The 72,089-nt window shown below is 39.0% G+C and overlaps 1 protein-coding gene across 1 annotated transcript; it reads left to right on the top strand.

Moving 5' to 3' along the window:
- The first annotated feature begins 16,992 nt into the window (after positions 1-16,992).
- On the top strand, positions 16,993-44,742 carry lingo1b (leucine rich repeat and Ig domain containing 1b). The gene is made up of 2 exons (XM_004066851.5): positions 16,993-17,296; positions 41,381-44,742. The coding sequence occupies exons 1-2, from the start codon at positions 17,285-17,287 to the stop codon at positions 43,238-43,240; spliced, it is 1,872 nt and encodes a 623-aa protein (XP_004066899.1). The 5' UTR covers positions 16,993-17,284; the 3' UTR covers positions 43,241-44,742.
- The last annotated feature ends 27,347 nt before the right edge of the window (positions 44,743-72,089 follow it).

Here is a 72,089-nt window from a genome sequence, read left to right as displayed (position 1 = left end):
ACCCCTTGTAGTATCTTAGATGACCCCACCCTTACATTGACGTGTTCTCCCTGCCATAACAAAGGTGGATAAAGGTGGAAAGATTTCATGAAATCCATGGACACCAGTGAAGATCACAAATCATTGAAGAAAAAAGGTTCAGTGCACTGTTTAGTGGGTCTAGATGACCCAACTCCCAACGTTAAAGAGCCTAGGGTAGCACAAGGGTTACAGAAGTCTACCAGAACACGGGCTTTGTGCTCAGATGAAAACGAGCATCTTAAGACATAATAGTTGTTTTGTTAGTGGGACTACTTTACATGCTTCATGACAGCAGCAGAGACATGAAGGCCAATGTTTGTGAAAGAAAAGCTGGGGGAGTGACAAAGCAAAGATGGGACAAAGTAAGACCTGTTAAAACAAGGTGTTAGTAGTGGCTTTGTAAAGCTGCGATTTATAATTAGAAATAAGAAAATGGCTTAGATGTTTTAAAGAATCCAACATTTTTTATGATATATTATTTGATGAATTCTGGTAATGAGTTGTCAGAAAAAACAATTCAGATTACTTCTACTTTTTGCCATTTGTTTTCAATTATTTAATTTAGTATTTAGTTGTTGTTTTCTAAGCATTTTGTTCTTTTTACACCTTTAGAAAGTGTGATTATTTTTTCCAACCTCTTCCACAGTAACTAAACTTCTTTTAAAGATGGTGTCGTTTGCTGGAGAGCTAAATCACTTTGAATTCCATTTACAGCATTAGCCTTAATCCTTCTGAGAAAGCTTTCTGCATCATTTTGCAGTTTTCTTTGCGGGAATACTTATGTAATTCTGGAGGCGATTTAAGGTCAGTCAGTGATGTTGGAAGGAAAACATGTAACATAAATACCAATACCAAGAAGTAAATGACTCAAAACTAGTAATTTATTTCGCACACACAGTAAATACAAATACATTGATATCTAGAAAACAGTTGTGAAAACTGAAATAGGCAGATTTAACAAAATAGTTATTTAAAAAGGAAGTTTAAGAAAAAAAAGGAGCAATAAAAACAACTCAGCGTGGAAAATGATAGTAAATGATAAATGATACAGAAATAAAAAAAATAAACAAACATTAAAATTGATTTTCTTAGCCTAAAATGCCTGTTCCAGTTCAACCCAAAAAGTGTTCATTTGGGTTGTGTTCACAGTTATTCATCTTGCATATTTTAATTAGTAATTGCATATTGCTAATGCAAACTATTGATATAATATTGTTGGATGTCGTACACTGGTTAAAGCCTTAGTCACAACTGCCATTATGTGTGGACACAGGGTGTCTGCGGCTGAAAACTGGGCAAACCTGTGTGGGACATGCAGGAAAACGGAAAAAATCTTCACAGGCGGCAGGTCACAAATCCTTTGAACTGCACAAAGAGCCTGCTAGTGCTGTAAAGGTGAAGGGCAGGCTTCATAAGAAAGTCCTACCAGAGTTTTTATGTCACATTCAGACCCTGTGCTGGCCTGGGTCGATAAAGAGCCAGTACACTTCGTACAATACTGTCACCATCATCAGGAGTGCAAACAACTTACCTTATCCTTATAAATACTTCGAAATACACACACAACGATGGTACTTTCTATCTTTATGACGTCCTGTCGGTAGCTTAGCCTAACGAACATCATCTGAACTATAAATCTTTTGTCTAAGTGGCTTCCATTCATGTGGCTCCCACTTAAATGAGTGGGGAAATGTTTCAAAAAAGATGATTTTAAGTTCAGATGCCGTGACTTAATATAAATGGGAACTATCCTCAACACCTGCTGATGCAGGTCATCATTTATCAGGAACATTTGGGTCATATGAAAAAGTGAAGAAGTGACACCTCAAAGTGGGTTAAATTCCATTAAAAATATTTTACAGCCATCCTGGAGATCCTAACTGATGCTATAACTTTAGAACTAAGGCAATACCAAGGGTAGATCCTACTAGGATAATTCCAATAGAAATGATGTGTCATTTTCTACACATGTATTTACCTGAACGTTTATATTTATCAGCACACCTGTGGAGCAAAGTTCGATTTACAGCACTATGAGAGTACTTAGCAAAATGATGGCTGGATGCCAGGATGCTGAACAAAAATGACCTCCAGACCCTGTGGGGGGCTTAATTCCTCCAGTCCTCAAACATTTGCTCTGATTTTATTCTGAAAAGCTGATCTGCTGAGTAAAATGTGAACAAAAAGATAAAAAAGCTGGTTTTCCAGTGTAGCAAAGTTGTGTGTATTTATATAGCAGAATAGAAAACAAACCCCTTAAAAAGAAGCAATAATTATTAGAAAGCTCTGTCTGCTTTTGCTTTGCTTTGCTATGCATCCACAAATTTGCCCCATGTGTAGCAGTCTTTGTGTTGTGCCCCAGAACTGAGGAGACCAGCTGCTGCAGTTTTTGGATGAGTATTGTTGTTCCTCTCCAGAGTGATGAAGTATTCAGACTGTGATAGTCTGGGGTTTTCACTTCTGCAGCTCTTTTTTTTCTGTGACAGTATTAGTAACTTTTTTGTCAATGAAAGGCTTTGAAGTTTCTTGGACTGTAAAAAATCTCTTGTTATTTTCTATGTTGGAGAGAAATCAGATCAAATCAAATCAACACACTTAGGATGAATTCTCAGAAAAGGCACATAAATTCCTTTCATTTTCACTCAATTTCAAGTTTTTCAAAACAAAATATGAATTCGTATTTGATAACCTGACTCTCTTACGTCTGAGGGGAGCAGATTTTCTAGCCTATATACAATAATTTTATGATAAAGCTAAAATTGCTTGCTTTTTGTCTGGTGCATAAAAAATGTAAGCTGGGATTTTTGAGAGTATTTTTGTAATTCCCAAAACAAAAAAATTATGAAAAGTTTGCTTTTGAATGTGGCTTGTGTGCACATTTTCCAGTTAGTTTTATGCATATACATATGTATGTAAATCTTCTGATAAAGTACTTTTATATTTGAACATTTTGAATTGTTCTGTAGCTTTTGTTAACTTTATTCAATGGACTTTTAGGGCCACCAAAAGAAAAAAGTAAAATAACGAGTTTTAATGTCATTCATATACAAGAAAAGCTCATAAAAAGACACGTTTTTTGCGTAAATTTATGAGATTAAAGTCGAAGTGAGCTTACGGAGGAGCAAGTGAACGCCGCGCAGCAGATCGATTAACCTTTGTTTAAAAGGTGAGTTGAAGGTTTATTGATAACGTACAAAATGTTTGGAAGCTCATTTGTTTGATGTACGATTTATTCATGTTTTATTTGTTGATGGGTGGTTTGCTCTCTGCAGCCGTTAATGAAGCCATCGCTACACTAACAATAATTTGATTTTGAGTCACCAAAAAGTTCAGAATTTCTTTTGTCTTTAAAACCCATTTGGAATAAAAGCTTTACAAAATGCTCCACATCTTTGATCGTCAACCAACGCTCGGCCTCCCGGCCGTCCTCCGGACCTACTTCGCCGGACCGCTCGACCTCCCGGCCGTCCTCCGGACCTACTTCGCCGGACCGCTCGGCCTCCCGGCCGTCCTCCGGATTCTTCTCGGCCTTGCTGGCGTGCCGAGCCCGGCCTCCATGAACTTCATTGTCTGTCACTGTTAGTCTCACGGGCCCCCTCCTCCTTGGTGGCCGGTTGGAACCTCGGAGCGGTTTCTTGAGGGGGGGGTACTGTCATAGTTTGAGTTTGTTTTGTCTTGGTTTTTGCTTTAGTTCTTGTTCTGTCTTGTTTGGTTCTGTTTCCTGTTTTATTTTGAAAGGGTTCCTGTCTTGTCTTGTCTTCAGTTGTACTTCCTTGGTCCCCATCTGCCCTGATCGTGTTCACCTGTGTCTTGTCTGCCCTGTCTGTATATAAGTATTGTCTCTGCCTTCCTCTTGTGCTGGTCCATTAACGTCTTCATGCCTCGTCGTCCTGTCATGCCACGTTCCATGTTTCATGCCACGCCACAGTGAGTTTTGTTTTGTTTTGTGATCCTGCTCTGCAGCGCTTTTTGTTATTAAAACCCTCTAGCCTTGGAACTGTTTGCCTCCCGTCTCTGCATTTGGGTCCTACCGGCTCTCGAGCCCCCCTCCACATGACAGCCCTAAAACTCTGTCGTAGATTGACTAAAACACAAATGAATGTCAGAATAACTTTTTGCACCTAAGCAAAGGTCAATGTTTCTGTAGTGCATCATGGGGAGTCACATACAGGGAAAATAAAACACAAAGTAGAATTAACAAGATAATTAATTTTAATTTAGCATATGGCCCCCAGGCCATAGTTTGTCCACTCCTGCCCCTAGAGACTAGAATGTTTTTTTTAAAATAAGTATTCTTCATAACACTATTTTCCTCACCCCATTGGCAAATATTTTTGCTCATATTAAAGTGATTTCTTTAAATGTAAATAATTTTTGACTTATTTCTAGGGTGCCTATTTAGAATAGAGCAATTTTGTACGCTCATACTTGTTGCAAAGGCAATAAAGGCAATTCATCGAGGACACACTACGTATTAGTTGTATTGTTTGTTATTAAAAAAAACGTTGTTTTTTAAGATTACTGGATACAACTTGTTGATAAAGTGACTTTTGTATTGCCTGTTTTAATCAAAGATGAAAGATCTTATCAAATACATCTATTTATCAAACAGAGGTGTTGTTTAATGCTTAGCAATGCCATCATCTTGGGTTTCAGATTCAAATGTTTCAGATTGTTGTGATAAAGGAATAATCTGACAGACTTTTTCTCTTGGCGTCTTTGGACCTTTGGTTTAAGGTTTTACCGTTAATCTAGTGCATCTGGATGTCTTTCCTAACATAATCCAGGTCTAACATGATGCTGAGATCTGAGGGTTGGCAAAGAACCGGACCATCTGCTCATGGGCTCTTTGTTCTTAGGCTGTAAGACATTTTTAATCTGCCTGTGTCACATTATAGCAATGAGTTTATTTGGAATCACGGGAGACCGACCTTAATGATAATGATCACAACTTTTAACTGTAATCTGTCTATAACTTGTTAAAAATTATAGTTACTCACCAGATATGTTCATTTTGCCAATGATTCCAATGCCTTGCAATCCTTAGACTGTCATTTTCTGGCCCGTCTTTTCAGGATTTGCTACAAGATTCTGTTTTAGGTTGCTTTCCTTTTTCAGGTACTAAACACTGGCTTACGAACACTTCTTAACGGGTTGCAACAACAAAAGAAAAAACAGTTGCTTATATGAAAAAAATTTTTTATCAAGCGGTGGCCGGGCCGGGCTCAAGGTCTGGAATGAAAAGTATAAGGAACAAAAGCAGTCAGTAAAATGAAAAAAAACTTTCTAGACCACTTCTAATGTTAAAAGACCGAAAATCTGTCTTCTTCGGATTAATCTTAAGGAATGTTCTTAAATGTGGGATCAATTCAAGTTCTCTTATCATTATTATTCTGGTCTGCAGCAGTCCTGGACTACGTATCATACACCTGGTGACACAGGAACCAGCTACTAGATGGTTAGATGGTTTCGCCCCATACCCAGGTCTGACAACCGATTTGCACGTCAGGACCGCTGCGGGCCTCCAGCAGAGTTTCCTCTAGCTTCGCCCTGCCCAGCCATAGTTCACCATCTTTCAGGTCCTATGCCCAAATGAATTTTGGGTATAGTAAACAGCCCCCTTGAAAAAAATTTCTTCAAAAAAGAAAACTTTTGTTTAAGTGACCTCCACAAAATGTCATCCACACCATCAGGTTAAGTCTAAAACCACAACCAAAGTGTCATTGACCTTTGACCTTGGGAAGTGGCCACATTTAAAAATCACCTTTAGTATCCTCTACACATTTATAGTCCTCCAAAGGCATTTCAATCTATTACTTCCTAACTACTAGAGTATCTTTGGGAAGCTTCTTTGGAAAAAAGGTTAGAATTAGAAATTGTAGATCTTGAACAACTTTAGTGCGGCGAGCTCGCAAATATGGCATTTCCTGTGCTGTTTACACATTTTCTTTCAGCAGAATATTACAAAATAGTAATTCATGAATTGTTTGCTCAAGCTCAACAAAATGACATAACATACAATACGAACATATTGGGGATATGGGACGTGGTTAACCAAAAACCTCCGTCACCAAGAAAATCCAGGAATTTCCTTTAGTCGGCTTTTCTAAAAAGGACATTCACCTGTTTGTTCCTCCCAGGTGAGCACAACACAAAATGGTTGCTATGGTGATAAAACCAACAGAAAAGACAGAATTTAGAAAAAAAGTGCTTTTTGAGGAATATGTCATATTCAGCTCTGAGCTGGGGAGGACACGGCACAAGTAGCAGCCACTCAGCCAGTGAGAATGGGTCAAAGGGGAGTGGTGATGGCGAGTAGCCCATGTGAGCATGCTCACAGCTTTAACAATATTCTAAATATTGGTAATGATAATATATACTAGGATGCCTTTGACACAAAATATGTAGAATTGGTTTACTGACCATGCACTTTAACATCAGCAAGAATCTTTGGAAGCTCTTAAAGAAGAGAAGAAGTTCCTGGTCTTCTGTGCGTCTTTGTGTGGTTTGTTTTGGTTTTCAAATCCAGTCTCAGGAGATGCGGAAAACGTAGAGCTCGTCCAATTGTGGTGCTTAGCGACTGAGCTTTGGCAGGGTTTTACCAAAATTGCATTGTTTGTTCTTCCACATTTTGTTGTGACAACCTCCAGCGGGTTTTGTTTATGCACTCTTTTAAATTTCCCAGGCATAGATAATCATATTCTAATCCAGATTAAAGTTTTCTCTTTTCCTTTCTGCCAAAACAAAGGACAAAGACAAAGACAAAGACAAAAAGAAAGATCATGTTTTGTCCATTGTAGCAATATTGAGAATTTTAAGAAAACCCTATATTGTTTCTTTAAAAACAACATTTCTGCAATTTGGTTTAAGGTTATCTAAATTTAAAATCTGTTTCAGGCCTTTTCTTGAAATATAAACCTATATAGGATTGAGTGAACTTTACAAAAGATCTCAAAAATCCATGAGCCTGCCCAAATTGATGTCTCACTAAGAGCATAGAATGACACAACTGTGTGTACGCTGCTCCGTTTTATTTACTTTCCTCTCAAGATCATTGACTGTCATTAACTTTTATTTTTCATCCATGCAGCTTATTCCTACTTAGCTGCATTTACTACAGAATTGCAAGATTGGAAGCAGTTCAAGCTTTTGACTTTGGATTTTGGTGGTTCATGGTTTTTTCTTTTGATTGTAACCCTTGTGCTATCCTAGGCACTTTAACATTGGGAGTGGGGTCATCTAGACCCCACAAGACAGTGTGCTGAACCTTTTTTCTTCAATGATTTGTGATCTTCACAATGGATTACATGAAATCCTCTCCACCTTTATCCACCTTTGTCATGGTAGGGAGAACACATCAATGTAAGGATCGGGTCATCTGGACCCCATAGGATAGCACAAGCGTTTTTAAAGCCCAAAGAGGAGCACTCATCCTAACATGGCACCGTTTGCCAGTCACACCATGGCTGTTAGTTTGCACGCACCAAAAGATATACTAAACTATTTTAGAACCATTCTATTGTTTATTGCATTTAATCTCTTTTGTGGAGCTCTGGTCAGACTGTTTAGCTGTGCTTTTTTATGACTGAACACACAGATAAGAAAATATATTTATTATTCACCTGTAAAGGATAAAGTTGCTCAGTTTGGTCTAACACTTCAGGAGCTTTTAAAGTCCCCCTGTGATTATCTTTTGATCTATATTAAAAGCATTCCTCTTTTAATTTTGATTATGGCTTTTTCTGCCAAAATAAAAAAAACTTGTGTTATTTTCAAGGACATAATTTCTGCAGAGCGGCAGTAGTTTATTAGAAATTTACCTCTGAGTTGTGGACTGAACTGTGAATGCGGAGCCTTCCCCTACTTCCCATCATCCATCTGTTTATGTGCACTCCTGCTAGTTACAGCCCCTCACACCCCCAATATAACATTTCTGGTGCAACAAAATGGCAAGCACTCATGGAGCTATCAAGCCGTTCAGTTTTTATCCAAATGCCAAATCAGACGAGGAAAACAAAGACGTACATGGATCTAGTTGTCCACAAGTAGATGCATTGGAATGAGGAGTTTTTTCAACAGCATTTTTATCCTCTGCTCCTTTCTTATAACGATTTGTAAAAAGAAATACTCAGAAAATACAATTTTAAGATTAATTACCTAAATATATATCCTCCTGCATTGGAAAAACGCAATAAGAATATGCTAAAAACACCCAAAAACACAATTTTCATCAGAGTGGGTCTAAAGCAGTCTATTTGCCTTTATTTTTTGACATAAATATTTTTTTTTTCATACAGGCAATCATTATGACATTCACTTAGCACTCTTAGCATACCATAATAATAACTTTCACTGAAGCATGTAAACTGAGCAAAAACAGGTAGATGATCAAAGCAAGGGCACAGGAAGCAGTGCCCGACCGTCGGGCTATGAAGGTGGACATCCTTCATTCACGGCCAACGCTGTTCCGCTCTGCAGACGATGAATGCTCGCCGGCCGTCATTTCAGACACACGTGCTCTCTTTGTTCTCCATGCTGCTTCAATGCAGCAGAAAATAGGTGGTGGGGGGGCAGCATTCAGCAGATACATCACGCTCATGTAGCACAGACATCGGCGCTTCTTTGACATGCTCCCAGCACAGTCAGCAGTATGCCAGAGAAACTGGCCAGATTTGTGCTGTGCTGGAGTTTTTGTCTCTAGAAAGCACAGCATCCCCCCCAAATCAGAAAAAGAGAGAGAGAAGAAAAATCAGAAAATGTGCTTTTAATTTTCTACTGGATTAGGTAGAAGTTGTTGTTTTTTCTATAAAGTTTGATTGCTGGAAAAATAGGAACATGCAAAAGAAAAAGAAAAGAAATTGAAAATTCTTCTTTTACTTGGATATTTCAGCTTTTATTTTCATTTTTGGGAAATGCAGCTGCAGATAATTAGGCCTGTTCACAAAAAGCAGTCAGTGGGTTAAAAATACATTTTCAAATGAACAGGAATGAGTTACTGCTTATGTCCACATGATGGCGGTCTTTCATTAAACTTGAAAAAGGATCTTTTATGCAACATTCTGGCACCAAGCACTATTTGAAAAGGGTTTTCCTTGTTGTTGTGTGATTATCACAGTTTAAAACACATAAATAGTCAAAAATGCATTGGTTTGTAGATCTGTTTGTGTTGTTGTGGTCTCGTTTGGTCTGCTACTGATTGAAGAAACCATTAGAAGTCATCCCAAATGTTCACACTGATGACTTTCTGTCGTCTGATTTGACCAATTTGAAAATACAAGTATAATCTGTAGTTAGTTTAAACTCAATGGAAAAAACAAACGGTCAAAAACAAACAGCAACTTTCTTGAAACTGTGTTTGTCTCAGCAGGAAGGAGTAGATTTACCAAAAAGAAATAATTAGGAAAATTGCTTGCTGATGAAAATTCTCATCATTTTGATTTCAGAGTGTTTCAAACATGAGGAAAGGTATCATTTGGACTTCCAATCCTTTGTTTTTCTGCTTTCCGCTCAAAGTTAATGAATGAATGACTCATCATGTCGATCTGATTTGAAAGGCTGTTTGTGTCTCATTGTGTCTTTGTGAAGAGTTTTAGCCACAGCAGAGAGGAAAACATTTTACTCCCATCCTTCCAGACTGCTTATGGTGACACTCTTGTACATCCGTTTCCAGTGAATAAGTTGAAAAGAACTGAAAACAGAAGGCAAAAAGCTTGCCTCTTTACCTCATGCATCTGATTGCCAATCATCTGTCGTCATCTATCCTGCCGCATCGCCGCCTTTTTTCACGCAGTTCTACACACCATCTGTCAAAAACGGAGAAAAGGAGCGTCGTAACTATTGCAGTTTAACATTTGCATCCTGCAAATATTGACAAGGTCCTGTGAGGGATGTTCTGCTCAAATAATCCGTCACAGCAGATGAAATTGTGGCAGTGTTAAATTTAGATCATTTCATGAACACCGTTCTTTCCCCTCCTTTAGAGGTTCCTGTCTGCTGCTCAAGCTTCTAGCAAACGTTCAAACCACTTTTGATCCTCTATCTGGAAAAAAAACAACAACAACAACAAAAGTGCGTTGCTTTTCATGTGTGACTGTTGCAAAGTCTTAAACATTCATTTATTCATGAGCCTAACGTATTTTGCAAATTGCATCCTTTAAAAAGTTAGCCTAACTTAACTATTTAAACATATTTTTGATGACCATCGTTTCTACGCTATAAGCAGCACATTAAACCCTTCAATTAAAAAAAATAATCACCTTATGTATTGATTCATTCTGGTTGTGTTTGCTGATGTCGAAGTGATTCTGAGAGCTACACGGCGATCTGTCAAAATGTTTGGTTGGGTGTTTTTATGAATGCTCTAACGCAGAAAACATGTAGCTGTGCTTTTTTTTATGCTATCAAGGTTGGAAGCTAGCATAGTCACAGCAACCTTTCTTTTTGGAGATATCATTCTGTTTTTGTCACGTGTTGTAAACAAGGTTGGGAGTCATAGGTATTGTGAACACGCTTACGCAGCTAACATGTAGCGTGTTACAGACAAGCTCTAGCGTTACTGAACGCAGGTAATAAAGTCTGACTGACTGACCCACTATTTTCATCTCAATTGATGCGTCTTATATACGACATAAGTACAAACGTAGACCATTCATTGACGGTCCGTCTTATAATCTCGTGCGGAAAATAAGGTTCTATAAAAATAATTTTTCTTCCTCAGGTATGACTTTTTTTTTATGCTCTATAGATTAAATAAAGTAATTTTTTTTGGAAACATTTCTCAAAAAAGGTAAATTTGGACCATCTACAAAGACTATAAAGTGTAATTGAACGGAGAGCTCACTATTCCCCGTTACACTCAGCGAGCCTTTAACCCTTGTGCTATCCCACTTTAACATTGGGAGTTGGGTCATCTAGACCCACTAGACAGTGCTCTGAACCTCTTTTCTTAAATGATTTGTGATCTTCACTGGTGTCCATGGATTACATGAAATCTTTCCACCTTTATCCACCTGTGTCATGGTAGGGAGAACACGTCAAAGTAAGGGTGGGGTCATCTAAGATAGCACAAGGGTTACACTGTCTGGTCAGAAAATGCCTCATGGCAGCAGAGGCTGGAAAGCGCCAGCCCAGAATGCCGTCACCGCCTCTTATCAAACGACAAGTCAGCCGCTTTCCTCTGAGCTGGACAAATGTGCTCCTTAAAGATACAGCGCACCACTCATTTCTGTTATTCTTGTTCCAAGTTGCTTTTGACATTCGGACAGAAACAGGTACGCTCCAAAGAATTACCAGAGAAAAACGTCTGTAGCGCTAAAGACTAGGCGTTCTGAGGATTGGAGCATGTTTCTAACTTTGCTGCAAAGCTACAGACAAGCCTTTTCATTTCAAAGACATTTCTGCAATAACATCAAAGTTTTCACACCTATTCCAGATGTCCACATCTGTAGACTCGGAAAATCGTGACTTGACTTCATAGCAAAGAGCCCCCCCCCCAAAAAAGAAAAAGATTTAAAGAAACATACTGCCTCATCTTTTAGATGTTTTTGGACAAATCTCTCCAGGAAGCCTGGGAAGAGTAACTCTTTTATCGTAAATGTGGTTTATTGAAACCAGACATCTGCCCCGCCGAATCTGCTCTTCAAGTCTTAAGCTCTACACATCGGGCATCAGACACTGTATCAAAAACAAGCTAAACTTTCATTATTGAACACGCAAATATCCCAAAATGTTCACAATGGACAAGCAGGGGAGGGTTTCTTCTTTTTCTACTGTTTACTAGCGCAGGTCCACCTACAGTTGGAAAAGGTTTGGTGTGAAATTATTGATTATTTTCAAAGGGGTTGGCACTTTCACAAATCAAATTGAAAGGGACTCCTACCAAATCGGAGTCCTTGATTGGTCAAAACTATACTCTAAAAACACGAGTTATGAACATTAAAGCTGAAAAGGCACCTTTATGAGCGTTTACATAGACTTTTCATTGGAAGCGGTGGCTTGAGTTGCAGAAGGTAGTGTGAACAGAGCTTCAAATGAAAATGTTTTATCATTTATACATGTACAGTATTATTCAAAACATCTGAGACAGGATTTGTTCTTCGAATCTTTTCTTTCGCACTTTTCGAAACACCAAGAGGAAATGCTTTTGAGTAAGTTTCCTGTGGAGTCCAAAAAATAGGTCTATATAAAATGTTAGATATTTGGGTGGGTGTGCCCACTCTTTTTCCTGAATAAGAAAATGGTCAAAAAAAGCACTAATTACTATGCAAGCTGCCTTCATTAAAATACAAATTTAAAGAACCTGATATATGCGCAACATGATTTCTGTTTGCATGTAATATTGACTGCTGGAAAACTCTTACAACATCAAAGGCTTTTTTTTCTGAATCTGGAATGAAAGCAAGCCTGAGTTTGTCATCCTCAGCCTCCTCATCTCCACCAGCATAACCACAGAAACCCTGAAGACATCCACCAAAAAAATATCTGGCACGATCTCGTTCTCCTTTCAGTTGTATTTCTGTTTGTTGTTTTTCATTTCTTTTCGCAGTTTAAGTATAACCCTGCACATCCCAGATCTTTCATTACATGGAAACAGCTGTGGAGTTCAGCACCGGAGCAGCTGAAAAAAGAGAGCAGCCTTTTAAAAAAAATCCTGTCAGGCGATTGGGCCAAACTCCTGTTGAGGGCACGGAAACATCTTTGTAATCAGGAAAAACCTCCAGTGCTGTCCTCGGCTCCTCTTTCACAGAGGAAATAATCTTCAGGTCAAATATAACTGCAGCAATAGTAGTATCTGTGTTAAACTCCTCCAGAGCTGCCTCTGCCGGCTGTCATCACAGGATGATGAACGGCTTCCTCCACTGGATCTGGGAGTTGAATTTATATAGATGTTTAAGGTTATGTAACTTCCTCACATCCGACAGGTTTAGTCATGTGACTTCAAATATAATGTCAAATTTATAAGGTAAAAATGTAAGCTGCTTAATGCTCTTCCAAATGTAAATACGTTAATGCAAGTTGCATGTTTTACAGCAGACTGGAGCCTTGAACAGATTGAAGCAGGTAGAGAATGATGCTTTGCATAAGGGAACGGCCTATGAATAATGAAGAAATACTGCAGTTCTTGTCAATAAGGAAGATCTGTGAACTTTGGGCTGCTGTTATTTCACTCTAGGCCAGGCATAATCACGCCTTCAGTCTGAACCAATAGCACCTCTATTCTTGCCAATCACAATCATATCTCATTTTTAAGTTATTGGATGTGTATTTGGATTGTATTCTGCATTTCACATGGTGTCGCCAGTCTTCCTCCACCATGTGCTCCACCAGGTGTAATGTTTTGCCATTGCGTCTAGACTCTGGAGTTAATCATAATTGGATTGCTCCCTGTTGCTCCAATTGTAGGGGCATTTGAAGCTGTAGTGGTGTCTGGTAGTTTTCTTTTATCCCTTGTGCTATCCTAGGCACTTTAATGTTGGGAGTTGGGTCAATAATTTGTGATCTTCACTGGTGTCCATGGATCACATGAAATCTTTCCACCTTTCTCCACCTTTGTCATGGTAGGAATAACACGTCAAAGTAAGGGTGGGGTCATCTAAGATAGCACAAGGGTTAAAGAGGAGCTGTGGGTGTTGGCTTTCCCTCTGCTGGTTGGGTGAGCCGCGTCATGCTTGTGACATGGAGGACAAACGCATTTCTTCACGTTCGGCGCTCTGAAGCAAGTATTGTAAGTATTGACTTTTGTTTTTGCATGACTATAAAATTCTAAAACCGATGCTTCATAATGCTGGACGCTAACGTTAATGACCAGCGACTATTTGTGACATCATCAAGTGGTGGTAACCTCCGAATCTGAACACTTTTTTTTCAATGTATCTCTCCTCTGAGAGGGATAAAGATAGGGAGAATCCGTATGGGTAGGGAAGCAATTCGGATTTGACCATAGTGTGTGTTCATCCCACACATGCATGTCCAGAGCTTAAACGCCAAAGATATTCACACTTACCGTACCTTCCGCACAATAAGTTGTACCTGATTATGAGGTCAAAAAAAGGTATATTTATATCATATGTAAGGCAAAAATCTTTCTCCCTGTGGTTGTTTTGACATGCTTACAAACCAAAATCTTCACCTTTCAAATACCAAAATCAAAACATGAAAATATGCATTTTAAAAGACAAGAGACTGAGTATTGATTTTTTTCGCCTGACAGTTTCGGTTTGGGTTTTTCAGAACAGTATTGTGTGTAGTTCAATGAAAACCTCATTTCACAGAGCTTTCTTATCAGAATGAGCAGCTGGGAACAGTCAGCTACAGTGACATTGTTTTAACAAACATATGACGTTGGCTTCAGAAGTGGCCCAGCTGCTGCATATAAAATCTGCCACCAATATTTCACAGCAAAATCAATGGGCGCTTGCTGAAAAGGCCTACAGGCTTTTGTTTACTTGTGTCCAAACAGTCTTAGCAATAGTGACCAGACAATACAGGGCTTGATCAAATGACCACTGTTGCCTTTCCCATCTCTCCTGAGGCAACTGACCCCACTGCCAAAGCAGAGCCATGGCGAGGCACACATGCACAAACATCAGCTGTGCACTGCCATCTCAAACTTGTCGAAAGAAATTGCCTGCCAACTTGTTATGTCTACAATAAAATGCCTGTGTCAGGAAAGAAAAGCCACATCTCAGTGGCTCCCTTTAAGCAGTTTCAAATGACATGAGTTGTTTTTGATTCTTTTTCCAAATGAGTAGATTTTAATATTATCTACTGTGTTTTTTTGGACTACAGGTTGCTTTATGGTAAAAGTCACAGCAGCAGCAAGAAGAATAATAAGGAAGAAAAAAATCATATATAAGTCACACTTTTGGGAGAAATTTGTTTAACAAAAGATGGGAATAAAAACAAACATTTATCTTAAAAAGTGAGTGATAATTACAGAAAAAACTCATAATGATAGACTGAATATATGCACGTCTTATTACCATCATACGTTGATGCTTATATAGCTGCATGAAACAGGAGGAATCTAGTATATTAGCGCAACATATAAACAACTCCTATATTTATGATCATTTAATCATCATTTAGTTCTCCATGCCTTTGTTTGGTGCAGCGCGAGCCATGCATTGCCCCCCTTCCCTCTCCCCTATGGGGGAGTGGGAGTGATTCCAGATTCCAGGTTGGCTCATCCGTGGTCCTGTACTTGGCCGTGGACCTCGCCTCTGGCTCGTCTAGCGCCCCCAGCCGGGGGCTGTAATATTAGGCTATAAAAATAAAATTGAATTATTCAGATAACCATAAAGAAATCCTAACAAGTCAACTAATCTCTTTATATCACTTCAAATCACTGAATCTGTTGAAATCTTCATCATCTGTGTCATTTTGGAACAAGTCCACTGAGCCTGGCGCTTCTACTTCTTCTGTGCTGCTGTCAGTAGCAAATACACCCACACCTACAGTGCCCTCTAGTGGTTCTTGAAAACAATGAACACATAAAGCTTTTTTTTTTTTTTTGATTGCATATAAGTCGCACCTGAGCATAAGTCATACCCCTGGGCAAACTATGCAAGAAATTGCAACTTTTAAGGTTGATCCGATAACAAACAAATATTTGTTTTGGTGTTTTAGAAACAAATCCAGTCACCAATCGTGATTTTACGTTATCCTGATAGGCCACGGAAACTAAAAATGTCACACAAAAAATGTGATGACTAAAACTGACCAACATCTTTTTAAGTGGCATTTAAAGCTTTAAATATCAGTCACGTAATTTTCCATCTTCATACCTGGTGGGTTTTCAATCCTCCAATGCCATCCGAATTCTTCCAGCGTTCCCTTTCATCTCGTTTTATTTCTCACACAGAGCATAACTTATTTCCTTTAGATTAGCTTGTAGTTGGTAAAATGAGTCATAAGTCTCTTTTATGTCGCATTGGTGCAGAGTGCATTGCCTTTTCCAACTGTCTAAATAACTCTTCCCCTCTCTTTGTTTTATTGTGTAGCTGTGTGCCACCATTCATTTTTTTACTTTATTTTTTCTGTGTGTACGGCTGTTTGTCTCACAGATTTAGAGTCGAAGCAGGATGAATGTTCCTGTAAGGGGTGCTTGTCAGAATCGGATGAAAATCTATTAAAAACAGAGAATAAATGACTTTATTATGGAAAACAGAATATGCAAGCGGCTGTGCGATGTAAAATATGAATGGCTTTTTAGAACGCTAAGCTCTTGTCTCATATCTTTCAGAGGCCAGGAGTCCTTTCATGTCCACCACCACCCTCTAAATCCTCAGCGCTCTAATCTCCCGTAACCACTTCCTGACTGCTGAGCCATCCTGGTACTGCCAGCATGGGGATGCCAGCCAAAAAAACACCCATTAGCACTGTTAAGCCGCAGCATCTTACCCCCAAAACTCCCTCCTTGCAGGAAAGGTGAGTTTCTTTGATTATTACCTGACTTCCCACTGTGGGCATTGATAATCCCATACTTTGGCAAGAAATCTGAAACATAATCCAGCCCCAACTACGGCTAAACTGAAAGGAGGATGCTGCTACAAGAAAATTCCTTTTCGAGAGGATAAATTGTCATAAGTGGCATGTGCAAACAATTACTAAATTGGCATTTCTTCTGGTTTTCTGTATTCTTCCAGACTGTGGGATTATAAAATCCAGGTTAACAAGTCTTCTCAGCAAACCCATCATTTTCACTCCCCACATTTTTTGTTTCTCCTTCTCATCTCCTTTCCTATCATTTTTGCTCTCTTCTGGTCCTGCCACCTATACCCCAGTTGGCCAAAGCAAACTGAATCACTCCAAAAAAACAGGAAAACTACAGCGAGCAAATATCAAAAAATAATGCTGCCAATGCAATCAGAGAGCATTTCTCCGTTTTTCCTCCTCTCGGCTTGCGCTCTGTGCCTCCCGTTCTCCCAAAGCACTGCAGCTCCTCCCTCCACCTCTCATCAGCGGCCCCTCCCTCTGCCTCTCTTGCTCTGCTAGGTGCAGCAGCATGTATGTGAGTGTGTGTGAGGCAGCAGAGCCGCCTGTGTGTTTACATGTCAGCCTATCAGTGCTGCTGGATTTAGCGCATCTGGAGAGGACGGAGGCATTTCTCAAATGCCCCTCAGACAAGGGATTCTCATCTCTGCACATATCCCCCTGAAAACCGTTTGATTCTGTCCTGAATTCTGCATCCCTGACTCCATGCTTTCGGAGGCATTTTGAATTTCCTTGGCAACATGGAGCTGCCTGAATTAGAATTCTCTGCATGACAGTCCTGGTAAGTACTCTGTCTCTATGGTGGGCTTTGAGCACTGAGTCACTGGATCTGATTTATTATGGTGCAGTGGTGGGGCCAGGGGATCGCCAGGGAGCAAATTAAAGTCAGGAAGAAAATTGTGTGTCCCAGCTAAATGAAGGGGAAGAAGAAGAAGAAGAGAAACAAATTTTTGTGCTTTGTCATTCAGATTTGATTTCACTTTACTATTCTGCTGCACAACTATAGAAATAAATGATGTGACATCTGTGTGTACAGAATACAGTTCAACATTTCCCACAGTGTGTGTTTAAATACATTTTAGCTTCCTGCTGGATTTTTTGTTTTTTGTTTCAAATCAACATTTGCACCTTTTTGGTCAAATGTGACAAAGTTGAACATTAAACTGTCTATTAGCAGGTTCATCTTCCCGTTTCTGGATCACCTCATTAATATGCATGTTGCCTCAAATGGCAATAAAGTCATCCACACTGACACACATTTCCAGCACTCGCTTGCTGTTGGCCATTTCCTGTGGCAATGAGGGATGCTTTTGCAGGTGGCTGGTTTGCCACAGGTTAGATAGATGGATGTCTCTGGTGTTGATGGCGAGGGTGGGCATTGGGGGAAACGCGTGCTTGTGTATGCGTGAGGGGGGGGGGGAGTGTGTATGTGTGTGTGGGTGCTCTAGCTGATTATTTATGCAGGCCAAATGAACAATATCCCACAGCTTTATTTATATTGCCTTCTGTATTTGCATCATCATAATCATGGCTGCAATGCTCGAGCAGGCAGGGAGCCAAAGAAGCAGAAAGTCTTTTTTGGAACAGAGCAGCAGCAACCACTGCAAGCCCCGGACCCCCAACAGTCTCTGAGGGAAGCTTTTGCTTCTCATATCAAGGTTTTATGAACCAGACAAAGCTTTTAATTGGGACTAATTAATCAGGTGCTAACGGCTGCAGGGAATCTTATCCTTTGGTTGTTATTTAACGCATTCAGAACAAGTTACGTGACTGGAAAATGATCGGTTCACGCTTGTGGCTTGGCGTTCTGAGCACAGCAGGTGAATGACTGGGTAATAGATATTGCCATTGTTACCAGGCAAACTGCTTTTCCAGTGATCTACATTGCAATCGTTATTGCAGTGCGTGTTACTTATTGTCAGCATCGGTTTGTTGTGCTTGCGTGGTGTGCATGTCTAAATATTCGCTTGTGGATGCAGAATCAGCAGATACTCTTTAGGTTCAAGCAGGAAGCCACAGCATTTACTATGGCCTATTTCTATGCAAAATAATACTAATTTAGGAATTATTCCTTTGTGGTAAAAACCTTTTGCATCACAACAGTACCGATTCAGCCTTCAGTATTATTTAGCGCAAGAGCTCCAAAGATAATATTAATATTAGTATTCACACATTGGAATACAGACTAACATCATCATTATCTGCATGCTACACAAGTATTTGTCTCAAATTGTGTTATGTGTGTGTTTTATAGATCAATCTATCAGTTGTTTGATGTGAGGAAAATGATGTAAGGAAAATGAATAATAACTTATTCATTTTTTGCTGATAATAAAGAAGTATGGAATTTAAAGGTCTCCACATTTGATACTGTTTTTTTTATTTTCACACATTAACATCTGGAACAGCAGCAGTAAAAAAAATTTTTTAAAAAGGACCCTGGAGTCATGGTAACAACAGCAATGAATGAGGCGACACCTCTGCTTGTCAAACATAGTCTGTCTCACTTTATTGTTAGCAGAAGGAGCAAGTTTGAGCAAATATTTAAAACATAACGGAGCCCCAGCATTTCTGCCTTTATTGCTTAAAGAATGAAAAGACGGATCGCCAACTATTCTTTTGTCCAGACAGGTCTTCTGGTGATTTTTCAAGGGTTCCCACTGGGAGACAGTATGTATGCATTGTCTGAAGTTTGTGTGGAAAGGCACAGAACTCTAAATTGGGAGGAATTCTTTGACCATGCAGGCCCTTCTCTGCTGAACAAATGTTTTTTTCTTCCCCAAGTTATCCTTTTTGATGTTTTTTTTTTTTTCTAACTAAAAAGCAGCCTCAACCCTGGACATTATTTCTGAATGTTTTTTTTATATGAACAAAATGGTTTGTTTATATGGTGTAAAACCCAGAAAAGAATACAAATATTGAATTTTCCGTGCTATAAATCACAATTCAAAGCCTTTTTTATGAATGATTCGTGCCTTATAGTGCACAAAATACAGTGTCTTAAAGTGAACCATGGAGATCAGACTCAGGATAGCAACATGAGAATTTACATTTCATATATAAATACTAAGAAAAAAAAGTCAAAAGAAAAATCCAGAGCTTTAACTTACCGTCACAGATTTAATGGAAAAGTCCTGAGTTTAAATATTTCAGTGATTTAAAGAGAAAGATTCAGTCAGGAATATGATTTTGCTTTTTTCAAATTATAATCAGCAGTGTAAACCACAAAGAGAATGAGACTCACTCACAAAAAATATTTACTTCAAAACTAAATCAAAAGACAATAATAGAATATCAGGTCATACCACTGAAAAGCAATGGGAGAACATAGAAAATGGAAGCCTTAAAGTGCGATTATCTGGTACAAATCTTAACCGTTTGTACCATATTTAATACACATTGAGACCTCCTATCTCATTAGCAAGATTCTAACTTTTCCTCAAAAACCCATTGTATATGACAGTCCATGTTTTCTGCCCTGTAGTTCATTTTCATTCCGCTAGGGGCAGTAGAAGTACGTTAACTGTCCATTTCAAAATAGATGCTTTCAAGAAATCCTAAAAAACACTTTTGAAGTGAAAATATTGAATAATTTTCTAAACTTTATGGTGAGAATAATTCATCAATTGTTCAATATTTATTTGAATGACAACTTTCTATATTGACAGGATGTAACATTTCTTGATAATTAATTATTTTTAATATAATTATTCTTTTGAAATAATGTATGGATCAAATTTTAAACAGTGGATAAATAATTTTCCTGAAAACACATATTGTTGTGAAAAACGTATAAAAACAATCAACCTACGTATCCTAACAGTTTTTTGTAGATTTCATCAAAGGGTTTAAAAAACTCTTAGAGGTAGTGGGCTTTATGGGGTTAAAAACCGGATATTCATTTTTCAACTGTTACTGTTGAAAGAAAATAGTTGCTAGTTAGAACTAAAATGGATTCACCTGATTAACAGGGAGGCTGAAGGGGTCGATGGTGGCTTCAAGGATTTGAATCAATCATGGATTTTTCCCACAGACTTTTGTTTTTGATTACACACAAAACAACAAGATTGAGGTTTGAAGAAATGTTCTGTCATCCTTTTCGAGATGGTGATGTCGCACAGACAGAGAAAGGTTTATTTAAAACAAGAATAAATAGAACACAAGAACTAAAATTGTCATTAGGTGTTCAACTCTACGGTGGCCCTGAAGTGCCAATCACACCAAAAGAAATCACGTGACGTAAAAACATATTAAAGATCACAACGAAAATTAAAAAAGCAAAACAAAAAATGAAAAAACAAATTTACATTTTGAAACCAAAAAAATAAGTAAAAAAGAATGTAATGAAATAGAAATTAAACATTTCAGAAAATAACCGTTTCACTGTCCAAAAACATGCTTAATAGGTTAATTGGTTCATCTAAATTGTCCAGAGGTGTGAATGTGAGTGCGCATGGGTGTGTGATATGTGTGACCCTGCTGGCGACCTGTCCAGGGTGTCCCCTTCCTACGCCCATAAGTGACCGGGATAGGCTCCAGCAGCCCTGTGACCCCGAAAGGGACAAACGGAAGAAGATGAATGAATGAGAAAACAAAAACAATTTCCAAAAGGAAATGTTGAAAACCAAACACAATAAGTAACCGGATAAGGTAGGCATGATGGGATGATGATGTTTGAGTTTTTTCAAAGATTTCTTTAATGTCCACATACTGTTGTCTTTAGTGTGGAGCCGATCCAGTATTGATTCATGCTAAATAACTTTTGGTTGAAAATATTAGCGGTGTCTTACTCGTACTTACCTTTTCTGGTTTGTGTAGAAAAGCAAAGGAAAAACACTTCCACAAAAAATATGTAAATAAAAATGAAACAAAAGTAAAAACCAGAAAAGACAATACAAGAAGAAAAGCAGCGTTTCTTTCCATCCTGCTGCCACATATTTTAATATTTTTATAGCTGTATTTTACCTAAAAAAGTCAATTCGTTCCCAGTTGTAATCTGAAATAATTTCCAATGAAGGTGAAATTGCACAGAAGGGGACAAACCATGAATCAATAGAAGCCAAACATTCCTATTTGTACTGAAATAAACAGACGAAGCATATTAAAGCAGAAGCCACAAACTGGCACACACACTAATGACAGATAGATTTGCTTCTAACTACACTGTACATGCTGTGTGAATAGATTGACGCAGGATGAAAGTAACCCTCATTTAAAGCTTTTGAATGGTTTTAATTTTCCCATGGTTTTCTATTTGCTTCTAATAATAACCCATTGTATTGTATTTGCAGCAAAAAAAATAAATTAAATAAAACAGGGCACGTCTGCACATAACAATATATTTGTAATGGCCCAGAAATGAACAATAGCAAAACTAACCAGAAAACATCCAGGGTGTTTCGATTGATGCATTTCCTTAGACAACATTCATTTTGGTTGAAGAAGCTGTTACATAACGCTGTGCATTTAAAGGAAACGGTGAGGGGATTTTTTTTGTTGCAGACTGTATGTTTGTGCAGGACTGACGGGTGACAGATGGACGGTCACATTTACCTTCTATGCAGTCCTTCTGCAGTCTTCCTCATTTAAATGCAATGATATTTGCAAAAATATGAGACAGTCACGGGCTCTTTGGACGAAGAACTCAAGAGGTTTCATCTTGGTCTGACTGAGTGACTTCAAACTCAACGCAGCATGACATTCAATGATACCAAAAGAGCTGATCACAGCCGGAATTGAGTGAATACCTCTGTTCTTATCATTGTTCTGTTTGGTTGGTATTCATGTGAGACTTCAGAGCAGGAAATCAGACGCCTTTTCTTCACCTGAAGAAGAACTGAAAAAATGTAATTATGGTTTTATCTGCAGTCAATGGAAATTAGAATTTAAAGTCCACACTTTTTCATGGTTTTGCTCCTGTCCTTCATGAACTAAACTAAAACACTATTCCATGTACATAAAAGGGCGACTTTGATCAAAAATTGTTTCAACGCTTTTAAAAAAAACATGTCAAAATAACCCATCCATCACACAGGCAGGGCATATACAGGTACTGATTACGTGGTTACTGCACAGGTGTGTCTTCGGATGATAACAATAAAACGTCAAAAGACGTATCTTGGAGGGTCGTGGACAGGAGGGGCCACATCTTAAGGGGAGTGCAGGTGTGTCTTGTAGTTCCCTTGAGGCTCGTATGGAAACCTCAAGGGACGTCATGAAAATGGTACGTAGGATTGTCGTGCATGTTGTAAGTGTATCGTGAAGCTGTCATGAGGATAACGTAAGTTGCACGCACTTGTGACGTACTGGTGTGGTATGGTATACGACACCCATAGTCGCAACACTCTAGTTGTTAGTAAGGTGCATGTACAGGCTCCTTACTGACCGCACACAAACACTGTACGCGTGGGGTGCACAGGGGATACATACATACAGGAGCAGCTGGGTAGCTTGAGTGGCTGGGTAGCTCGGTTGGTAAGGTGGAAGGCTACCATGCAGGGTAGCTTTTCAGGGTTTGATTCCCGGAGGGGAATCAACAATGGTCATGGGGCAATACCATATCAATGGCAAGCAATTGACATCACCCAGTGAGGGTCCTTGGGCAAGACACTTAACGGTACTGCTTCCCGAGTGCGGTTCGACTACAGTTCACAGCTCCCCCATGGGATGGGTCTGATGCGGAGAACAAATTTCCCATTGTGGGATAAATACAGTATAATAAAAAAAAAAACCCGCCCATAGGATGCCCCAATGAAAATACGCTCTGATTGTATAATTTCCTAACTTCTAACAGTCAGGCTGCTAACATGGAATGCTCAAGGAGTCTGAAGGCGGCGTACTACTTTTACAACACTAACAGGACCCTTGTGCAGTTCACAGGGTTTGTGGGGGTTAAAAATAAAGAAGAAAAATCCTTACAACACGTCTGTGTCTCACCTACTTCCCCCTTACTTATCCTTACCTATTGTATAAGTGTTCACTACCACCTCATGCTTGCAGCATGCACGTAGAGAAAATGGCCATCATTATCACTCCACGGGCTCGCTGAGTGAGCTATGACCGTAGTATTTCCTGCAGGCCGCCAGCACGCCTCGTACAAGTCTGTCCATATTTTGCCCGCAGACAGTCCATATTTACCCAAAAGGGCAGTTGTGACTAAGGCCTAAACTGTGCAGTTGCATTGACAGCACAAGGAGGGTGTCATGCGGCTTGAGCGAGTGTACACTGGCCACCATCAGAGCTGTTGCCATAACAGTTTTCAAACCAGGACTTCCAAAATCAGCATTTTTACTTACAAGAAACAAGCCACCAGACCAGTTGTTACACTATTTAGTTTGAATAATCCAAGCATTTGTACACAAACTATCAAAACCCGTCTCAGTGAAGCTCTTCTGAAGGCCGATTGTCCTCATGGGGCTCTCGACCTCACATTCAGCAACACTCTGAGAGGTGTTCTGCTCATGAGTCAGCCATGTTCTGGATCAGCGTTTCCAGCCATTGAAGAGGAGTGGAGAAACATTCAAACAGGCCACAAACACCTGACAACAACAACAATGTGATGGGCTCAGTGAGAAGGAGACGTGTTGCACTGCAAGAGAAAAATGGTGGTCACACCAGCTACTAACTCTATCCCTCTCAAACCTTCAGGTCAGTAAAACTGCACAGTTTGGTGTAGCTTTTTATGACATCTATAACACACCTCGGCAATAATCGTGTGACTTAATCAGTGTGGATGTGGTTTATGAATTATTCAGAAAAAAAGACTGGCAGACAGATTTATTATTCTTATTGACCTTAATTTAAGCAGGATATTCCCATTGAGATTACAAACCTCTTCAGCAAGGAAATCCTGGCCAAGAAGCAGCCACAGTTGGTTACACTAAACATTAAAACAATGCATTAAAACCTAAAATAGTCATAAAACATTGAAAGATCAAAATAATAAAATGGTAATTAATTAAGACGATTGCAATATTATGAGGAGTTCTGTTTTTTCTTTGAGCTTGGCTTTAACGTGTTGGCTTGAATGTGTGAACAAGAGTAAAACTTTGAAAGTCTTTCGAGATAGTCCTCAAATGGTATTTTTTAGTGACAACATTTGAAGATTAGGTGGGTTTTCTTTTTTGGGGGGGGTTGCAGTTTTCTTCTTCTAACTCTTTCACACTAGATAAAACAAACAGTCTTTGACATATCGCCATTCCTGGGAATAACGGAATCAGCTGATTCGGATGTGGAAAAAAGCGGCTTTTCATATTGGTTTTGCACCGATATGCAACACACACAGCTACTAATCTAAAGTACAGAGCGAGTCACTTTTCTCTGGTTCAAAATCTGCTAGAATTATGTCAATTGAGTACACGTATAAGGAGTTTTGGTAGTCTAAAGCAGTGGTCCCCAACTTTTTTAACGTCGCGGAGCGGTATGACGTTATACAGCATTTTCACAGATCTGTCTTTAAGATGTGGCTGACGATTATTGTAGCAACGCTACTATGAGGAAGGAACAGAAACAGGACAAGACAAACTCTGAGAATTTTTTTGACAGACATGTCATTGTACATCACACCGGTGTCATCATCCTCTCCCCTTCCCACACTCATAATGCAAAATAGAAGTACTGTCTATGAAATGTAGCTGTCTTTTTTTGGGAAGTGGAAGGCTCCTCTTCTGTCTCCTGGCTGGGCGTTTTCCCCGTGGCAAAGAAACTTTCCAAAGACGTTTGCTTTTTACTCATTTTGCTAGCTCCTGGGTTTCATTTTAGCGTAACCACGTGACCGAGTAGAGCGCCTTGGCCTGACATAGACAGATGTAACAGAGAATCGGGCAATTTTTCAAAATAAAAAAATCTTTCAGATTCTGAAATAAATAAAACGGAAGTAATGTAAGTTATTTATTCTTTCTGTATGACCCGGTACCAACGGACCGGTATAGACTGGGGGTTGGGGACCGCTGGTCTAAAGAATGTAAACACAGAAGCTAAAGCTCTGGTGCTGAAAAGCCACTCCAATGAAAATCATTTTTTTCAACATGTTTTTATGGTATTTGTCTCGTGATGGAAGACATAAATGAAATAATTTGAAATTCATAATGTGTTTCTAAATAACTCTTTATTCAAATCAGGATGAATCAGAAGCAGACAAAAACCTCGCTGTTTGACTAAGCTCGGGTCTGTGATGCAGCAACTGCGGCAGGCAGGCCAAGGTCACCCTGCTCCGCTCCAAATCTAAGTCCTCCAGTGAAGACAAGTCCATCCATTAATGTCTTCAGTAATGTCTCGCTGTTATTTTTTGCTACGCTAACGTAAGCTTGGGGTTGTGTGGAGCTCTAAGCTCACGGGTGAAAACGAAGGCACGCTGGGATATCACTGTAGAGCTACTTCCGCACCAACAGTCACGCCCACAACTCAGAGGCAAATTTCAAATGGTAAATGATGTATACTTATATAGTGCTTTCTACCTTCCTCGAAGGCCAAAAATGCTTCATAGTCACAAACCCATTCACCCAGTCACACACACATTCACACGCTGGTGAACACTGGTGCCAACCTTTTACCAGAGGCCAGGTGGGGTTCAGTGTCTTGCCCAAGGACACTTCGAATGAGCTCCTGCTGTGCTACAGAAACTATGTAAAAACACAACACAGGTTTTTTGATTTTGGCTAAAAACTGCATGATCACAAATCCCCTGGGAATGCTTTAGATCAAAATAGACAGAGTGGAACTTGAGAGGATGAAATGTGCCTGTACCAGTACAAACTGCTGAGGTTCTGTCCTATCTTTTATCTCTCATTTGTCCACGTTTGCTGATGGGAACCAGCCATGGTTAAAGGCCAACCCCTCCAACCTTTTCGTCTTCTTTAGCAGCCACCCCTTATTGATGTGTGCAGAAAGTGGTTTTCCACTGTTGTGTCAAAATGTCCAGGGAAAGGCATCAACAATAAAGCAGTGTGTGTTGCTTTAAACACCGTTCTATGTATTATTCTAGGCATGACAGATGACTTAATTAGCCTTGCCAAAGACACTGAAAGAACCATCACAGTTCCTGGCTTTTGTCCTTGTTCTTGACGACAGCTTATCTTCATTGTCGATGCTCCTGAGCTCATAATTCTTATTTTTATGAAGAAATATGGATTCTCATTTTGTTTGACCACATTTGTACAGTGATGTTCCATTATTTGTGTCTCTGGTCCACTGTTACCTTATGAAAAGATCCTTATTTGGTCTGCTTTGCACATCGAACTTCTCATTGACGCATACTCCAAAAAATCTGTTCTAAAATCTATAAAATGAAGATTTATAATTAAGGTAGTCAGGATTCTTTTTTTGCTTCAGAATACTCAAAAAGCTGGTGTGCTTTCTTTGAAGGACTTCAACATGTTTTTTTTTGGAAGTGAAACTGCCTCTAGTGCAGCACTCAGCTTGTTCTTTTTGCTTCAGCCCAAACCCTCTTATATTCCCTGACGGTGAGTAAGGGATAAGGTCTGTGTAATTTTCAGCTTATCCGACTCTACTTTCAGGATGATTGGATGTAAATGAAGGAAGAAACCCTTTTGTAATGCTGCTGTTAAATAGTTAGTGAACCAGGAAAAAAGATCTGCTGCAAATGAGCAACACGCACGGTAAAGGTTTGTTTTGGCAGTACTTAAAAAAACAAGAGAACTATGCCAAAAAAACAAAATAACATTATGGGATGTTTGGATAATCAATCAAATCTTCGACATATTTTTCATTCCTTTATTTCATACCAGTATAATGGCTCTCTGCACCATTGCACCACCCTTCATCCATCCTCCAGCTTTGCTATCATCCAATACACAGCCACCCCGAGGCAGTCATGTTAGTAGAGTTGTCAACTTTCACTTGGAAGATTTGTGGTTCAGTTTCCAGATTCATGCAGGATAGTGTCCTTCAGTAAAACCCTGAGCCCCTAAGTTGTTCCTAGCATTCTCCACAGTGTCATTGTCCCTACTAAGCCTTTAGAGAGATAAATTTACAAAATAAAAAGTGATGTTTGTGAGTGGGGGAAGCCAAAACTCATTGGGATCCACTTTGTAGAGCTGGAGAAAGTTGAGAAAGTTAATAGCCACACTACAAACGTGGACCATTTATTTCTGTGCAGCTTTCAGGCATCTCCACTTCATTATTTTGGCTCTCCAGCCTGGTTCAGTCTCAGTGGCACTCACTGACCCCCCTTATTTAAAGCTGTGGGCAGCAGCTGCTCGGAAACTCTTGAGCTTCACACTGGAGGTCAGTGAGAAATTCCGACATTGTTTTTAACTTCCCTGTAATGCAGGAACCAGTAGTATTTCTGGAATACCAATAAAAAAATGCCAAGTAATCATCTTGGATTAAAGGCCAAAAAATGGCATAGAGTTATGTGACATACAAGGAGTTATATAGAAAAGAAATCATAAAAAAGGGTGGTGCCATGCTTTATGACTTTACTTCACAACAACACAGAATGACTTGATTCCTCATAAGGCATCATTTTTTTTTCTACTCTACTATCTGAAATATTTACTTTTTGATGCAGTAGTTTTACACGTAACCCTTGTGCTATCCTAGGCACTTTAACGTTGGGAGTTGGGTCATGTAGACCCACTAGACAGTGCGCTGAACCTTTTTCTTCAATGATTTGTGATCTTCACTGGTGTCCATGGATTACATGAAATCCTCTCCACCTTTATCCACCTAAGCCATGGTAGTAATAACACGTCAATGTAAGGGTGGGGTCATAGGATAGCACAAGGGTTAAAACAAAATGAGCATTTCTGAAAGCATGATTGTCAGACATTGGGATGCTCTTTGGGAAAAAGTCCCAAATGACTTGTCAAAAATTAGCAGTACTAGATAAATTAGACAATATTTTAGTCTGCCGAGAGAGATTTCAGGGAATTTGGAGTTTAGTTGGGAGCATTTAATCTATAGGAGATTTAATCTATAGGAGATGCTGATAGACTTCTATTAAGCAATAAACAGCTATGTTTATTGCTTAATCATTTCATTTCTGTTGTCATTCTTGCTCTAATACCTCTTTTTAACATGTTCTTTCTAAACCTAATATTATTATTTTTATATTTAATTATATTTTTTTTCTGTATTCCGAGTTATTCAAGTTATAAACCGACCAATCAGATGCCTCAGTAGAAGTAGGGGGACTCACTTCGAACGTTCAAAACATTTGATTGACAGATTCTCCCAAGCCTGCTTTCAGCGGAAGGAGTGTGGTCTTCCAACAACCTCCTGATTGGAGAGAGTGGTTGCCATAGAAATGTTGAACTCGACCGAATTAAAGCAAAACTGCTTACTGATGTTGTCTGGCTCGTCCATCGCAGCGTCCATTTTGCCATAAAAACAAAAGAGACTGAATTTACTTTATTTCATTGGAGCTGGCGGGAACTCATTTTCTATGGATGACATCACACCCACTCGGACCAGTTCTCATATTCAGGCAATGGTTGGGGCATTAACAAAAAAGTGAATTTGTAAACTTGTGTGTACTTGATGTACTGTGTACAAATGTATACATTTTCACCTGAGATACTATCTTCACAAAAGAGAGGCTATTCTATGACTTCCTGTTTGAGTCAGATTTTAAACAGGAAATGACCCAAACCAGGACAATTTATTTGTAGGCCACTGACTTGATCAACAAGCCAGTTAGTGACTACACAGTCCAATGTTTACAACAGAAACACATAAATTAGTTGTGCTACAGCTGATGACACTCGTTTTGGATTGAACATTGTTAAGGCCTGTTCACACCGGGACGAATTTCGCCGGCGATTTTCGCCGACGTTTAACGCCTCGTGACTAAACAAAGGGCACCAACGAGAGTGTGCACACCGACGCGAAAAAACGCCACGCGTTAAAGCGTCAAAAAAAAAAAAACGCCTCGGGTTCGTTTTTTTTTTTCGACGCGTCGAAATCTACTAGACCAATGAGAATGGCGCTTTTGCTCACGTGTCTGGAGCTTCTGAAGTTACAGTAAAACACAACTTGGGGGGCGCTCAAACACAAAACTGCCTTGCTGAGCACACATACCAGCGAAGAAGATAGACGCCAAGTAGCGTCTACACAGCCGCGAAGCAATAATGACAGACATTCTAAAATATCCCCAAACCAAGTACCAGTTGGAGCTACTGGTGCTTGAAATATTCATGTTTTCTTTGTTTGATTCTGACAAGCGCGTAAATACTTGCTCTCTTCTTCTGAGTGAAAAGCGACTTTAAGAAGCGTAAAGTTGCGCAGCGCCACCTTGTGTACAGGAGTATTTCTGTTTTACATTAAGCGCCATTTAATGTCAGGGAATGAAATTGCATGTTCACTCCACTCATCGTCAGCGAAAATCGCCTGGGTGTGAACACAAAAAACGTGGCGAAAAACGCTGGCGAATAACGCCTGGCGAATATTCGTCCCGGTGTGTACGGGCCTTTAGACACCGTTTGTCACGATGAACTTTTATTTATTTATTTTTAGACTTTTGTTATCTGTATACCCACTTCTGTCCAAAATGAAACTGGTAAATGGAGAAAAAAAAGGAAATTTGGCTCATATCAATATTTTTTTTGTAGATATTTGCTAAATATGCAAAGCTCTTTCCTTTATATTTGATCAAAAGGGGATTATGAAAAATAAGTCACAAAAACTGAAGCAGAAGCAGTTAAAATTTTATAAACAAAAACCGTTTTAATTTAATAAATAGTCAAAGGTTAAAGTCACTTGAATAAACAAGAGACAAGACCATTTTTGTGCCATTTTAAAGAACTCATTTTCCATTTCCAGAGAAAAAAGGATCAATGGAAGAGCAAAATCTATGGAAACTTGCACATTTAAAAAAAAAATTGCAAACTGATGGAAAAGATCATAAGAATACATGTTTTCATGATGCACACCTCCCATTCAACTCTTTTATGACATAATTCAATAGTCCTGTAACTAGAATGGAACAAGGGGATAGAAACCAAGAGTCTAAATGACAGTAAAACATCTTATGTAAATAAAAAATGGTTTAATAAAATGACTGACATTGTACCTCATTTTTTATTCTTAAGTCTTCAACAAATCTCTTATTTTTAGATAAATAAATTGAAGTGTAAAAATCAGTTGGTTTCAAGGGCTTCAGTCTCTAAATAGAGGAAAGTGGACATGCTAAACTGTTGCTCATTTTATCCAAGAAGCTCTGGATGTTTCCTGTCATTATGAAGTTTTAGGTGCACTTATTGGAGGATCAGAGTTGATTAGGTAGAACTCGTCCACTGACCAAACAGGAGATGAGACACCCTCTGCATCAATTACACGCTCTGCGCTGCATTGATTGATCCAATTTTTTCTGAATCACTTTGGCTGCGCCCCTTTGGGATTCCTTTGAATGAAGCATTAGTCCTGCATAGGTTAGAACACTGTGTGCAACAAGAAGAGGAGGGGTATACCTCCACAGCAATAAAGCATGAATAATACATTTGAATTCAGATGAAGGTTTAAACGTACCGCGGTGTTTATTTTAAAAAGCTAAAATCATTTATTGATTAGGTTTACAATGGTGGTATTCATGTTTAGATTAGCTTCACAATTGCATCAAAGCTTGAGATTATTATAATATTTCATGATATAAATAATAAATATTGATAAAACTATCTAAGGTTAGGTTAGATTTTTTTTGTTTGCTGGATACACTGAATAAATACATTTCTGCACTATATGGCACACTGGATTTTATACCATGGTCCGGGTGAATACTAAATTCTGATTGGCTGCTGGGTGTGAATTAAAAAGCGATAATCCACAGTGATACTGCACCCCTAAAAAAGAAGTTCCGGTCACATATCTGAAATCTATATCACTGTGCTGGCGTCTTTGAAACAAACTTTTGCTTCATCAACTGGACAAAAACAAGCGGTAAGAGGTGAACTTTTTCTCTGAACTGATGCTTTATTAATACTAACCATCAGCATATATATCGCTTTCCTTTGCCGCTGCCGTTGAGGTCGGTGCCGGCTCAACCCGGCTAAGCGGCGCATTGTCATGTTACCGTGAAAACGCGCCGCACCACGTAAAAAATAGTCCACTTTTGTTCAAAAAAAAAAAAGTGATCTAAACCGGACAAATAACAAGAATGAAGAACTATAAACTGGTTGAATATTTATTTCTTTTGTAAATGACCATGGCATAAGCGGGTTAATAGCCTTTCGTACTATGTATTATCAGAAATGGATGCACTGTGCGGAAGCCGTTCAGGCATCTCCACTCCATTCTCTTGGCTTTGTGCCGGACGCTTCCTTGCTTCCAGGGCATTCGTTCATTTCTGATAATGCACACCTCGTCGGCCATTAACCCAAAATCATGTTATATATGAGCCACACTAAACTTTAAGGCGCACTAAATAAGACAAAATAGTCCAAAATAAGTCTGTCAGTCATACTTTATTTACTCTGTTCAAAGAAATTCTAGGATTTTTTTGTAACACGCAACAGGATAGCCACGTTAGCAGTGTTTGCATACAGTATTTAAAATACTTGAATCTACAAACCTTTTTTGCAACACAAAAAATAGACTGATATCCCTAAAACAAACATCACTGTGACTAAGCTAAATCGAAACCTACTTAGTAACACGTAAAAAAACACAGTCCGATACTGCTACATGTTAGCCACATTAGAAGCATTACTGTTTTCACATTATCTATATATACCCATCCTTGTTAGTTATACATAAAAAAAGAAAAAAAACAATCTGACACCACGCCGCATTAGCTGCGTTAGCGCATTCACTATAACACCCAACCAAACATTTTAACAGAGAACCATGTACCTCTCAAAAGTGTTTTGACACCAGTAAGTACAACCAGCATTAATTCATATACAAGGCGCTCCAGATTTTATGGCCCACTGTCATTTTTTTTAAAACAAATTATGGCTTTTAATTGCGCCTCATAGTGCAGAATCTTTTTTTAGAAGGAACTGTAATCTGACCAACAGTGTTTTGTTTACATTTCTGATGTCGTTGAGAACAAGCTGTGGGCCTTTAATGCCTTTTTGAAAAATCATCATTGTCCCAAAATATTTTCAAAGCTTATACATTTTTCTAGTCAGTCACAGCCAAAACTTGCTGGTACAGTGGGTGAAATATTCATTTGTAAGAGCCAATTTTGATAAAGATGGTAAATAATGCAAATTTAACACAAAACAGTAAACTTTATGTTTATATTATTTAAAACACAGCATCTATTGCTGTTTTGGTAGAAAGAACATGCATTTATGGTTAGTGTAAGGCTTTTGCACTCTCAAGGGTCTTTTCATCTTCAGCCTTACTTATGGTAATCTATTCATCCAAAACTCTATTCGGTATAAATACTAAGGCCTCTCGTTCCTTCTGATTTATTCATTTTTTTTCATTCATTTTCTATTCTGTTTTTCCCTTTCGGGGTCACGGGGCTGCCGGAGCCTATCCTGGCCACTTGTGGGCGAAGGCAGGGGACACCCTGGACAGTTTGCCAGTCTGTCGCAGGGTGGAATATCCTCAATCACACATCCAATCACTCTCACATTCACACCTAGGGACAATTTAGATTAACCAATTAACCTATGAAGCATGTTTTTGGACGGTGGGAGGAAGCCGGAGACCCCGGAGAAAACCCACGCATGCACGGGGAGAACATGCAAACTCCACACACAAAGGGCCCCCATTGATGTTCTGGTTCAGTTCCCCCAGCCAGGACTTGAACCAGGGGCCTTCATGCTGTGAGACAAGAGCGCTAACCACTGCGCCAACGTGCAGCCCTTCTGATTTATTTTATAAATAATTCTTCTTCACTTGGGTTTTTGCCAAAAATCTGCGGCCTGTCCCTGAGATTTATACCTGTGAAAATTAGTGCCAGTACTTATTCAGTTTTGATCATTTCATGCTCAACAGAGAGGCAACGGGTAACCCTTGTGTTATCCTAGGCACTTTGGTATTGGGAGTTGGGTCATCTGACCCCACAAGATCACTGTGCGCTGAACCTTTTTTCTTCAATGATTTGTGATCTTCACTGGTGTCCATGGATTACATGAAATCCTCTTCATCTTTACCCACCTTTGTCATGGTAGGGATAACACGTCGATGTAATGGTGGGGTCATCTGGACCCCATACGATTGCATAAGTTAATCTGAACCCCGACCTTTACCTAACATTATTTTTTATTTATTGCTTTTGCTTCAGTGTTTTTGAACAGATCTGAAAAAATGTATTTTTCCTTTGGAGCTTTTAATTATGTTTTTCAGGTATTTTGTACTTCAAAATGCATATACATCATTTAAACACCTCAATCACTGCAAAACGGTCTTTTTAAGAGAGTTTCCCTACTTGTCTTTGCCCTACAGAATTCCCATGCATTAATGCGACTTCTCTTGCCACCCTTGATCTCTTAAAATAATCCTAGGTGTGGAATTTTTTTCTGTGAACTAACTTCTAAGGCAAATGTGTCTTTCTTACCTGACAGCCCTTGAGGGTAGCAGACACTTCTGTCAAAACAGAGAGGTTGAGAGTTTGATGACCCCCTGCCGCTGCATTTCAACAAGCAATTCCTATGCACTGAATCATTTTGCCATATTCAGACTGTTTGGTTTTGGAGTGGTGGATAATCAGTCCACGTTTTTTTTCCCCCTTCAGCTTTGCAAGGGCTGTTACATTTTACTTTCATGGGCGATTGGTTTTCATAGGATTTCTCATATGAGGCTGCTCATCCAGCTGGAGGATAATGATTAGCTGAAAACTTTATCTGAAGATCTGAAAAGCTTCATATAAAATGTCTCTGGATCTCTGTTGATCATTTTATATAAGCAATGAAACTACAGTTGGAATTGACAGCTGTTGAGTTGTAGGTTTAAAACATGCAATCTGTCAACTTAACTTTGACTGGAAGAAGATACTTATCCATTACTAAAATTCTTTCCGATCCTTTCAATGTTCATCCTTCCTTTTAATTTCATTTATCCTTTGTTTGAACAACCCTGGGGTTGTCAGCGCTTGTTTGGGAAATGTTTTCCACTGAACCAACCATTTATGTACAAGAGGCATGCTAATGAGCCCCTTGTTCATTCCCAAAAAAGAGTATGGTAAGGCTAATTGGAATACTGCTGTCATATTCACAAAAATGTTGGACTGACATGTAAAAGGAAAGCTACGTAAATTAAGAATTCTCTAAGGACCAGACAAAACACAAAGTATCTATTTTTTTCTGCAGCAAATGGTGATTTCCAAAGACTGAATGTTCATGGAAAAATGCTCAGTGCTAATAAAAAGCAAACAAGGAGAAAGACATCAACCTTAATGTGGGTGTTTTATATGAATTATTCTTGTTTTATGCTTTTAAAAGAATAAAGGAGATAGAGTCTACACAGAGCTCTTTTAATGGAAAACCCAATAAAAAAACATAGTCATTATTATCCCATTACTTACAGTAAAAGGTATTTAATAACTTCAAACATCTGAAAGGCATGTATGCACTGATGCATAAAGTTCATTTGTCTGTAAGCGGCTTGCAGACGTCCAGTGAGCCATGAAGTGCACACCTTTTCCACAGTTTGACCTGTATCAAATCTCACAAGACTGTGCACCAAGTCAAAGACTAATGTTGAGCACAGACTTTTTATTTTCCTCAGGAGAAGGCTGAGGTCCACAGAAACGATGTAAAAAAGGGGCAGAAGTGAAGAAAGGGTTTGTCCACTCATTTTTTTTCCTTTTTCAATGCTAACAAAGGATGAATTGGAAGGATTTTCATAAGCTGTAGTCTTATAGACTACAGCACAAGATAGATTTTGCCCTTCTTATGAAAATCCTTCCTGTTTGTTTGATAGGTCTTGCATGTAAAGTTTCTTGTGCTGTAGTCTGAAGTGTGTGAAATGTTACTAGAAACATAACGCAGCTCCACAGTTGCTATCATTTTTTTCATTATTAATGTTAGCTAAAAGCTCAAAGACTAATTTAATATTGGAAAATAGATGTGAGGCAAACCATCAACACTCGCTTGTACTTTTTTAAATCGTCATTGTAAAAATTTAAGATGGTATAAGTCACAGTTTTTTTTCCTAATTTGGCCGGTTGTGCGACTTATACTCAGGTGCAACTTATATGTGATTTAAAAAGAAATAGATAAATAAATAGAAACAACTGCCAAAGAACACTGTAGGTGTGTGTATTATTTATTGCTACTGACAGCAAGGCAGAAAAAGAAGTGCTGCTCAGTGTTATGTTTCGTATACACTGAATAAATGTATTTCTCCAAGAAAGTCCGACTTAAATGTCTGTTTTTCTTCTCTATTATGAAAAATAAATCAATGGTGAAACATAACTTGTAAAAATAACAAGAGGAAATAAACAGTTAAAATATACAAGAATGATATTATAATACAGTGTGCCCAGCTCACCTGCTGTCTGTTGATAGTTCAGTTTCTATGTTATGCCTTGTTCCTGTTGTTTGGGATTGTGGGTTTCCTGCTGTGGTGATCACTGTGCCGGGGATGTTGAGGCGCAGCCGAGTGCAGTGTGCATGGTTGGCTTCAGCGTCAAGACACAAGGCTGTTGACCCTGTGACCTGTGCTTTATAGAATGCTCTGGTTCTGCCTTAAGAATATGGGAGACTACGAAAATGAGCTGTCAGTCACTCTGGCAGTATGTTGCAAAAACAGCAGTAGCCTCTGCTGCAAAACTGTAGCTATGACCAGCCACAACAACACTCCCAGCTCTGTTCAGTGGGGGAAAAAGTGCAACACAGAAGATGAAAGAATGTGGACAGGATAAAGAAACTGTGTCATGATGAGCCAAGTACCTTATTATTTTATAGATTATTCAAACAACACCAGAATGGCATGATTGGTACAACATCCCTGAACCAAGTCCAATGATCAAAAAAGCCCAGAATCTCTGACTGCTGTTGAAGGAATACATATTCAAGGATTTTTTTACTATGTTAAAATAAAAAAATATTTGAAAAAGGAACAAATATGTACACTGGTGATTAAATCTAATCTATGTATTGTTTAAAATCCCTTTTAAACTAAATACAATTGTTTTTCAGCAATTAATATATAAACATGTATATACATTGATGACCCATGTATAATGCACCCTTGAGCCTTAGTGCCAGTGTTGACATTCTTTCAGCTATTCTAACTCTTCAACTGTTTATGCAATTAACTAAACTCCACCTGATTGTGAAACGGAGAAAAGACGCTTTTCGCCACCGTGCAACACTTTAGGTTAGTTGTTGCACGTTCCTGCAACACTGATATAAAAAGCTGCTTTTCTCTCTCACGTTGATTGTGTAAGCGATGGAAGAGTTACCGAATGTCATAGAGCATGTAGGTGTAGCTGATGTTGAAGGCTTACAATTTTTGAAAATTGTAGATTATGTCCCTATAGTCATTCAGACTTTCTACCCAAATACTTGGAAGGACAATCCATCCATTTGGGCCATGTCACTATGTCTTTGGAAGTGTGTTATTTTCACACAATTTAGGGCTAGCACTCCTTCTGACAGCATTCTGCTTACTTTCATGCTATGTTGTCACTGGAACTATGTTGTCACTCCCGTGTTACCCTTTGCACCTGCCATTTAGCACTGTCCTTAGTTTTGTGTGTCTGTGTGTGTGCGTTTTTTCTTTTACTGCAGGCAAAAATTGTGATATATTCCTTGAAGATGTGTTGTCGGTACATATAGGGTACACAAGCTGCTATTTGGAACAGTTTTCCAAATGCATTTTTCAGACAGCAAAGCTTTTGCATGAATAATCACATGATCAACATGCATGTTCTCATTAGGTGATTGCTGTTCATCAATAATGAAGGAGATAATTAATTCTACATGAACTGATTATCTTTTTTCTTTTCTGGTTACCATTTTATGATCTCCTGTAGATGCATGCAAGGGATTACAGAGACACCATCAGCTGTAGGACAAACAATCATTTAACGTTCACCCACTTTCATTACCACTTATGATCACTTACTAAAATTGGTAAGATTTGGTAATTAATAATAAAAATGACTTAACCTCTTTTAAGAATGACTCATTATTAACCCTTTTCACAGCGTAGCTTTAGCTCCAATGTTGACATTCTTTAACTGTTTACACAACAGTTGATTTTGTATGATATACGTAGACCCTTTAAACAAAGAAACTGAGACCTATGTGTCTCTATAAAATACTACCTGATGAAGGTGAGTTTAATGTACTTAAGTTAACTCACAACAGCAATATAACAAACATCTGTTAGCTCTGAATAAAAAAAAGAACAACTTATAGTTATTTTACAATACAAAATAAAGTTGCATTCAGTTCTAAAAAACCCTAACTGGAATAATTGCTCAGTACGTGACTGATCATAAACAGAAAAAACGATTTTTCTTATGCCATTTTAACTGTAAATGTCATTTAGACAGCCTTTCATTGACTTCAACGATTACATTTGGGTAGTAAATTGTAATATGAGTTATTGAACATGTGCTGGAAGAAATATTAATACAATAGTTAGAAATGCCAACTCATTAGAGAAAAAAAAATACATTCCTTTGTATCATGTTACACCTGAAATTTTGTTTGAGGCATCTGTTCAAAAACAATAAGAAGGGGGAAAAAGGGAAAACAGATCCATATGAAGTTTAATTTGGAAGGTCATCAGGTATCATTGATCAGGTATCATTACTATGACTGTGGTTCACAGGGAACAATATTTCTGCTGATGGAAAAAAACGTTTTAGGTTTTGTATGTATTAATTATATGAGCTAAAAATGTAACAAAAGATATTCTCAAAATGTCAACAGCCTATATCTCAGAGTTAATTTCAAATGTTGGTTTACTGTCATAAAGGGTAAGAACAAGTCCTTGAACTAGTTTAAAAAATTACAAGCTATCATTTTATTTGCAGACTAACTTTTTATCTGGAGCATTAATAGATTATTAAAAAAAAAATCTTAAAAAAATAAAATAAACAAATGCTCAGACTAGAAAACATGATTGATGTGACAAGATAAAAATGAAGGTTTTACAAAGCTGGAGTCCCTGAGTCAAAATCAAATAAAGACACCAAACCAACTGTGAATCTCCCTCTTTCTCTCCACCTCTCTCTGTCTGTCTCTCTCCATCTATCACCTTTTGGCAGCAAGCCGTGTATTACATGAGTGCAAGGTCAACAACTAAGCAATGGCACAGGATATATAAATTTCACAAATGCTAGAAGGAACTACACCAAGAAATAAAGCGTTTTTGTTTTTTGGCTGCCAATTAAAAAAATAGGTTTTTGCTGGCAGACACGATGTGTCGGCGGTATTGACAGTAATTGTTTCCAGCACACTCAGAAGTCAGAAACGCAGCGGGGTGGTTACATTGTGTGACCAAGCCCTGTTATTGATTGGTTGATTCCATTACTTGAGAGGAAAGGCTCCATAATGAAACCCTATGCGAGGGGAAGGGGGGGGATGCAGCTAGCATCTTTATAAAGCTGTGCGGATGAAATGAAAATGATGGCTTTTTACTGTTTTTTTTTAACCACGTGTTTTTAGAAGGTAGCCAATTTTAGCTCAAGTTGCATTATTTTTAGCCACAGACCCAAAGATCTCAGTCATTATGAAAAAGGGTAAGGCTATAGAAACATTTGCAGTGCAGTAAATGGAGCAACATAGGGGGCTCTTATAAAAGCTAAGGTATAATTGTATTCAGTATCAAAAATGTTCAAATTAGGAAATTCATTTACAGTATATACTGACACTCAAGTCTTGGCCTCTTACCTTTCAGTTCACAATTGATATTGGTGATTTTTTTTCCAGAGACTCTTGTGCTATCTTCACACATTTGATGCATTGTCAAGAACAGGCTAAACACGGAGTTAGCGTACAGTGTTAATACTGGACTGTCGCTACCTGATACTAGCACACGTGCCCGTAGTCGGGAGGGGTTTGGTGTGAAATGTGGAAGCTGTTTAAATCTTGTGAATCTTTCCCTAGGCTTTTTCTTTTACATATCTTTTCTGATATGCAAAAGACGTGGTGTCATAGAATTTCAGCCAAGCACAAACCACAATTATTCATTTCTCCTCCATGGTGCATTTTCCAACTGTTGGAACTTCTGTGAATGAAAAGGGATGCCATCCGTACGTCACTACTAAATCCGAATCCCTAATTGGGCAAAGTATAACTGGTGGAACTTTCATTCAATGGACTTGCGTTTTGTACCCAAAAAAGGGTCTTAAAAATGTGCGTAGCTATGCGTGAGTTTTGCACTCAGAAACCCAAAATACACTTATCCGAGCGTTTACGTAGACTTTTCATAGAAAGTGATTGCGTAACCCTTGTGCTATCCTAGGTACTTTAACATTGGGAGTTGGGTCATCTTTATCAACCTTTGTCATGGTAGGGAGAACACGTCAATGTAAGGGTGGGGTCATCTAAGATAGCACAAGGGTTAAATGTGGATTCCTGAGGCCAATGTGAACGTAGCCGTATACCACTCTTGGTTTTAATGCCTGCTTCTGTAAATGTGTTTTTGGGTCATTTGTGGTACCCAACTGTCTAAAGAAAGAGAAAACTTTTACACTATTGATTTGAAATTTTGATTTGAAATCGTTTATTTCAAGCAATTAAGTAGAAAATAATACACAGCAGCAATATAATCATCAGTTATACATTCATACAGTAACTAATCATACTTAGGATAATTAGACATATTAATAAACATTGCTTGAAAGGGAGTGGAAGGAAGCGAACTTATATAATCCCACCCCGTTATACTATAACCATTTTATTACATGATTTATCAATATCCGGTTCCCGGTTTTTATCAGACAGAATTAAAAATCATAAGATATCGATAAAGCACATGACAAAGATGAATTACTTAAGTATTACGTCAAAAATAACTATTTTAGAAATCAACATGGCAAATGCATATATATATGCAGATTATGTTACTTATAAAAGTCATTCATATGAATAAAACATAATACTATATCAGTAAAGTAGACAACACTGTTTCAGGAATTTTCATAGCAAAATTTCATCAGGTATCAAAAGATAAAAACATGTGCAAAATTATGCTACATTAGGAGAGTTTTTGAATCAATTTATCAATTTTTGGAGAAAGTGAAGTAATATCATTAAAAGTCAATCAATTTAACAATTTTCAATAAGTGATTAATCATTTGTTTTACTTTTTTTAATATTTTTTTTGTATTTTTATTTATTTTATTTTTTTTCTGGACCGAGCGGTTTGACGTAAATCCTGCAGCCTTTAACCCAAGTGTTCTCAATCTGCTTACTCTTCCTGATTGATTTAAGAGCATTCAGCTTCGCTTGAGGCTTGATCGGTAATCCAGTGAGAATGACATTATTCATCCTTACTTGCTGATTCACATCGTCCAGTCTTTTCTCCAGAATCTCAACCTGGTTTTCTCGCTTCTCGTTTTGAGCCCGAAATCTTCTGAACTCTTCCATCATTTCCCAAAGTGGCGTTAGCTTAGCCGACACTTCTTCCATAAAACTTTTCAGCGTTTCTTGAATAATGTCAAGAGTCTTTTTGAGGTCTTCGTATTCCTGGGGTTTCTTCGAGGGCATGGTCAGCTCTCTTTTTTGGGGAAAATCAACCTCTTAAGTAATTTGAAAATAGTTGCATTCGCAGAGAGGCACGCCACGCGTCCTGCTGTGTAACCTGGAACTATTGAACACATTCATTTGCAATATGGCATTTAACACTTGAATATTGTCGTTTTTTTGTGTGTATTTGGATGGTTTCATGTATTTGTCAACTCAAATAATAGATTTCTCATTTAAAAACCTTAATTTTCTTTCTTATATCAATTCAGATCCATAATACTACATCTCTGTTTTCTCCACAGGCAAGCAGAAGGATGGTGTTTGGGGAGACAGGTGGGCACAGCTACTTGGTGGCATGCTGGCAGCCCATCCTGATCCTTATGCTGGGCACCGTCCTTTCTGGCTCCACCACTGGCTGCCCTTCCCGATGTGAATGCAATGGACAAGAGCGTTCAGTCGTGTGTCATCGACGGAGACTGGCAGCTCTTCCTGAGGGTATCCCTACTGAAACGAGGCTATTAGACCTCAGCAAGAACCGTCTAAAGACCCTCGGGCCTGAGGAGTTCATTAACTATCCTCTTTTGGAGGAACTGCAACTCAATGAAAACACAATATCATCCGTCGAGCCTGGGGCATTTAGCAGCCTCATGAACCTTCGGACCCTTGGTCTACGCAACAACCAGCTAAAGCTTATTCAACTGGGAGTGTTCACAGGCTTGGTCAACCTCACACAGTTGGATATAAGTGAGAATAAAATTGTCATTCTGCTAGACTACATGTTCCAAGAGCTATACAACCTGAGGGCTTTGGAAGTTGGTGACAATGACCTAGTCTTCATCTCACCTCGATCGTTTCATGGCCTGAGCAACCTTGAAAGCCTAAATATTGAGGGACACAAATTGTCCTCAGTGCCCACCGATGCCCTTAGCCATCTGCATAATCTGTTGTCACTTCAACTGCGTTACCTTAATGTTTCTGTCATAAGAGATTACTCTTTCAAGAGGCTCTATAGACTAAGAGTGTTGGAGATCTCTGACATGCCAACTCTGGATACCATGACACCAAAATGCTTGTTTGGTTTAAATCTCACATCACTGGCCATAACAAATTGTAATCTTAGTGCCATCCCATATCAAGCCATGAATCACCTGAGGCATCTTCGTTTTCTGAATTTGTCTTTCAACCCTATTCAGACAGTGGAAGGGAACAGAATGTTTCATTTACAGAAACTCCAGGCTTTTTATTTGGCTGGTGGAAAATTGGTAGCTATTGAGCCCTACTCTTTTAAAGGGCTCAACCATCTTCGTGTATTTAATGTATCAAACAATGGCTTAAGCACTCTAGAAGAGTCTGTTTTTCATTCTGTTGGAAACCTGGAGACTCTCGCTCTGTACGACAACCCTCTGGCCTGCGACTGCCGCCTCCTCTGGGTCTTCCGCCGCCGATGGAGGCTCAACTTTAACAAACAACAACCAATATGTGCTTCACCTCCAGTTGTTGAAGGAAAAGAGTTCAAAGATTTTCCAGATATACTCCCTCCCGATTACTTTGTCTGCCAAATGTCAAAGATTGTGGATTACCTGGTTCAAGAAAGTCATGTAGATGAAGGAACTACAGTTACTTTTGGTTGTAAGGCTGAGGGAAATCCAGTTCCTGCCATAATTTGGGTTACCCCTAAAAAGGAATATATCACCACCAAGACCATGGGGACAAGACTTTCTGTGTCAGGTGATGGTTCACTGGAGGTACGTTACGCCCAAATCCAAGACAATGGCACCTACTTTTGCATTGCAAGTAATGCAGCAGGCAATGACACCAAAGCTGCACACCTTTTTGTGCACAGCTACTCCCCGAACTGGCCTCACCAACCTAACAAGACATTTGCGTTCATTTCCAACCAGCCAAGCGATGAAGGTGCTAATGTGACCAGGGCCACGGTTCAATTTCCATTTGATGTAAAAACACTAATTATTGCAACCACCATGGGATTTATTTCTTTCCTTGGAGTGGTACTTTTCTGTCTCGTGATACTATTCCTCTGGAGCAGGGGGAAAGACAACACCAAGTCAAATATTGAGGTTGAGTATGTGCCACGCAAGGAGGAAACAGAGGAGACCAGTCCAACTGAGGCACAAGTACAATTCAACATGAAAATCATGTGAGCTCCTGGACATGTCATCAAAAAACTGCAGTCAGGATGCAAACGATTCCCAGCTTAAAACATGTACTCAATTTAAACAGTAGAAATTGCACAGCAATGGACATGTCCTGACACTACACTATATAATCATTTTTTTAACTTAGGGATTGAATCTTTTAAAGGAAATGTTGCATTTCCGTTATTCATATTTCTGTAAATTTGTGTGGGCAGAAATCAGTATGTTAACATGCACACGACATTTTGGTTTAGGAAGCCCAAAACAATGGTAAAATGAATAAAAGCACAGTTTGCATTAATAGCAGATTTGTATTTCAAAGTATGGAGAGATTCATTTGTGAATGGCAGATGTATTTTTATGAAAAGGGGACTGTAGAAAGGGTGGTTTACTCATAAATGTTTGCTCAAATTGATAAACAAAGCACAATTATCCTTTGTATGAGCCAATGCTGTGTTGCCTAAAATGCTGATGTGAACACAAATGACCATTGTTTCATTTTAGCAGTATAAAAGAAGGGCATGCGTAGAGAATAAAGATTACATCAAGAAATGTGTCATGCAATAATAAACACAAATCTAGAAATGCTTGCAGAGGTGTAGTACACAAGGAAGGAATATTGATGAATTTTTTTATTCTTCTGTGAATTGCATAAAAGTACTCTCTAAAGCTATGTACACACCAAGGATTTGGCGCATGTTGTTTACACTGGACAAAGGCTGCCACCTACCGGTGGAAGAGGCTTGGTGCGAAATGTCGAAGCGGTTCAGATCAATTGGAAACGGTTAGGTTCATTGCTAGCATTCTTGCAACTGCAGATATGGATTACTATTATGCCAATAGAGTGGCCTTAGTTTATCTTTGTATGAAAAACAAACGCAGGCATCGTCACCTTGTTTGGGTTCACCGCATGAACCAAAATCAGATGACCCAAACCCATGTGTCACTATCAAACCAAGTCTTTGGTTAGAAAAGTTCGACTTGGTTTAACTTGCAATGTGCTTTCAGTGGTCAAAGGTTTTTTACGTAGAGCCCGAAAACGGCTGTAAAACTTGTGTAGCTTTGCGTGAAATGGATAGCTTTGAACACGGAAGCACGCATTAATGCGTGTTTACATAGATTTTTCATCGCGGAGGGCGGTGTGAACATAGCTTTATTCCAAAACTTGTATTGACTGTTCATCTACCAGTTGCCAGGGGAATATTATTTTATAAAACCTTCGAAGTTTTATGTCTGCATATTTATTTTTTTCCCTTAACCATTAATTTAAAACTGTGCATGTTAACACACTGAGTGAGAAAAGAAGCTACAGTTTCTGCTACTTTCAGTTTGCAAAAAAAGTGTCATTAAATGTATTGAAATGTTGCGATATACATATTTTTTCTGTATTTTATTCTTCCTTGTACATTACGCTATTGCAAAATAGTAACGTTTTGATGGCTGTGGTTTTTGAATATACTGCAACCCAAAGAGCAGATTAAATATCCATTAAAATGTTTTTGATGTAACTTGACTGAAAGACAGTGATACTGGTTTTCTCAACACCGGAGTTTAAACTTGGTCTTTAAGACAAATCTTTTACCTTTCTGGGGTCTTAAAGGGCCTATACCAAGTTATTCTTAAGCCTTTTACTATGAACAATATTCATGTATATGATAATATATAACCTTTGGCACACTGAAAAACATTTTTTTAAGAGTTTTCCTGAGTTCTTTTCGTACCTGGAAGTAAGACAGGTACGAAAAGGCCACCCATTTCATGAGATCATCCTAGAGTTTGCCTTGGCTGCATCTCTGCATTTCGCCCACGAAAACAAACAACATCTGAACTTTTGCAAGGACTGATACGCATATTGTGCTTATAAAAGGAAAGCGTTTTTGGAAATCACCGCTGGGTCCTTGGAGAAAGTGTGTGTTAGCCCGGGGGCGGAGCTGGCAGTGCAGACTCTCCCTGGAAGGGGCTGTTCTCACTTGTCTATGAGACAATGTGAGAACCTGCTCGTTTTCATGGATTAGGAGGGGTTGTGGTCAGAGCGCAGGTTTTTAGAGAAAAGCTCAAAAGTACTGCTTTGGGGGTGCTTTCGTGAGGACTGAACATTATAATGCACTTGAAAGCTCAGAAAATGTGATTTTGTATGATATAGGTATAGATGTACAGTACAGACCAAAAGTTTGGACACACCTCAGTTGAAGAGTTTTCTTTATTTTCATGGCTATGAAAATTGTAGAGTCACACTGAAGGCGTCAAAACTGTGAATTAATACATGTGGAATCAAATACATAACAAAGAAGTGTGAAACAACTGAAAATGTGTCATATTGTAGGTTCTTCACAGTAGCCACCTTTTGATTAGATTACTCTTTTGCACACTCTGGACATTCTCTTGATAAGCTTCAAGAGGTAGTCACCTGAAATGGTCTTCCAACATTCTTGAAGGAGTTCCCAGAGATGCTTAGCACTTGTTGGCCCTTTTGCCTTCACTCTGCGGTCCAGCTCACCCCAAACCATCTCGATTGGGTTCAGGTCCGGTGACTGTGGAGGCCAGGGGCCTCATTTATAAACGTTGCGTACCCACAAAAGAAGGCGTACGCAACTCTCTACGCAATAATTGAGATTTATAAAAAGCAAACTTGACGGGAAAATGTGTGGTCCTTCACGCAAGCTCTGACCCAGGCGTACGCACAAAAACGGGTGAAATGAGAAACGGCGACACCGTCGGCAGATGGAAGAAACACGTGAAAGTGAAAATGACAATACTGCCTCTCAGAAATAACACGAAGACTTCACAAAGCAAGTCTTACAATTAACAGCCAACACGAACACCCGTTTGATCGATCAGCAGTGAAACAAACAAAAAAATCAAACGAAAGAAAAGAAAAGTGAAATATGTTCTGCAATATTGGCATGTTGTGCAATTCATCCTCATAAATAATATAGTTAACAGAACGAAATAATGTACAAAACTGACATACTCGTCAGTGTGTCCGTCTGCCGGAGCAGATATAGGTGCAGATAGACAGACAGACAGATGGACATATTAATTGTCCACTGGGGAAAGTTGTTTTCATAGTAAAACATTTTTTCATAAGCTACAGAATTATGGTATTCATGCATATGCCTTTAGTTTGTTTTATTTTTGATAAAACAATGTATGGCGTATGTCTCAAACATTCAGAAAGCAACAAGAAATTTCATTTGCGCTGAACAATTTCCCATTTCCACGTCGATTATTACCAATATCTGTAGCTTGTAAGATGCAATTAAATGGATGGAAATAAAATGCCCCATCACAATGCATAATGACGCACAATCTTAAGACAGCAAGAAAACTTGCTGGCAAACGAGGACGAGTGGCTTATGAGCCGGTTCCGACTTCCTCGAGCCATCCTGTTGGAGCTTTTGGGGCTGAGTCACCCGGTGCATCTGGCGCGTCGGTGTCCCCCTCCGCCTCAGTCACCACTCCACTTAAAAGGGATTCCCCAATTATTGCCGCCAGTCTCTCATCAAGAGGGGTCAGCTCCGGTGCCCCCCCCCACACACACACACCCGTGGCAGACACACTCTGGCGATGCAGCGCCAGACGTTTTTTTGCCTCGACTTTGATGTCCGACCATTTCTTTTTTATTTCGGCCACGGTCCGAGGTTGTGAGGCTACAGCAATACGGCATCTGCCACCGTTTGCCACTCAATTGCCTTTTAGGAATTAGTCATGCCCACGCTGTGCCCTCCAAATAACACTTTTCTCCTCTTTTCCACCTCGCCAATGATAACTTCTACTTCACATTGAGTGAAGTTAGTTTTTTTTCATTTCCTCTCTGTGTTTGCCATGGTTTCCAAATCAATTAATATTAATTTGTGGGCGTTTCACGGACTATTTATGGGCAACTATGGGCGTGTCATGAAGCCGCAAAAGCTGCGCTGCATTTAGAATTGGTTGTGTTTTATTAAGGGAAAGATGCGTAGGATGTGCTACGCACGGTTTTTATAAATCCGAATATTTAACAGTACGCACGTCCTATGTTTCATCCGTACGCCACTTCTGACGCAAATCCTACGCAAAGTTTTATAAATTAGGCCCCAGGTCCTCTTGTGCAGCACCCCATCACTCTCCTTCTTGGTCAAATAGCCCTTACACAGCCTGGAGGTGTGTTTGGGTCATTGTCCTGTTGAAAAAGAAATGATGGTCCAACTAAACGCAAACCGGATGGACTAGCATGCCGCTGCAAGATGCTGTGGTAGCCATGCTGGCTTCAGTATGCCTTCAATTTTGACTAAATCTCCAACAGTGTCACCAGCAAAGCATCCCCACACCATCACACCTCCTCCACGCTTTACGGTGGGAACCAGGCATGTAGAGTCCATCCATTCACCTTTTCTGAGTCGCACAAAGACACGGCGGTTTGAACCAAAAATCTCAAATCTGGACTCATCAGACCAAAGCACAGATTTCCACTGGTCTAATGTCCATTCCTTGTGTTCTTTAGCCCAAAAAGTCTCTTCTGCTTGTTGCCTTTCTTTAGCAGTGGTTTCCCAGCTGATATTCTACCATGAAAGCCTGATTCACACAGTCTCCTTCAACAGTTGTTGTAGAGATGTGTCTGCTGCTAGAACTCTGTGTGCCATTGACCTGCTCTCTAATCTGAGCTGCTGTTAACCTGCCATTTCTGAGGCTGGTGACTCAGATAAACTTATCCTCCACAGCAGAGGTGACTCTTGGTCTTCCTTTCCTGGGGTGGTCCGCATGTGAGCCAGTGTCTTTGTAGCGCTTGATGGTTTTTGTGACTGCACTTGGGGACACTTTCAAAGTTCTCCCAATTTTTCAGACTGACTGACCTTCATTTCTTAAAGTAATGATGGCCACTCATTACTTTAATCTTGCCATTTTACAAATTCTAAAAGTCTATTCAGTACTATCAGCTGTGTGTCCACCTGACTTCTGCAAAACACAACTGATGGTCCCAACCCCATTTAGAAGGCAAGAAATCCCACTTATTAAACCTGAAAGGGCACACCTCAATCAAACTTTATTTATAAAGCACTTTTCATATAAAAGTATAACACAAAGTGCTTTACATTAAAACAAAACAAAATAAATAATATAAAAACAAGCATGAAAATTATTATAAACAAGCACAAAATAAATAAATAAAAATAGGGCCCCCCTCCCCGTACCTACACAACCCCCCACTTCTTTCACATCTCCCACCCCCTAACTGATGGGGAAAGACAATGAGAAATGAGAAATAAGAAATAGGCTGAGCACGAAAACAAGATGTTGGAAACGCTGATAATTGGAACCTCCCTCTCTGTGAACAGCCGCATGACCAGCCAAATGCAACATCACAAGTGGGGACCGCTCCACCACAGCAAAGAGGTGATGCGCCTGTGAAGTGAAAAACATTTCAGGTGACTACCTCTTGGAGCTCATTAAGAGAATGCCAAGAGTGTGCAAAGCAGTTATCAAATCAAAAGGTGGCTGCTATGAAGAACCTAGGATATGACATATTTTCAGTTGTTTCACACTTCTTTGATGTGTATATAATCCCACATGTGTTAATTCATAGTTTTGATGTAAAATAAATTATATATATACCCCAATCTGGACACAAAAGTAATTTTGTGGACATATGAAGAAATGTTATTTTTGAGCTTTTTATTAATTAGATGGTGTCTCTTAACATTGTATTGTTTTGTAGTAGCCCCTGTCAGCCAATGTTTATATTTTATTCCTTTTTTTTATATTTCTATATTCTACATTTTTTATACATTATTCCACCATTAGTGGTAATTTATTGTATACTCTATTGTATTTCTCTCTATTCTACTCTATTATTTAGCAACAGTTTCATAGGAAATTGAAGGACAAAATTTAAAATTCACCTCACTTAAAGGCAAAAAGAAAGCTACTGGCCACGTTTGACAGAATTACAGCTGCAGTTTATCTTACAAATGGAGAGAAGCAGCTCACAGCCATAAATTGTTGAAGCAAACTTTTTAATCGATTTTTCTAATTCATTCCAAGTCGAGAAGCAGACAAAAACAAGGATAATATATGGTTTAATTAATTGAGTTTATTTCATATCAATGATACTCATTTCATATCAATGATACTCATTGGCAGCAGAATAACGCGCAGTATCATCAGAGTCTCACATTATTAAGGACACGTTTTCTGTACTGTCATTTTTCCATCCAGTTCCTTAAAACCAGAGTAATGAGATTCTTCACTGAACTGGACAATTCTAATATACAGCTGAAGGACTTTAAAACAAAAATCTTCATGACATATTTTAGACATTAAGATGAGTTGCTTTATTAAAGAAAGAAATCTAGATAGATCATCCATAGCTTTTGGGCAAATATTATATTCATATTTCAGCAATTTGAAAAAAACACTGACATATAAAGCTTAAACATACTCTACTTTTTGACAGTTGGAACTGAAATCGTAAACCTGGAGCAGCCCGCATTGAACATGTTCATTTAAGCCCATGGGCAAGTCTGATTGAATGGAGAGGTCCCAATACAGCATTGACACCAACATCCAGCCTCACTTTCTATTCTTTTTGTTTATTACAGTGATTAAATAAAAAATAGACATACTTATTTTACATTTGTAATTGCTTTGAATTTTTTTAAGGTTTATCTCTGGCGCCAACGACATGAAGTCAATTCAGTGGCCATTTTTTCATGATTCGAACGGAGCCAGAAATCATAAGTAAGCATTGATCCAAGGCGGAGTGAGTCAACATTTCTATTGCAAGCATTCTCACCAATTAGGAGGGAGTTTGTTGGAAGGCCACACCCCCACCATGTTAAAGAGAGCTCGGGAGAATCTGTCAATCAAACATTCAACGCAAGATCACCTACTGTAATTGAGGCATCTTAATATAGACAAGCCATTCTTTCCTTGATCAGTAATTCAACAGCTGTTTGCACTGGATGACAAGTGTAAAGTCTAGTTAACAGAAGGATTTTTTTTTTTTTGTAATGTTTGATGCTTTTGTTCCCTGCTGAGGGGAAGAGTTTGGTAAATCTATGTCTTTCTGGCACAAGACACTGAACCCCACAATTCTCCTGGTGTTTACAGGTTAGCGGCTCAAATATATCAGCAGAGCCCACATCACTGTGTAAATTTGTGTGGGAGTGCATGACTGTAAAGCACTTTGAACCTAATCAAGGTAGAAAAGTGCCATAGGAGTATATACCGTTTACCATTTTTCAAAATTCTTGTGATTTGTGAAAAACTATTTTTGTAAACCATATGCACATTTTTTTTTTTCAATTAAAAACAATAGCCATACCTAGATTGTGTTATAGATTCTCTCTATATATTTGTAATTCTGACACATGTGCCAAAATCTGGTTTTACAATTGTTAATTATGGATTATTCTCTATTTCAAAAGATTGTGAAGCAAGTGAAGATGGCATGAGCCAAACACCTAAAATAGATTTCTTTGGTCATTTGTAAATTATGTTTTGAATAATGCTTCATGTATAGTTGTAGCTGGATAGCAACCGATCTTGCTAAAACCTTTGATGACTCATAAGTATTCTTTTTTTTATCGATGGGAAAAAAAGTGTAGGTTTGTCTCAGACACACACTCATGCTGATTCACACAAATCCGAGATCTGCCAAATAGAATTTGTAGCTGTGTAAGAAAACGTAAGCATCATGTTTTAGCCAAAATAACATATAAAAGAAAAAAAACGGCTGATAATAGTACAACCTCATCAACTTGAACCATTCAGTCAATGGAGTAGTTTATATTTGGGGTGAAAAAGGGAAACAAATAGGAGTCAAGCAATGTCTTGGCAATGTCCAAACTCTGCATTAACAGGAATAGTGTTGTTAAAACAGTAATACTATCTGCATACTCTTGGACAGAGAAAAACATTTAAAAAATGCAAAATAGGTATAGACCATGTGTTCTGTTCTTCAAAAATTCACACACAAATCTGCCCAAAAGGCAGAGATGTACTCATTGACTTTTAAATCTAACCAAAAGTGTATTTGGGAGAATGCTGGTGACAGAATGAGGTTATACAACAAAGTGAAATGGCAGCAGTAATTGGAAGTTCCTCTCAGACACAAAAGCCTTCATGGAGAGATTTAGAAAAGAATCACCCTAAAGAGCCCAATATCAGTACTATGTACCAAGAGAAAGGGGGTTTTATTTCCTCTCTCTGGGATGAGGCGGTGACCTTGAGCACTTTGTCCCACTAAAATAGAGGGTGGAGTTGAATTTTACTCCTCTCTACACGGAATGAAGGAGCATAAGAGCTTGATTCACAGTGTGTGTGTCGAGATAATTATCAGTATGAACAGCACGGGACAGAAGGGATTAACCAGTGAGCTCACATACGGCAGAGAGCAGTGTTAAGGTATTTTTGAGCTCAAAAACAGAGTCAGAATCTGCAGTCAAACATTGTACTGTTGTACTTGGTGTCAGAAATGGCATTAGAGTTGCTGTCATTTGTAAACACAATAGGCATCTAAAATCATTATAGCATAATAAGAACACAGATGGTCTGACTTCCCTGAGAATTTCTTTAGTACTGTATTTTTCAGAATATAAGTGACATTTTCTGCATAGTTCGGCTTGTGGTGCAACTTTTACGTGCTTTTTTTTTTTTAATATAAAAAGCCTCATTTTTTCGTTATTTTCCCACTAACAACCGCTAGAGGGCACTGTAGGTTTGTGTATCAGCATTAAATACTGAAGCAGAGCACAGAAGAACAGTATCAGTATTTCGCTGTGGTTGGCGGAGTTGTTCAAAAGCGTCACTTTTCTCCCAAAGGTGCGACTTATAGTCTAGCACGACTTATGTATGATTTTTATTCTTAATTATTTTTTTGCGGCTGCGACTTCTACTACGACTAGTGCGGTAAAAACAATAGTCAAACTTTATTGATTTTGCTCAGAACTGTAGAAAAAACATCTGGTGCCATGCTCAGTTTCCTGTTCTCCCCAGGAGTGTTAAATACGTTTTGATGCTGTAATTGCACAGCTACAGATAATAGAATAGGAATGCTGGAGAACAATATCATTTCAAGTTTAAGAATTAGACCTTATTTTCTCATAGTATAAGTTCTGTTTTTGCATAGTTTGGTCTAAAGGTTAGACTTATATTCAGGTGTGACTTATATGTGAATTATTATAATTCTTTTAAATAGAAGTTATTTATTTTCCCATTAACAACGACTAGAGGACACTGTGGTGTGCGTATCAGTATTTGCTACCTACAGCAACACAAAAGAAGAGGCGCCGCTCAGTCTCACTTACGGCGGATTTAGTGGAGTTGTTCAGAAGCATTGTTTTCACCCCAAAGTGCAACTTTTATCAGTGTGACATATTAAACATTTTTTCTTCTTTGTTTTTAGAAATTTTGGCATCGGCAAACTATACCCCGAAACAACCTATAGTTTGGAAAATACGGTAGTGTAGAAATCAACAGATTTTCCCCAAAACTGTGAAAAAAATCCAAAAAACCATTTGGCACCATGTTGAATTTCCTGTACTCCCCATCTAGCATTAGATATGTTGTGACGCTGTGATCAACTCAATTAGAGATGATAGAATAGGAATAATGGAGAACAACACCATTTCAATAAATTAAGTTTAAGACTCTTACTGTGTCTTTGGAGCATAAGTCATAGATTTTGCATACGTTCTTATTGTTTTTAAGCTCATTGGCTTGTTTTAAAATAATATATACTACAAAATATGATCTAAAGGTCAAACATGGCCTAAATCACCTCAACTATATCAGGATATTAGGAAGTGCCCAACTGTGATAAGCCAAGCAGGCCACAGTGGGGGAGTACAGCACTTGAAAGGGTTGGTTGTTTAGGCATTCATCCCTATTTCTTAGCATTTGTGTCATGCTGCTGACTTAGAAAGACTAACATCACAACATCTTTGATTCATTAAAATAGGAAGTTGACATTTTTCCACTATGAAGGGTGGCAGAATTCACTTTTATGGGATATTTTTGGCAGTTGCATTGAGTTTTTATTTAGGAAGTGAAACGTTGGTGCAGCTGTTTTATGTCAGTTCCTTACATTTGCAAGAACAAAATTGGATTTAAACGGCTTCTTAAAAAGGGGAGTGGGTGTAACTGTAACCAGTAACCTGCTGAAAACCTGAATGTGTCCCTAGCCATCAATATAAGGCAATCGAAAGAACATAGTCCTGTGTATGGCAATGGCATGATATGTATGCCTTGCTTTACTACGGTTTTCCATTTAGATATAAAATAAACACAAAAGATTGTGTGGCCCTTTGAATGGCTAACAACCGGTCCAGACTGTACCCCACCTTCGCTCAACAGTAGCCAGGACAGGCCCTGGCAAACCCCGAAAGAGGTAGTGAGTTAAGAAAATGGTTTGATATATGGATAAATATTAAATCCATAATAATGTGAAATAAAGTAAAAACTTGCCCTGTTTTTTTCTCCAGAGAGAGGATTTCCCATTACAATCTAAGAAAACATATACATTTAAAAAAAAAAAAAAAAAAAGTTGTTGTGGTTTATGGCACATGCTGCTGACTCCCCCTGAAATATGCATTTATGAATACTTTTATTTGTGTAAAGACCATCGACTGTTTATGAGAACCAGACAGAGAAAGTGTGATGTCACCCATGGAAAATGACTCAGCAGTTCCACCAAAGTAAAGTCAATTTAATTGCCAATGCGTTGCGGTAGACGTCGCCTTGTTGGAAAAAGACAACATCAGTAAGCAGTGATTGGTTCAAGACGGTCTGAGTTATCACTTCTATGGAAACAATTCCCTCCAATCAGGAGTGAGCTTGTTGGATGGCCACACCCCTAACACTCAAAAGAATCTGTCAATCAAACGTTTGACGTAAAACCAAATTATTTCTTTGAGGCATCTGATTGGTCAGTTTTGAATAAGTTGCACCATAGGAAACAACATGAATAAAAATATGATTATGAAGAACATGTTAAAAAAGTATTAGAGCAAAATGGTTATTTTGACAAATATAATGACTGATTAACAACTGTTTATTTCTTTAGATGTCTGACTTTTACCCACTGGTTCTTGGAACTTGGGTACTTCCTGTTTGGAATGCGATGGGGGCGGGTTCACCTGGTCCTGTTCTCATATACAGTCAATGGTAAAGACTCATAACTCAATTATTAAAACATTCTCTAAAAAAAGTCTTCGGCTTTGAAGCCCTTATACCTCCCAGCTCTCATTTTTATGGAAGTCGGTCTTGAAGTCAGATTAGAACAATTTTTTGCTGTTATGACTGAAAGACCTATGAACTCTCTCAATAAGTGGAATTTGTTTTGACCCCTTTGGAAAACATCATAATGCCGGGTAAGACCAAGGTGTCCATATTTTTGTAATTTTTTGTGTCCAGTAGCTATATAGAAGCTTGTGGGAGACCATGTTACCAAAACAATTCTGTCATGTACTCTTTTAGCCAATCAGATTTAAATTTGTATGAAACTATTTTATACTAGAAACTAAATGTATTTTTTAGGACACATTTTTTGATTTGTTTCCTTGTTTTCTTTCCAGCCTGTTTTATTTTTTTGTTATGTTTACTGGACTGGATGGAAAAGGAGTTAGCCGTGAAGATTAGTAGTTCCCATGTAGGATAAAAGACAGATAATGTAGGAATAAAGTCTCATTAATCAGCTATACTTTTCTTTTTCTTTTTTTTCAGTTTGTCATGCAACTGAGGAAACACACTGAGAGCATCTTGCTTTGATTTTTACAATTACGGTTCTTTTATTTACCCAGTCTCCCAATATAATTCAGTTCTAAATTATTGTTTTAATGGAACTAACATTATATTTGGTTGATTTCTATAAAGCATTAACTCCTTCAACAATTTTTCAGCTATTTTAACCATCCCGCTATCAAAATGTTCAGCTCTTTCAGCTTTTTCCAGCTAGGATTTTTGGTCCTACAAATCCTTGAACGTTTCAAGATATTCCAAGACAGAATTTTTGCCTCCATTAAAACACATGGTGCAGAACCTCGCTGGTTCGATACCCAGCACTGGCATTTTTCACAGAAATATCTTTCTTGTTATTGTGCTGTTTTCACTTTATTTACGGTCAACTTTGATCATTTCTTTATTTTATTTTTTTGTACCGATTATTACCCTTTAAGCTTCATTTTCATTCAGCAATATATTAATCAACCCATTTCTTCTGGAAATGCAGCTCCTTCTAGTTTAATTTACTTTAAAGTTTGATTTCCCATCTTTTTAAGAATTCTAGAAAAAAAAGAAGGGGGTACAGTAAACCCTTGTTTTTCGCGGGGGTTACGTTCCAAAAAGAACCCGTGATAGGCAAAATCCGTGAAGTAGAAACCTCTATTTTTTTAACAATTATTATACAATTAAATACTCTATTATACATTGAAAAGAAAGAACAAACCATTTTACAGGCTCAAGCATTTGTTTCACAAATAAAAGTACTTTAGAAAAGTTTTTTCAACAAATAACCTCTGTACTGTACTGTCAAATAATAATTTTAATCATCAATGTGAACAGAAGGCTTCAAATCGCGGAGATTAGCCCCACCCACCGTGTCTCGAGAGTAATTGAACGGGAGAAAATTTAAAATGATTATTAAAAAAAATACAAAGTACAGTCGGACAAATAGTGACTCAGGTGTATTTCACTGCTCTTCAGACTGAGCCGCTGCATCCTAAACTCTGCTCTGCAGTGTTTACTTCTTTTGAAGCCCGCGGTGCAGGTGTGTTTGTTCGGGAGAAGAACATAGTGATAGGCAGGCAGTTGTTGTCGCTCTTTTTCTATGGGTTTTAGAGAAACTCGAAATTGCAAGAGAATTTGCACGTGCGCGTTGTAAATTTGGCAAGCTGATTTACGTACGTGTACCTATTAAACTGCAACGTTATTGACGCACAGATAGAGAAGAAGCGGAGTGACTTTTTAGCCAATCAGAATGCAGAACACAATGCACGATGCAAATCCGTGAAGTAGCGAAACTGTGAAAAGTAAACCGTGTTATAGCGAGGGATCACTGTACAGAGGAAAGGGTGGTGTACTTCAAGATTTTATTTAAAGTGGATAGGTGATGGTTTATATGGAGACTTCCTGCTTGTAAACATTGGCAAGCAACTAGGGCCCGTGTTGACCCACCAGCTGCACCCAGAGACCAGCATCCAAACTGAGCCAAGGTCCTTTATGTCCTAAGACCTAACCATAGAGACACCTGCAGCATCTCCACCTTTCCCATTTGGACAAAACACCTGAACCTCTGAGTGATGGAGCCCCGAAAGAGCTCCGGAAGACCCCAACCCTCAGACAGACCCTGAGCAGTATTGGCCAAATGATGAAGATAACTACAGAGAGAGACTGAACACATTTTTTGTCATTTCTTGTTATATGTTTTCGAGCTGATTGGATCCATGAGTTGATTGGATCCAACAGCATATTTCTGCCAAGATTGCTATTTTTTATTTGGCTATAAAGAGGGTTGTAACCATTACATATCTTTCTTCCTCTGTATTCACAGCACTCATGTCACACAGCAAACAAAGAAAAGGAGGAAGCTGTGACTGTAAGGCTGAGCTAGGTTGACAGATCTGCACATTCCTTTTGCAAGAGTGCCTGGACAGATGTTCAAGACATATAACACGCTTGTGGCATGTTATTTCTGCAGTGACCATGGGTGTCTCAGTCTTTTGGGTCAAAGAAGACCCAAAGTGCTACAGTCAGAGTGCCATTCACCCATTCACTCTGACATTGACGCACTGATGGTGGCACTTCTGCCTAACACTGATGCCAACCTATAACTACCAGGAGCAATGTAGGGTTCAGTGTCTTGTCCAAGGACCCTTTGACACATGGGCAGGTAAGGTGGGAACAGAACCTACGATCTTCCAATTAGAGGTCTACTGCTCTACCTCTGCATCACAGCCGACTAGGTCAAATCTAACTGGTGGTAGTGAACACTTAACACACAAGGGTAGGTAAGAGTGATTGACGTATGTGGACGCGGGTGTGTTGTACGGATTTTTTTTATCAACCTCCCCTAAAGAAGGGAAAGATGGGGCCCACTAGTGCCGTTCCAGTAATAAGTGCATGCTCCTTGCACACAGCCTGACTGTTGAAATTTAGGAAATTCAGCAATTTGTGTGAACATCTTACTGTTGTCCTTTGGGTACCAAGGGTAAGGAGCCAGTATGTCCTCCTTATTAATGGATAGAGTGTGTACATCATAAGTGCATGCACCTTTTGTTATCCTTACAAACACTTCATGAGACACTTACCACACACACATGACAGATGTGTGTTTTATTTTCATGACATCCTTCAAGGTGGTCACAGGAGCCTGTGCAAGACACACCTGGGCTCCCCTTAAGATGCAATTCCTGATGTGTACAACACTCTATGGGCCAGGAAAACCCAAAAACCCACAGCACCAGTAATGGTCAACCCCCATATAGATGCATGTGACTAGGACTTAAGTTGGTATTCCATTTCGCGATGATGAGAGTTTCATATTAAAAATTAGTTTAGAAATTGTTAGGTAATTCTATGATTATTTGCTCTGTTTAATTGCATTTAAACCCTTTAAATCTTTCCAACTTTCCTTGTAAAAAAAATCAAAGAAAAACAAATTGCTATTTATTTGGATAACTAAATAAAAAATTCAACAAAATCTCATCTATTTTCTACATAACTGAGATACTTTTAAAAGCAATATCACTTTTTCCAAAATCCAGTCAAAGGCTCCAAATGCCCAGATGATAGGCCCGTCACTGCCTGAGAGTCCCAAGCAACACCCCCCTTCCTCACTCGCCCCAATCATCACCACCACAGAGGCAATATACTGTAGCTGGCACTTGTGGGAAGAGAGAACTGCACCCAGTTTTTATTTATTTTTTTATTTTTTTTAACTTGTCCTGTCCAACAGCTGGGCAGGCAGATGAGAACTGAGTGCCTCTTGTGTTGGACATATTTTACTTTAACAATAGGGGTTATTAATCTTCAGACAAACCAAAGGTATGTCTGAATAAACCCCTTTTGTAATTGAGGCCAAACTTTATTAATTTCAACCATGTTTGAAAATCTTTGGTGTTGGACCGGACGGAAAAGGAAAGAATGGAAGAAAAGAGAGGAATTTTAGAGAGAGAGGGGGGGGGGATAAGACAATGAAGCAGCATAAAGCAACAAGTTTACTGGTTGTTTATCCTTACGGTAAGGTTCAAATCTAGTACAAAAAGGGCGGGGCCTGGCCACACACACTCAAATGTTATCAACACACCTGCTAGCTGCAAAAATGTCCACATGTCAACATGTACACAAAACAGATAGTGTTCACACACGCATACTCATGCCTTAAAACCAACTAGTGTGAAATATTTCATTCATTCTATCACGCAAACTATTAGTGCAAATGTGAGCTAACACCTGTGCTCAGGTGAGTGTTTATGTTCTTCTAAAATGGATGGAGGAATGTGTAAAGAAGGAAGGAGAGTGCCCAGCCATCCCCACACCAAGACCCCCACCGCAGGAGCAGCGGCAGCTGGAACCCCCCCAACGCCACACGAGAGCAGGCAGGGAACAACCGCCCCCCGGGCGACCAAATCCGCCACCCAAGCCAGGGTCAGCAGGACCGCCGCGAGGCCCCCAGAGCCAGAGAGCAGGGAGGCACGGGGGGAAAGAGAGTGCCGCCTAGGCCCAACCAGGAGAGCAGCCCCCCGCGCCGGGAGAGCCCAATGCAGGGCCCCACCGGAGAAGGGCGCCCACAGCCCTGGACGAGCACCCCATCACCACCCAGGAGTTCCGGGCACCCCCCCCGCCCCAACCCCCGGTACGAGCCAGGACCCCCCAAGGGAGACCCGCTCCGCACTCCAGGCAGCCACCCACCCGGCCCACGGTTGGTCCAGGGAGGAGCAAGGCAGGGGCCCACCGCCCCCACCCAGGAGGGGGGCACCCCGGGGAAAAAAGGGGCCCACAAGGGGTGTTGTAAACATGGCCCGACCAGGCTCGGCCACAGTTGGAAATTTGGTGGGGCACAGCGCTCAGGGGCAAGGACCCCAACCCACCCCCCAGGGACACGAACACCCCCGGCTCAGGTGTAATGTGAACCCCCTCCCCGCATGGAGAGAGCACCACCGGGCCCAGGAAACCGGCACCCAAGGGCCCCGTACCCCCCCACCAGGGAAGGGGTAGGGGACAGATGGTCCTAGGTCCCACCTTCCTTGCAAAATGTGTGTGCGTGTGTTTGAGAGGATGTGTGTGTGCATGTGTGTGTGTTTATGTTGGTAAGTATATATTGAGGGGGGAGGGATGTGTGTACTAAGGGGGGTGCAGTTAAATTTGGCGGGTAGGGCACTAAGGGGACATCTCCTGATTACTCACAGTGATGTCCCCTCACCCTCCCCACCAAGGGGCCCTAAATGTCTAAGGTGCTGTTAAAATTGGCGGGTAGGGTGCTAGGAGGACATCTGCTGCTTGCTGGCAGTGATGTCCAAGCACCCCCCCTACCAAGGGCCCTACATGTCTAAGGTGCAAATATAACCGAAAGTGGGGGGGCCCACTCCATACGGCAACCATAGGAGGAGGGGCCACTGCCAAATAGCCCCCCCCCCCCCCCCTCCCAAGGCGCATCGCAGGCTAAACCCCCCACCCCCTCACCCTAATATGAGGTTATATGAGGAAGGGGGTAAGTTGGGGACAGCTGCTAGACTGTCCCCCGGTGGTTATACAGCTGTCCCCCAGCTCCCCCCAGCATAGGGGCCAGGTCCACCCAGCCCAGGGGCCCCATCCCCGGAGGCGCCGACACCCCAGGCCCAGCACCACCCACCCCACACAGAGAGAGAGGAGCCAGAAAGCGTCGCCGCTGCCCCCCCCGAGCAGGGCCCCCCGCTAAATGCACCCAGTATTTTTGCTGTTTTCCAGCCAACCATGCTACAGTTGACAATAGTGGAAAATACCAATGTTTTTATAACCATCCACAACTTCTTCTTTTCCCATACTGGGAAATAAGGTTTGATGTTCTGCTACACCATCTAAAGCCAAAATCTATCAAAACAAGCTAATCGATTGAAAAATTAAACATGATTACGTTGGTTTCAACAAAGTGTCCAAAGATTAAAAGAATTTGTAATATTTTTCTGCACAAAACACATGACAGAATCTGTGAGCGTATTGGAAAACATGACATATGTGATATAAAACAAATGTATTTAAATCCTAAAATCTAAGTTTGTTTGTTTTTTCCGGTTCCTGGGTTACTACGCTTGTGGCTCACGGCAGCTATACAACTATCTTCAAATGACTTAAAAGTTGATTTTCTCCAAAAAACAAAACAAAAAAGAGAGCTGACAAAGGCCCCTAAGAGAAACCAAGCAACAGGTGACTATGAAGACATTAAAAAGATGATATCCATGATGCGTTGTATCCTTTCATGGAGCAAGTGACTGCTAAGCTAACTCTCTCATGGTGGAAGAGTTCTGAAGACTCCGAGCTCTAAACAAGCAACGAGATAACCGGTATCAACATTCTGGAGAAAAGACTGGACGATGTGGAACAACAAGCAAGGATGAATAATGTCATTCTCACTGGATTACCGATTAAACCTCTGGCAAAGCTAAATGCAGCTGGAGTTAGCATTGCTAATGCTAATAGCGCTAGCATTGCTAGCAGTTCTTTTGAAACGGGGAGCGATGGAGTGTCTCTGGAACACCAAGTGGAATCATTTCTCACGTCTAAAGCGATTTCCCTGGATCTAATTACTATCCAGACCTGCCACCTGCTCTCCAGGAGAAAGGAGATGGATAAACCAGTGATCCTCATCAGGTTTGTGAATCAAAAACACAAGCTAGCTCTAATGATTCAAAGGAGGAATCTGAAGGGATCTGTTGTTTATCTAAAAGACCATCTGACCAGAAGGAATGCTGAAATCTCCAAACATGCACGGCTTCTCAGGAAGCGTAGGCAGATTGAGAACGCTCGAGTTAAAGGCCGCAGGATTTACGTCAAACCACTCGGTCCACCGGACCGGTCCAAGGTTCTGGTTGTTAACATCATGAAGGACTTTGAGAAGCGATGGATCACGGACGTCTGAACCAATATGCAATCAAAGAGTCAAATATTATTTCAAGAAATATGGCGCCTGGATTCATCACTTTCTCTAAGTCTGAAGTGACCCTGATTTTCAGCAAAGTTCTGACCTGCAGACAACTTGACCTCAACTTTCAGCGCCGCTGATAACAGCCGCAGAAGGATATGGACCTTAACCTAATGTCTCCAAAAATAACAGCAAATAGAACTATTTAACCAGAAGGACGGCTGTTAATCAGCAAAAGAAGAAATGCCAACCTTGGTCATTCGACAGATTATGGACCCTTTTTTATTTTTTTCTCAGCATTACATTACTATAACGATATAATGATGATTAAATTAATTGATTTTTAATGATATATTTTCACTTACTCCAAAAATTGATTCATGATTTTTCCTAATGAAACATAATTTGCACATTTTTTAACTTTTGATACTTGATCAATTTGTGCTATGAATATTTTTGAATCGGTATTATGTCTATTTTACTGATGTTTTATTATTTTTTTAATCATATGCATGATTTTTATAATTAACATAATTTGTATATATTTTAGATAATTGATCTGCATTTGCCGTGTTGATTTCTAAAATAGTTATTTTTTACATAATATTTTAAGTAATTCATCTTTGTCATGTGCTTTATTGATGGATCCCTAATTCTGTCTGATAAAGTTATGAACCGGATAATGATAAATCATATAATAAAATGGTGACGGTAGAACAGGGGTGGGATTATATAAAATTGCTTCCTTCCACTCCCTTTCAAGCAATAATAAATTTTATGTCTAACTACCCCAAGTTTGATACGTCATTGTATGAATGTATAACTGATGATTGTAATGTTTTTGTGTACTATTCTCATTTGATTGCTTGAAATAAACCATTTCAAAAAATAATTTAAAAAAAGATGTAATAGGATCTATACAGTTTAAACTCAGCTCTTAACCCTTGTGCTATATTAGATGACCCCACCCTTACATTGATGTGTTCTCCCTACCATGACAAAGGTGGATGAAGTTGGAAAAGATTTCATGTAATCCATGGACACCAGTGAAGATCACAAACCATTGAAGAAAAAAGGTTTAGAGCACTGTCTAGTGGGTCTAGATGACCCAACTCCCAATGTTAAAGTGCCAAGGATAGCACAAGGGTTAAAGGCCATGTCACAGCATCAACGTACATTTTTAGCATAATGCACCTACAAAAGTTGGTTAAACGTGAATATACAAAGAAAAGGTGAGAAAAGTTGTGGTCTTTACGTGAAATTTTCATAGATGTATCACGAGTGAACCACGTTAAAAGCATGGAAGAAGTTCAAATAAACCAAACAAAGAACAGGTAAATCAATGTAGAACATGAACTGTGTTTGATTGTTGCCGCTGTTTATATGGAATTCATTAGTGACTCGTGGATCAATTATGTCATTTGAATATGATATGTGTGCTGTATACACGACATAAAAGTTATACCACGGTCATGGAAAGCCACAAATTTGCATCTCACAAAAGCATGCAAATTACGTACGATTTATGTAACAACATAATAATTGTAATAATAACATGCGTTGTTCTCAACTGACCAAACATTTTGAACAGCTCAAAACCAAATTCGCGCAAAGACCCGTCAGCCGAAACCCTCGACGGACATGACGAATGCAAAAAACACTTGTGAATTACGCGTATCACACATGTATGAGGAAAGATCACAATTTCATAAGTAGAAAATATGCAAAATGTCCCAGGGATGGAGAAAGTGAACTGTTCCAGTAGTCCTACAGAAACTAAAGAGACTTTGAGATCTGTGGTGAATTTTATGCCCAACCTTTTTCCGTTCACAGAAAAAACCCTGGAATTTTCTGGCTGTTCAAGGCCCCTGAGCTACGGAATAAACAACACAAGAGACCTGGTGTGCTCAACTCAAAATTTCTAGACCTTGACAGATACTGACAGTATTACTCAGCACTGATGACTGACTCATTAAAAACAGACACCCGGTGTTTTTTTTTTTTTTTCGTAGAGTGGATATGAGTTTTCTTTTTCAAAATGGTTCTTCCTCCACCTGAGGAAATATCGTTAATGAAAACTAGTCTGAATTTAGAGTATCAATAATATAATTTGAGATTCCACAGCTTGTGATGCAAGTGCTTCATTAGCTAAGGTAGCAAACAACATCTCATCTTTATGCTAAGTTATATGTGATGGACCCTTATTAATGGAGGAAACATGCTGGAAGTCATTTTATAGTGGTAAAAATTATTTTGAGTTTTTCTTTTTTTTTTATTAAGGGGAAGATTTTTACCACAATTTCATGTTTGCTGAACTCCCTGGGCACATGTTCTGTGCATATTAAAAACCAGGGAATAGAAATTGGATCTGAGAGAAGCAGAGCGTGTGTAGGTGTATGAGGAGGTTGGCCTGCATGTGGACTAATCTGTTATGACATAGGAATGGCTGTCTCTGGTTACTTTCCTTCACACCTCTTTCTGCTAAAGGATGATAATGTTGCATAGCAGTAAGATTTGTTTAAGCTCCATGTTTGCTTGTTAGATCTATTTACTAAGATCAGTGTGGATAATGTTGTTACATACATTGAAAGAATGGAAAAAATATATATATATATTGTTTGAGCCAAATTCTTTTTTTGTTTTTTTCCAGCATTGGAGAAGGCTAAAAGCATTGGTTAGTAGACTTTTTGGGACAACACCTGGTCAACTTAAAGAAAAAGGACATAATACACATCAATCAAATGGACATACAAAGACAAAACAAAACCATTAAGCCTTAAAAAAAAGTCAAAATGTCAGTCTGAAAATTTCCTATGCCTCTAAATCTTCTAACATGGTTAACTGGTGGTGGTGCGGGTGTGTGTTTTTGCGTGTTTTTTCTATGAATTACTAACAAAGTGGAGAGTTAGCGTAGTTACAGTAACGTTTGTTTTAGCGTTTACTGTGATTTAAAAAACACAATCCGACATTTCTAGATGCTGCCGCACTAACGTAGTTAAAAAAACACTTAAACTTATTATTTTTATACGTGTTGCAAACAAGGTGTTAATGTATTTTATTTACCTTTAACCAAGAAAGTCCCAATGAGATCCATTTAATTCCTTTCAAAGGTAGTACTGGCCAAGAGGGAAAAAAGTTACACACTCCTTAGACATTTCTTACAAGTTTAAAAAAACAGGTTACAGGTTTATGATTTCCATTGTAAGGGTGTGTCTGAATTCCCACCCTAACCCCTGAATAGTGCACTATATAGTGCGTTTGCCATGGAAATTTTCCAGAAGTCTCTGCAAAAAACCAGTGTGCATCGATGCTCACTATCAGCAAATAATGACCACAATGCATTGCGTCAGAACATTTTTTACCAAAAAAATGGATTTAAATGTATTTTTTTGATAAACCATCAACGTTTTTATCTTCAGACAGCAGACTCGTAAATAATCATCGCAAAACGCTCATTTGAATTTGATTTAACTTTAATCAATGACTTCATATCTGCAGTTAAAAAAAAAAATAAAAAGCATGGTGCCTGAATCGCTTTTAAAATTCATGGGACTACATACTGCTGAACTATATAGTTTTTTGTAGTTAGGGGTTAGGCTGGGAATTGAGACAACCTAAGTATGCCAACGTGGCTAGCATGTAGCAGTTCAAACTGGGTTTTGTGTTTTTTTGTTTTATTTACATGACATACTGACATGGTTGGGAGTTAGCTAGTGCTGTTACCTGTCTGTTGGGAGTTACAGGTATTGAGAATACGCCTTACGTGGCAAATGTGTATTTTGTCAAAAACAAGATATCGGCTTTGTTCAAATTCCCTCGCTACTTGCTAACTACTAAAAATATAGCGTGGCACTATCTAGTGCCTTGGATTTTAATTCGGACACTGAGCTCACTGCTTTTATTTTAAGCTACAAATATGAACACTAATTTTGCGAAGTAAAAATCGAATAAACACGAGCACTTTACGAAGACCTTTTCTGAATACACTGTGTTCTGATAATGAAAATGTGTTTGGTTTGGAACAAAAATGAATAAAAATACATTTGTTTTCTGAAAAGGTTGTCCGAACGCAATGCATTATGGTCTATATTTACCAATGTAGTGAGCATTGATGCACACTGGTTGGAATTGTAGGTTCGGACAGCACTAGGAATTGGTAAACCCACTATATGGTGCAATAGATGCAACTTCCAGTGCGAAAAATACAGTAAATAAGAAATTTAAAAAAAGAAAAAAAGTAGAAATTGATTGTTCTAACTATTCTTCATATTGATGTAGACATAGACACAATAAAAATTGAACAAGGTTATTGTATTTTCTCTTTTGTTGGTCTCCTGCACATGCACACTCATTTAAATTCTGCTGCAGCAAATTGCTAACATTCATACTGTGACATTTCTGTAGGGCACTGATATTTTACAGTTTTTCAGCTTTCCAGCTTTAAATCATTTAGACACTGCTAATGAGACTGAGCTTATCATGCATTATCCCAATGACAAATGTGTTTACAGCACAATTTGGTTTCTTCATCATATAATAGAGATGATGGCCCTGTGGCTAAATCTGTCATGGTGTTTAGCATTTAAAAAATCTCGTCATTGACATCAAATGTTTCAGTGACCACATCACTCACGGGCCAATTGCAAAATCAAAGAGATCCCACGGAAATATTTCGCTGAATCAATCATCCTCTGTGCTTATTAGCTAGGGGCTGTTGTAGAGTCATATGGTGAAAAGTTCCACTCACTGCATCTTTCATCCTCAAAAATGTTTCATGTCAGCATGTTTCCACCCCTTGTATTTTATATTTTTTAATGAATTCACGGAGGGAGGCATACAACATCTTTGTAGATGTCAGAAGACTCAGGAAATGCCTGTGGGTCTGTAAAAAGACAGCTGGGTCAATGATTGTGGACAGTTTAAGAGGCATGACAAAATTGCACCACTGCAGTAACACAAACAACTGAAAGTTAGGCTGGAAGAGAGCCTTGCAAAGAAATGTATTACCAGAAAATACTTTATGGCTACGTTCACAGTGCAGGCTTAAACAACCCAATTCCGAATTTTTTGCCCCTAAGCGGCCCAATTCCGATCTTTTCATGACAGTCTGAATGACACAGATCCGATCTTTTCAATTGCGACCCAGGCCCCGTGGGTTTGCCGTCCTGATTCCGAATTTTGGCCGTTCTTTTCAATTGCGACCGCCGTCTGACCGGCCAGGCGACTTGATTCCGAACCATACGTCATCGACACGCAACAAACGTCATCATTTTGCGTTGAAGTAGGCGGGAACGAGAACGTAAACATCAACCATGGTGGACGATGCTGCTGAGACCCGTCAGTGGAAGGGAAGGGAGGTCACGGATTGGATTAATATTTGGGGTGATCGCTCTATTCAGGCCAAACTCCAGGGCTCTTATCGCAAATGGTCGGTTTTTGAAAAAATTTCCAGATAAATGGCAGAGCGTGGTGTTGAACCTTTCCCGCGATAACTTTTTTTTCTTTCTCCCCTTTCCGACCGTGCTCAGAAGCGCGGGGGACCCGAGGCGATCCTCCTCCTCCTCCCTGTTCTGATCCTTAGATTCTCCAGAACGGGTAAATAAAGAGTCCATAGCATTTAATCTGGGGGAAACCTTCTTCTATTACCGTCATCCTTCCTCCGTAACACACAACATGAATGCGCGCCCACTGCCCCCCCCCCCATTCTCTATCGCGGCACGCGCTTGCACACACACACACACGCGGGCGCGCGGCCCCAACACATGCATATTCCTCTTCCACTACAGTGGGTACAGACGATCCCGACTCCATTGCCTTCTTAAAATGAGAAGATTGTAATTGTGCTGCTCCTTCGTGAAAATAAATTTAATATTACAAAAAGAGCTCCGCTTTTGACAACACTGTTGTTCACATCCATTGTTAACGTTGGCTCCGCAAACAACAAGTGACGTCGTTCACTGTGGCAGTTTCCCCTGACTGAAACTCCACACAGGAACTCAAACATACAGACACATCATATACTCAGGGACTAAGCTAATGCTGGTTGGGTGGGTGCACACATTCAACCATTTAAAACATCTTAGAAAGTTCCTGATAGCAACACACACTGATATACACACTGTTAACTCCTTTTATTCCTTTATTATTTTGGGTGCTTTGTTTGGGTGTATTATGGTTATGTATTTTTGTATGTCTTACTGACTTGTGTCTTACCTTTTTCAGTTTCACTTCCTGGGTCAAAGGACCCGATCTCTGGGTTTGGTAGGCTTTTGTAGGGCCTGACCAAAAATCAGCAATTAACCTCAACTGAAACCACCTGGCCCAGGGGAGGGGCCATGTCTTATAAAAGTGTGAATTTTGGTTCATGAGAGAGAGGAGTTTGGGTTTCAGAGCATGTATGGACATTGCTGCTGGTTACCTACTGTAAAATAAAAATAACAGCCATTTTCAGCATTCACAAAAACCTTGTGGAGTGGCTTTTATTGGTCTTGCCTTGGAACTGTCGGTCTCACTCCGGACAGGAGCGTGACTCACCTTTGAGTATTCTTCTGGCTTCTGCGCATGCGGGTCTCGTTTGGGTCGTGTCACGGTCACACTGGAGATCACAAAATTTCGGATTTACTTGGAAATGTGAACGGTCTAGCAAACAAATCAGATTTTTTCAAAAAATCCGAATTGAGCATTAAGCCCTGCAGTGTGAACGTAGCCTATGACACAAATCTGTAATGTTTTAAACTTTTTTTTTTCAATTATCAGTCTTGTCTTTACCGTAGATATCATAATGAAGCTTGCTCCATAAATATTTTTTGCAAAATGTTTTTGCATGTGCAGACTAGAAGTGTGACAAAGTAAATTTTGGATTGCATTATTTTTTTATGATGCATAACAGGGCTTTTTAACTTTATTTTATGTTTAAACGTACATCGTTTTCATTGCCACCTCGCCAACAAAGTGTAACAAACTAGGTTTGTTAGCTGTAGCTTTTTTTTTCAGGGTGTGAGGATTCTGTGCTGTGGTTTTAGTGATTTTGTCTTGTTCTGTTTTCCTTGTCAGTCTCACCAGGTTCAAGTTGATCATCACTGCAGCTGGTTTCACTTAGTTAATTCCCCTCAGCCCATATAAGTGTTTGGTTTACAGGTCATCTGGGGGGTATTCCAAAAAGCAGTTTATGCTAGTTACCACAGTAAGTTTGAGGCTAAGGAAGTGGATAACCTCAGCTTTTGGTTCCAGAAATGGAGGTATGTTTCAGGGTATGTCAAGTTGCCATAGCAACTCATATTCTGAACATAACCTGATCTGGAGCAGGTTTAGTTGAAGATTAGTTTGTTTTCAGAGAGGTGAAGGAGCATGGCATGTCCATTTGAAGATGATTTAGTGGATGAAGAAGCTCAGATAATACTTTTTCCACCGTGAGAGGATGATAAGACCACGTATGGATGTTGCAAAGATAAACTTTTTTACATTGTTGATTTAACTTAATTATTTGCTTCAGTTAAGATAAATCATTTTTTTAGTTAAGTCAGTTTAAAAATAACACGTAGTTTTCTGACAGCTATTTTACTTTCATTCAAATTAATTCAATTAAGTAGGTGTAACTTTGGTGCTGCTGTTAGATCGGCAGCGCAAGGAATTGTGGGATACCATTCCCTTTGCCTGTGTATACACACAGGGTAGTTTGAAAACTGAATAATGTATCTCTATAAAAGTAAAAAAAAAAGAAAAAAGTTAACTGTAAAAATATTAAGTTTAACCATCATTTCTTTAGGTTATGTTCACACTGCCCTGTGTTCACGCTGTGACTACAACCTGCGCTCAAGTGCCGCTTTCAATAAAAAGTCAGGGTAAATGCGTTGATTTGGGCTACAAACTCTTGCGTTTAAGCATAGCGATGCATGTTTCTACAGCCATTTTCAGGCTCTACGTACAGAACGCAGATTCACTAAATTTGCACCGCTTCAACATTTTGCACCAAACGTCTTCTAACTAGGTGGCGGACATGTTTTAGTAAACAGTAGTATAAAGAAAAAGAAGTCCTTCCCTGCTTGTCCAGTGTGAACATTATGGACTAAACATGATTTCAAGAACCCTAAAACGCACGTCCGATGAAAAACAAAATGTTGAAATCTGTATGTATAACAAAAAAGGATACCAATACAAAAATCGACACCATTTCTTTGAGAGACATAAGAACTGAACAAGACAGTTAAAGGATAAGATTGAAGCTCACAGAAGTGAGTAAAGGTTTTCACCAGTTCAGGACATGTTGTCATCATTGTGGTGGTTCCCCATTGGGAAGAAGGAAAGTAGCTGTTGTGCCTGACCTGCTCTGAGGCTTCTGTTCTTTTCCCACAAGGTTTTAATGTCAGATGACATTATGATCTTCTGTGGTCCCAGCAAAAGTAGGACAAGATTTCAGGTATGAGTGTGTTGCTAGAAAACCAGCATGCGTCACACTTAAGCCAGGTCAGATGCACTTCTTCTCACTGATGATGCAGCCATTTTTAAATAAACAACCTCATGTACTTTTGAGATTAAAACAATGATGAATGAGACTAGAAAGCTTGAAAAGATTATGATTAGGCACGGTGTGAGATATAAGGAGGAAGGAGGTTGTTGTTGGATTAAATGAAAAGAAAAATATGAGACTTTTCTTTCCCTATCTCATTTTAAGGGTTGCACTGCTGTGCAATAATATATATATATATATATTTTTGATCATTTCAGTAAGAAACAAAACTGAAACCAGCAGACAATTTCTGTCTCAGTGATCATTAGGGTTGAGTGACATTGATAGAGTCTATGAATCATTTGCCACCAGCAGGCATCTGACCCACACCCAATGCGCACGCTGTGAGGCCTATTAGACTGGTCACTATAGCGCTAACACATGGTTGCAGAAATGACTTGATTAGTTAAATATATGCCCGTTTGCATCCATGGAAATTGTATAAACTGACAAGTATTACACAATGTTTTTGTGTAATATTATAAATATCCAACTCTTCTTCAAAGAAGGCTGGGTAATTCTTTTTACAAGGGATTGGACATTTATGAGATAAATTCATCTGATCACTGGAAGATTTGGTGCAATGTTCTCTGCACTTTTCTCCCCTGCTAATAGCAAATTTTATTTATACCATCGTTCTAAATTATTAATACTGGCCTACTATTTTTACTATCCAATTAATGCTTTTGTTTTTGTCATTTTGTCAGGAATGCTCTTTTTGTTCTATCTAGATCGTGTCCTTTTCCTATAGATGAAAATTGTTTGTTTTTGTGTATTTTTAATATAAACGTTATAATAAACTAATATTACCTTTCAAAATAAAATAAAATCACAGTGCTGCTCAGTAAAACACGGTAAAACACAAGTACAAAAACGCATTAACATGTTCTCTGTGCATTTCTTTTATGATGGAGGAGATATATAAAATCATTTAAGATTAAAAATGTGTAAAAAGCATTTTTTTCATTCAAATTGAGATTCCTCAGAAAAATGACCTTTAAAAATCTGTCAGTTGTAACGTAGAAATTTAAATAGGCGGTCCAAAGACTCCCTGCTCCTTTCTGATGCATTCACTTGCAGAAAAACAGATCCATTAACGTCTTTGTTTTCCTCTCAGATCGGGAATCAAGATCTGAACTGTACGGCTAGATAGATCCAATATTGGTCACCATTTTCATTGCATAGGTTGGGCCTGTAAGTTAGCAGGAGAGCTATAAGCAGATGGCTGACAGGAAATTCGTTAACAGTATCGCCCACAACTTGGAGACGATTTTCTTATGAACTCCAGCCATTCTGAACAAATTTTGTCCTAAAAAAATTTGTTTGTTTGTTTTTTGTAATTCTGCCTTAAAACAGGACAATCATAAATAAAAAGACCACTGGGAACACTTTTGCAATCCATTAAAATACGATTGGAGTAGGAATTTACAATGTTCCTATATGTTTTTTTTAGTTTTAAAATAAAAGCTTAAATGTTTACCATTAAACATTATAGATTTCTCAGTTTTAAAGAATTTAAATAAAAAATGATTGTTTTCCTGGAGGACAATTAAAGAAAGTACAGACCAAAATAAAAAGTGCTTTCCGGAGGCAGAAAATATGAAGTTTGAATAAGTGAACTATCCCGACAAGGATTGCAAAATGCAGGAATTGCATTGTTCTCTCATTGCTTTGCCCCCAACCTCGTAATTCCTGGCCAAAGAGAGAGGAGGTCTTTAGTCACAGATTAGTCCAGTTGAAAGTGTTCTGACTACAGGCCAAACGCAAGGTTCAGGACTTGATCCTGATCAAATAAAGCTGACTCTGTACGAATCAACAGACTTTTCCAGTCTGAACACACCCTTAAAGTCAAGCAAATGGTTTCATTGTGTTATACAATGATATTTTTGTAATCCAAAATGCTCAATGGAGAGTAGCGGCAAAAAAAAATATTGAAAGATAGAAGTTCAAATAAACTTTCAATCAACATTATTTGGGTCTCTTTTATATACTCTGGAACTCAAATTTTAAAGTTAGGATGTGTATGTGGCGTCATAAATGGAACATTTATGTCGGACCATCTCAACTGTTACTGTAGATTCAAATCCACATGGTTGCTATTCTTTTATGATCTACCTACTCTGAGGCAAACAATGAATTGGTTCTGTGGTTGCCCCAACTAAAATAAGATTAGAGATCTGTAATGTTCATCATATGAACTCTTCACTGTGAGGAGTGGAATGTAAAAACAATTAGAATTTAAGCATTTCTTTCAA

Source organism: Oryzias latipes, chromosome 3 (genome assembly GCF_053564925.1).
Source record: "Oryzias latipes strain Hd-rR chromosome 3, Olatipes_Hd-rR_3.1".
In the NCBI taxonomy this organism is placed as follows: Eukaryota; Metazoa; Chordata; class Actinopteri; order Beloniformes; family Adrianichthyidae; genus Oryzias; species Oryzias latipes.
Note: the sequence above shows the minus strand (reverse complement) of the source record. Positions and strands in the feature narration are given on the sequence as shown.